At 35.3% G+C, this 72,089-nt stretch overlaps 2 protein-coding genes and 1 non-coding gene across 8 annotated transcripts; 1 reads left to right on the forward strand and 2 right to left on the reverse strand.

Moving 5' to 3' along the window:
* Nucleotides 1-20,627: 20,627 nt before the first annotated feature.
* LOC136218862 (protein SPA1-RELATED 3-like) lies at nucleotides 20,628-26,824 on the forward strand. Of its 4 annotated transcripts, none has more exons than XM_066006017.1 (8): nucleotides 20,628-20,721; nucleotides 21,968-22,948; nucleotides 23,117-23,274; nucleotides 23,812-24,766; nucleotides 24,975-25,142; nucleotides 25,254-25,553; nucleotides 26,094-26,153; nucleotides 26,348-26,824. In XM_066006017.1, the coding sequence occupies exons 2-8, from the start codon at nucleotides 22,085-22,087 to the stop codon at nucleotides 26,534-26,536; spliced, it is 2,694 nt and encodes an 897-aa protein (XP_065862089.1). In that variant the 5' UTR covers nucleotides 20,628-20,721; nucleotides 21,968-22,084; the 3' UTR covers nucleotides 26,537-26,824. The 4 variants fall into 4 exon arrangements, with proteins under 4 accessions (XP_065862089.1, XP_065862091.1, XP_065862088.1 ...); XM_066006016.1 differs by lacking the exon at nucleotides 20,628-20,721 and adding an exon at nucleotides 20,756-21,567; XM_066006018.1 differs by lacking the exon at nucleotides 20,628-20,721 and adding an exon at nucleotides 20,757-21,567 and having other exon boundaries at nucleotides 24,975-25,121.
* Nucleotides 26,825-37,685: 10,861 nt separating this feature from the next.
* LOC136218864 (beta-glucuronosyltransferase GlcAT14B-like) lies at nucleotides 37,686-40,740 on the reverse strand. 3 transcript variants are annotated; one of them, XM_066006022.1, is made up of 6 exons: nucleotides 40,549-40,740; nucleotides 40,309-40,343; nucleotides 39,270-39,954; nucleotides 39,114-39,189; nucleotides 38,910-39,025; nucleotides 37,686-38,474 (listed from the first exon to the last, which is right to left on the reverse strand). In XM_066006022.1, the coding sequence occupies exons 3-6, from the start codon at nucleotides 39,829-39,831 to the stop codon at nucleotides 37,975-37,977; spliced, it is 1,254 nt and encodes a 417-aa protein (XP_065862094.1). In that variant the 5' UTR covers nucleotides 39,832-39,954; nucleotides 40,309-40,343; nucleotides 40,549-40,740; the 3' UTR covers nucleotides 37,686-37,974. The 3 variants fall into 3 exon arrangements, with proteins under 3 accessions (XP_065862094.1, XP_065862095.1, XP_065862092.1); XM_066006023.1 differs by lacking the exon at nucleotides 40,309-40,343 and having other exon boundaries at nucleotides 39,270-39,937; XM_066006020.1 differs by lacking the exon at nucleotides 40,309-40,343.
* Nucleotides 40,741-71,601: 30,861 nt separating this feature from the next.
* Nucleotides 71,602-71,708, reverse strand: LOC136221077 (small nucleolar RNA R71). Its single transcript, XR_010684868.1, has one exon. It is a non-coding gene; the product is annotated as a small nucleolar RNA R71 (small nucleolar RNA).
* Nucleotides 71,709-72,089: the final 381 nt, after the last annotated feature.

Genomic DNA, 72,089 nt, shown 5'->3' on the forward strand with positions numbered 1-72,089 from the left:
TTTTTTTTGGTTTTGCCATACATCGCTCCTATTTTATTTACCGTTGTCTTCTGTTTTACATTTTTATCCTTTTCATTTTTCATTCAAAAAAGTGAAATTCTCTCAATTTTGAAAAACAAAACGCAGAAAAATCATGCCTCAAAAACAAGGAAAAATACTTCAACATCTAAGTTTCGTATTTACCAATAATCTGAAATTTAATGAATTTAACTTAAAACGAATTTTTTTTCCGTTGAATTTGCTCTAAACGGGTAGCCCATACGGTCCGATCCATGGACCGGTAGTATGAACTACCCGTTTTTCCTAGGTAAAAACGGGTAGCCTACCCGTTTTTCCTGTGTAGGGATCCTCTAGAGTTGAAAAGCCTCTAGAGTTGGTGGAGTTGTAATCTCAACCATTAATTACAATATTAATGGATGAGATTTAATTGATAAATTAAAATATTTAATTAATCATGTATTGATCAATCAAATCTCATCCATTCATTTTGTAATTAATGGTTGAGATGCATATAACTCCACAAACTCTAGAGGATTTCAACTCTAGAAGATCTCTAGCCGTTTTTCCTAGGTAAAAACGGGTAGGCTACCCGTTTTCCTCTAGGTAAAAACGGGTAGCCTACCCGTTTTGCTTTAGGGAAAACGTGTTTATTTTTTAATTTTTTTTAATTATAATAAATATTAAAAATTGATTGGACGCTTATTTACGTATAATTAAATTTACGTTCTAAAAGGTAAATAAATATAATTTACCAAATAAAAATTAATTGGACACTTCAATACGTATTTTTTATTTCCAATCAATAATTTATCTATACGTTTTTTCTATCCAATCAATACATAATTTATCTATAATTAATATTTATTATAATTAAAAAAAATAAATAAATAAACCCGTTTTCCCTAAAGGAAAACAGGTAGTTCATACTACCGGTCCATGGACCGGACCGTATAGGCTACCCGTTTAGAGCAAATTCAACGAAAAAAAAATCGTTTTAAGTTAAATTCGTTAAATTTCAGATTATTGGTAAATACGAAACTTAGATGTTCAAGTATTTTATCTTGTTTTGGAGGCATGATTTTTCTTCGTTTTGTTCTTCGGGGTTGAGAGAATTTCACTTTTTTGAATGAAAAATGAAAAGGGCAAAAATGTCAAACAGGAGGCGATGGTAAGTAAAATAGGAGCGACGTATAGCAATCCATTTTTTTTCTTGGTAGTTTCTAAATTTACTTAATAGATATATTATTCAAATTTAAAGTGAGGTTTTAGACTCCTAAACTCGCTTATAATAATTTATTATTTTATCAATATATTTAAAATGATATAAAATTTAATTTGTTTAACTTCTTTCTTGTTTTGTCATGTGAATTTAGAAGGTTAATCATGTTATTTTAAACAAGTAAGAAGTTAATCGATGAGAGAATCTTTTTGAGCCAACCAACACAAGAATGAAGGCGGGCTCACACATAGGGATCGTAATGGGTAGAGTACTCGCGGGTAGTGCCAATCCCAAACCCTTACCCGTTTATTTTTTAATTACCCGTACCCTTCCCATTATCCTAACGGGTATATGTTTTGCATCTCATATCCGTCCCATTTAATTCACGGGTACGGTACCTGCGGGTACCCTTACCCGTTAAGAATCAATAAATAAAACAAAAAATATTACAAATTTAATAAAGCATAAATTTAATAAATCATCTATCTAAAAATTGAACAAATTGAACCTTAATCAATAAAAATAAAGCAGCTTAGTGGTATCACTTAATGGTCGAAGAACAAAAGATTAGTGTTCAAATCTCACATCTAACAAACGCAATAATATTTTTTAATATATAACGAGTACCGGGCACCCTATGGGGTATTCTCATACCCGTCCCATACCCTTTTATCCAGGATACGGGTAGTCCCATTAGGGTCGGATAGTACCGGGTACCCGCGGGTAGAGTACCCATTGCCATCCCTAATCACACAACATGTCATCTTAGCCACACTTTGTGTGAACATATTCGAATAAGGAGGGAGCCACATGGGAGGAGCCACACAGTGTGTCAACCTATTACACGCCGTGTGGGAGGCTTGTAGATTCCCTAGAACTTTGAGGGTTAATTCACACAGCGTGTCCCCTACCTCACACACCGTGTGGGTTAAAACAATGACAACCCTTTGAAGAACTTCACACGATGAGTTAGGGCCAAGGCTTATGTGGAAAATGGTCCAAAACATGTCTCACACCGTGTCAGCTGCTTTAGCCACCAAAGTCTACAAATCCTTGCACACGTATGCCACAACTTAACTATTGTTTTGCCACCACAACTTTTGGATCTTTCCTCATCTATCTTAGAGAGGTATTTAAGCCACACTTTTTGTAAGGATGAACAACTTTTATGAATCAAATACAAATTTTCTCATTGGAAGCAAGGTTATTCAACCTTTGGGATTATTTCCTACTAGTTTAGCTAGTGAAGATATTGTTCTTTGTTGGTTTAAGATCAAAACCATCATTATCGTCACGAATTTGTATCAGTTAGTAGCGGAGCCGATTGTTTCCTAATCCGAGACTTCTTTTGTCAATGGTTCAACGAGGTTTCCAAAAGAGGCAATGGAAGTTGCAGATAAGAAGATGGAGGATTTCAAAATCGAGATGAGAGAGCTATTAAAGGAGCAAGTTCGGGTTCAAATCGAAGAACAGAGACAAACATAAGAGCAAATGAAGGAGTTGAGAGCGTCCATAAAGAGATTCCAACTAGAAGTGTGAAGCATGATCCCATAACCCGCTAGAGGTCATCAACGGAGGAATGAAGAGATTTCGATGCCCCAATCGCAAAACAACCCATGCCACCATGTTCACCTCCCACCAAGGATGAACACGACACCACTAATCCCCATCAAGAGGGCGCAAAGGCTCATGAGGTAAGGAGGCCAAACTTTGTTATTGTGTATAGTAAAAGATAATGATGGTGATGGGTACGTGATGCTCGAAATCTGTAACTAGCAACCTAAGGGCAAGTGCACCCCATCGTGATCAAGTAATAAAGAATAAGTAGAGTATCGTTCCCACGAGGATTGTGTTTATAGATATTGATTTTTGTGAATTTCTATTATCTAAGCAATTGAAAATTTGATTTGGTTTATTATTTAAACTAAGTAAAATAAAGTAGAAGAAATAAAAGGAATCAATTTACATTAGTTAACTTCTTATAAAAAAGACAATAGAGCTAGACTTCCCTTATCCTTATAAATAACTTTACTAATAATCCTATCCAAGTTCGTTAGATCTACGCTTATTTTTGGCTGAGAATGAGAAGAGATGTAACACATCTAGTGGAGCATTGTTTTATTTGTCAAACCACTAAGGGGCATGCTACTAATTCGGGATTACACATGCCTTTACTCATGCCGAACATCGATGGACTTCGTGTTAGGTTTGCTGAGGACACAAAGAGGTATGGACTCTATCTTCATTGTGGTTGACCGACTCTCTAAGATGGCACACTTTATACCGTGTCGAAAGACCAAAAATGCTTCAGCAATCCGTAACTCTTCTTTCGGAAGATAATGAGATTGCGCGAGGTTCCGAAAAGCATTGTATCAGATGGGATACTAAGTTTCTAAGTCATTTTTGGCAGACTTTGTAGGCTCTATTTGATACGGCTTTCAAATTTAGTACTACCGCTTATCCCCAAACTGATGGGCAAATTGAAGTGGTTAACCAGGCCTTGAGGAACCTTTTGAGGAGCAAGTGCAAGGATAAATAAAGAATGTGGGACTTGGTTTTGGCCCAAGATGAATTCACCTACAATTGGGCCGTCCACTCGAGAACGGGGGAAGTCACCCTTTGAAATTGTATATACAAAGACCTCTAACCACACTATTGACATAGTAGGCCTTCCAAAAGGGGATAAAGGGAACGTGACTACTCACAAGCTTGCCAATGAGTATCAACAAATGCACCAAGAGGTGAAGGAAACTCTTGAGGAGCGTAACAAAAAGCTAAAGGCAAAGGTCAATGTGCACCGAAAGGACCTTCAGTTTGAGGCCAGTGATGTAATGTTGGTGTATTTGATCAAGGAGCAACTCACAGGCGCCTAGGACCGGCCCTGGGCCTAGGCCCGGGGTGCACCGACTTAGGGCCCAGGGCTGGATGGGGGCCCAAAAAAAATTTAGAGTTGTAAATAAATATCTTATGTTTTAAATATGATAAATAAATTCAAAGTAGTAGAATGGTATTACCTTGTTCTCCATCTAAAGAGGGTAAGGATTTGATTCCTACCTCTGTAATATTTTTTAACATATTTTTAATATATAAATTATATATATATATATATATATATATTTAAAAAAAATTCATTTTATTACCTTAATTTGATTAAATTTGAAAATTAAAAATTAATTTATGTAATGACATGAATAAAAATCAATTTAAAATTTAATGATAAAAAGCAACAAAAACAATATCAATGATAACAATAAATCTAAAAAAATTAATAATACCGTTGTAAATAATTAGAGAAAAGGTTTTCTAAAATAAGGAGAAAAAATAAATATATAAAGCATATATATTATTATTATTATCATTTAACTCATACAAATAAATGCGTAGGAGAAACAATTATTTGTAGGTGAGTTATGTGATAGGGGTAAAAAACCCCTATATTTGGGTACGGTTTTAGTTTACTTTTTGCCAATAAGCGAGTAATTCTCGCATTTATATGCATTTGTGTGTATTAGTTAGAATTTGTATATGTTTTTTATTTACTTTTGTGGTTTAGACTCGTTTTCTGATCATTTTTTGGGCAAATATGGCCAAACTAGCATGTACATTAACTTTCAGTTATCTTTTATGGCTAATTGATCCGCTAAAAGTCGCACCAAACGGAATATTTACTCAAAACAAGCGATTGGTGGGTCAATTTAGCCTCAGAACTAATGTCGTTTGGAGTTTGCGTGCGTGTGCAGGTCAAAATAGGAACGAGTTCGGGTAAAAATCGCATCGCGGGAACACCCGACAGTCACGCAGGGCATCCGGGCATGTCGTTCGTCGAAAGCTGACCTGCCGGAATCAGTATTTTGATTGATTCCCGACCCCACGAAGCCACGATCGGTCCCACGTCTTCCCACCTACAAAAGGAAACAAATTAGGTCAGAATGAGGACCCGAACCGCAACTATAAATAGAACTTTTAGTTTGTAAATTAGGATATCTTTCATTCTTGTAAAAAACCCTAGCCTTCTCCCTTGAAGAATCCTCTCCACCTCCTCCATCTCCTTCAACCTCCATTGAAGAACCTTCGAAGCTCCGCTCACCGAGGATTGTTTAAGGTCCATCCTTAAGTTATAGGAAGACGCTTGCAGTGGTAGACAGGTTCCCTGAAAGGGATTTTCTCACCCTTTTAATAATTTGTTTAGCTCTTGATACAGTCTATGAATCCTAGGCTAATTGTATCTCCATGACATTATTTCTCCATCTTTAATGATATTATAGTTTTTTTTCTGTTCAATTCGTTTATTGCTTTAATCATTGTCTTACGCTTTATTCGATTAGTTTAACTCATTCATTAGTCCAAAAATTAAGTTGGCATATATTGCGAGCTGAATCTGACCTAGTCAGAGCCTAGGAGATTGACGATCTCTTAGTTGATGAAGCCCAAATTGCCGAGCCTTAGAGCTAGTTTCAGCCTTACAAGGGAATCACGAACTAGGGGCATCAGAAGGATAAGTAGGGTTAATCGCCTCGAATACAAGTGACTTAGATTAGGTTTTTAATCAATTGACTTAACAATCTATCTTCATTGTTATCGTATCATTCCATGTTCCTTCAAGTAATTTCATTAGTGAAAGATCACTTAGGAGTAGAATAACTTAACTAGGAGTAGAATAACTTAGTTAGGAGTAGAGTAACTTAACTAGGAGTAGGTTAACTTAGAACAAAACCAAATTCAAACCCCCCAAAGCCTAGATAACACCAGACACTGAGTAGCTCGATACTTGCAGGACTAAATCCTGTGGATTCGATACCTGAACTTGTCCAGATTATTACTTGATAACGACGGGGTACACTTATCCCTTAGTGAGCTTAGTGGTCCAACGCCGTTAGGCGCATCATTATGGAGGAAATCTTCCCTCCAAAAATCTCCTATAACATTTTACGTTATGTAGGAGATTCCTACAAAACATATTTGTAGGAAAAAGTGTAGTTGTTTCCTATATTTCCTACAAGGGCCCTAAATTGTAAATTTTATATTAAAGGGGCCGTTACTGCTTATTTTGCCTAGGGCCCCTATATTGTCAGGACCGGCCCTGCCCCAAGTAGCAAACTTCGGCTGAGGAAGTATGGTCCTTCCAAAGACACCAAGAGGATCAACGCCAATGCCTACCAAATTGCCCTTCCAAATTGGCTAGGTAAGATGCCCCCGTCTTTTAACATACATGATCTTAGCCCGTATAAGCCGGATGCACCCCTTGAGTTTACCAAAAATAGAATTGCGGTCCAACTCTTTTGAAGATGGGAATAATTTGAACCAACCAACCCAAGAGTGAAGACAGGCTCACACAATGTGTCCTTTTAGCCACACGTTGTGTGAGCAGGTCCGAATAAGGAGGAAGCCACAAGGGAAGAGCCACAGAACGGTTAACCCATCACACGTTGTGTGAGGCTTGTGGAGTCCCTGAAACTTTGGGGGTTAATTCACATGACGTGTCTCCTACCTCACACGTTGTGTGGGTTTGAACAATGGCAGTCCTTTGAAGAACTTCACACGGCGAGTTAGGGCCCCAGGCTTATGTGGGCAATGGTCCGAAACAGGCGACACGCCGTGTGGACTGCTTTAGCCACCAAGTTCTGTGAATCCCTATACATGTCTTTCACAACTTAATTACTGTTTTTCCATGAGTCTAGTTCCTCCCATTTTGCCCCTATTATATAGTTAAAACTTGTAACCCTAGTAAGGGCTTTTGAGTCTTTTCTCATCTAGTTTATGGAGGTATTCAAGCCACACTTTTTTTTGCAAGGATGAACAACTTTTATGAATCAAATACAAATTTCCTCTTTGGAAGCAAGGTTATTCAACCTTTGAGATTATTTCCTACTAGTTTAGTTAATGAAGAGATTGTTCTTTGTTGGTTTAAGATTAAAACTATCATTATCGCCACAAATCTGTATCATTAAAATGTCATCCCCTTCTTAAAAAATTCCGAATCTGTCATTGAAAATATCACATGCCAACATTAAAATATGGTGTCCATTTTACCCAATTTGCTAGGAGATTTTATTGTAAACTCCGAGAGTGCCATGCTAATTCATACTCTTTCCATTTAATAACTGACACATATTAATTACCATTACATTTTTAATTTATAAATAAAAACTTTAAAATCTTGGATAATTGAATGAAGGTGTAGTGACTGACATGACCAGGGCCGGCTCTAGGGGGAGGCTGCCTAGACGGTTGCCTAGGGCCTCCGACTTACGGGGGCCTCCGATCAGAATTTTTTTTAAATTTGATAATTATTAAAACAGTTATGGTTAAAAGGTATATAGATTTAAATATACAACAAAAGATATAGGTAGGCTGAATGGTAAAGACGTAGTGGAGATTTTTACAAGGATGAGGGTTCGATTCCCTGGAATAACATTTTTTTGTTCACATTTTCTCTTCCTTTCTTGGACAACACAAATGTATGAATTATTACTTTGTTATTGTAGTTATTATGAAATTTACTTATAAATTGTAATTTGGTGCAAAATGTTATTTAGACTCTGATTTATTTAAAATTTTAATATTTGGCCACTAATTTATTATTTGATCACATTTAGACCATAAACTATTTAAATTGATGAAATTTCACTCAATTTTGACAATTCCTTGGATCAATATTGGTTCATTTTTTCTCTTATTATTTTTATTTCCTTTGACAACACATGTACTGATTTTTTCTGAACTTTTTTTCATATTTGGAAACAATGTATAACATATTATTCTGTTATTGTAGTGATTTTTTAAATTTTAAATTTTTTTTAATTACAAGACGAAATGCACTTATAAATTACAATTTGTAATTTGGTATAAAATGTTATTTAGACTCTGATTTATTTAAAATTTTAATATTTGGTCACTAATTTATCATTTGGTCACCTTTGGACAATATACTATTCAAATTGATGAAATTCTACTTAATTTTGATGATGTCTTGATAAAATTGTTTCCTTATGATATGTGGTGATATTTTGACATATGAGCTTGACATGCTATACGTTTTAAAGTTGATTTACCCAAATAATTAATGAGATTAAAACAAGAAAACAAATCTCTAAACTTAAATTTATCAAGTCTAGTTATCAAAATATCATCATATGTCAATAATTCTATCAAGTTTCTATCCAAATTGGATTGAAATTTCACCAATTGGGATAGTTCAGTGGCCAAATGATAAAATTTTGGATAGATCAAGCACCAAATGACAAGATTCCTTGGATCAATCGATGTCCAAATAGTGATTTAAGCCTGTAATTCATAATAAATACGCAACTCAACCAATTTTTAATCTCAAAGATAAATTCTTCTCTTTCTTTCAATAGAATCTTGCGATTAGGTTCGAGTTCAGCCGTCCAAGATTAATTTCCAGAAATTAATACTTTGTCGTTTGTTTGCTTCTCACATGACTGGTGAGAAGAAACTTGATTTTAAATATATAAAAGAAAACTCGATTTTACATGTACAAAAGCAAGAAAAATAATAATTTCTTAGCTTTATGTTATTATTATATGACTTGAATTGTAGTTAATAATTTATTGATTTTACTATTTAATATTTATTATTTCTAAAATAGTATTAGATTTAAATATGAAAAAAATGCACAATACGCCTAGGGCCTCCAAAATGCTGGAGACGGACATGACACTCCATAAGTCTACAATAAAATCCCATTTATTATATGCGTATTTAGATACAACGAATGGAAGCTCGACATTTATGATGTAAATGAGTAAAAAAACTTAGGTGGCAAGTTGAGGGAAAAATGAGACAAAAGTGGGTGACTTGTTATTATAGATAATTTTCTTGCAAACATTAAGTGTTTGCATCACCCAGTTGGATTGCGCCGTGTGGTGACATATAAATTTTGTGTCAGATGACGCTATCTAAATAAAACAAAAGTTGTTGCAAATACCCGATAATTAAAGAAGTTTAATGTGGATCGAGAATAATATTAGCCCTCCATTTAAATTATGCCATATAAATAAGTAATTAGATTAATCTAAGGGTAAATTAAAAAAAAGCCCTCTGATTTCATGGATTTCAAGAAAAACCCCTATGATTTGTTTTTACAAAAAAAGGAGCGTGTTATACGTCGTTACCCGAAAAACGAAAAATGGCTTAACACCGTTAAAATGGATGACATGGCAAGGGGTAAAATTGGAAAAACGATTTTTTTTTATTTTCTCTCTTCTTTTTTTTCTTCTTCTTCTTCTTCTTCTTCTTTTTTTTTTTATTTTCTTGTTCTTCTTCTTCTTCCTCCTCTCTCTTTTCTCTTCTTCTTCCCCTCTCTCTTCTCTTCTTCTTCCTCCTCTATTCTCTTCTTTTTCTTTTTTTCTTCTATTTTTTTTCATTTTTGAAATTTTTTTATGTAAATGGCAAAATTGTCCAAATAGGACAGTGATAAGTAATTGGGGGCGATACATAGCAAAACCCTTAAGCTACGGTGATTTACATGGACGAAATAAGTACTAGTAATGCCCCATAGTAGAAATTTTCCAGTAATTGCAATAAAGTCTCTGTAGATGGTAAGTATATGAGGGTAAAAAAAAGTTAAAGTGAAAATTGAAATTAAAAAGGATAAAGTAATAGAGTTGATAATTACGTGTTAAAAAAGTGGGATAATTACTAATCTAACCCAATGAAGGACCCCACTTTACATATCTAACCCACCTTCCTTCCATTTTACCAAATTAGACAAATAAACCTATTTTGGACAAAACTACCCTTATTTTAATTTGAAGGTTCATCTCCTACCTCCCGCTGCTTCCACTTCGACTTCCTCACCTGACCTTTCCCATTCAACTTCATTGTGGTTCATCTTCTTCAGTTTCAGTTCGTTTGAACTGCATTTTACGTTTTGAACTCATCACTATATATAATCCGGGTTGTTCTTCTCTGCATTTTCATTTTTATTTTCATCTCCTACCTCGGCTCATTTCCCGTTTCCATCTACTGCGCGCGGAAGTTATGGCGAGAAAACGGAAGATGACGGCGGCGGCGGCAAGCGAAGAGGAAGGACGGACGAAGCATAAGGTAAGCATGCATCTTCTTCCCTGTTGTTACCGCCATTAATGAATATTAAATGCGCTCGAATGCGCTCGTATGTTAACTGTATGTAAATATGGTCGCATTTATTACCTAAATACGTTCAAATGCGACAAGGAATTAAACGTGAACCTAGTGTCGCATTTGTTACCTAAATGCGACAAATGCGACGAGCCATTTCATCAAACTGTCGAATTTGTTACCTAAATGCGTTCAAATGCGACAAGGAATTATACGTGAACCTAGTGTCGCATTTGTTACCTAAATGCGACAAATACGACGAGCCATTTCATTAAACTGTCGCATTTATTACCTAAATGCGGTCAAATGCGACAATCTACACCCTTAAACATTGTCGCATTTGAGCGCTTTCACAGACGAATGCGACATGATTGTAAGTGAGACTTATATATAGAATATGTCAGTTTTGTTAGTGAATTTAATGTGTGTATGTTTAAAATTGTTACAACATGATCCCAGTGAATCTAAAAAGAGCAGACATAGTTCCATTTTCAAATATCCCAAGGCGGTTAATTCGGATGCTCGAGTAACAGTGAGGTTTAATGTTGATTCTGGGGTCATGATAAAGAAGTATTTGAGTTAAAAGCAGTTAGAAATGTATAGGAAAACATGTTTTGGTCAATATTTGGATATGAAGGTTGCTGGTTTCTCTTCTAGAATAGTGCATCATGTCCTATCACGGGAGATTAAACATAAAGAAAGGAAACACAGGGAGATGTGGTTCAGGGTGAGGGGAGTTGATATGCGGTTTGGAGATTGGGAGTTTGGCTTGATAAGTGGTTTAAGGTTTGGGGTAAATATTGGGGAATTCATGGAAAGAATGTATGAATTAGAGATGCCGCATAGGTTGCGAAATAAGTACTTTAAGCAATACGAGACAATAACGACAATTAACTTCTTGGAAGTTTTGCAAAGTATACAATGGAAGAAGAAGGATGCGACTGACAGATTTAACCAAGATGCTGTGATGATTGCCATGTTGTACTTTGTGCATGGCAATGTATTGGACAATGCTAACGAGAGGCATGTAAAGGATTGGGTTTTGGATCTTGCAGATTATCCAAGACTGTTTAATGAGTTTCCATGGGGGACGTTGGCTTGGGAGGAGACATATAGGTTCTTGGACTGGGCCATTAGCAAAAGACTGAAGCAATTAGAGGCAAGTGCAGCGGGAAATAGGAATCGTGTTCCATATCAACTTATCGGATTTGCACACGTATTCTAGGTATGATTTGTGTATATATGTTTGGTGTATGAATGCGCCCGAATGCGATTACCAAATTTGCATCTGTGTCGCATTTAGTGTTGAATGCGCTCAAATGCGACAAGATTGGATTGCTAACCTTGTCGCATTGGAGCGCATTCAAATATAATGCGATAAGATTGGGTTGCTAACCTTGTCGCATTCGAGCGTATTCAAATGGAATGCGACAAGATTGGGTTGCTAACCTTGTCGCATTCGAGCGCATTCAAATGGAATGCGACAATGTTATAATTCTTATCAAGGGATACCTCTTATTTGCAGACTTGGATTCTTGAGTTGTGGAATGTGACTCATGCATATTACACAATGAGAAGTGGCAACCCACTTCCACGTTTGCTGAGATGGACCCAGAGAATAGTCCCCTCAAACAAAGCAGTCAGAGAAACGTTTTTTGTAAGTGGAATGAGATTTGTATGTTTCTCTTTATTTTGTATTTGTTTACTAATACATTGCTATTTTTTTTTGCAATGTAAGGTTGCTGATCCTCCAGACGCGCGTCTTGTGGTTGAGGATGAAGAGAAAGAGTTCGATTGGTACACGTATTTGGTGGACCATGTTGAAGGACGGGAAGCTGATATAAATGCAATATTTGCCCCAATAATGAAAGGTAAGGAGAAGGTTGAAGCTGAGGAAGAGGAAGGTGATGGGGAGGAGGAAGGTGATGAGGAGGAGGGGGATGATGAGGAGGGTGATGATGAAGAGGGAGGTGATGGAGGTGATGGAGGTGATGATGAAAAGGGTGGTGAGGAAGGGGATGATGAAGTTGATAGATATATCATTGCATCACGGTCACAAACGACCAAGATAAAACAACTTCAAAAAGTTCTAACAGATGTGCTTGATAGGCATCATAGGTGGTGCAAGGGACAATTTAGCAAGGTCGACAGTAGGTTGGGCAACCTTGATGAACGGGTATCATTGATTGAGGGGGATATAAAAGAATTAAAGGCGATGGGTCGACCCAATGCTAATGTGGAGAATGAGGAGGCTGAGACCAGTAAAGTTCGGGAGGATGTAGCCATGGTCCAAGAGGAGCCGATGAAAGGAACAAGAGGCAGCTATGGTTCAAGATGATTTGACCAAGGGCGATGAGGAGGTTGAGAATGTTATTGTCGTACTAGACGATTCTGTGCCTGAGGAAGTTGCGCAAGTAGATGAGGTTGCGACGGATGATCACTTGGAGTAGAGTTCCAGGGGTGCCACAACAAATGTCCGGCTCAAATGACTGTGGCGTTTGGACTTGCATAAACGCACAATTCTTAAGTGGATTACATGATCTCCCGCATGACGACTCTTATGTATATCCATACAATTCGACGGATGGCACTTTCTTTCGTTTACGACTTACGGTTGAGTTGTTTCATGGACGTTTGTTAGACTTTAAATGATATTGTAATCTGATTCATGATCTTGTTATATATGTAATATTTATGTAATATTTGTTGTAAACCTTTTCGCATTTGAATGGAATGCGCTCAAATGCGACAAGAAGTAATCAACAAGGAATTTGCTGAACCGCATTTGAGCGCATTCAACACTCAAATGCGACAAGGATTGTTGTAAACCTTGTCGCATTTGAATGGAATGCGCTCAAATGCGACAAGAAGTAATCAGCAAGGAATTTGCTGAACCGCATTTGAGCGCATTCAACACTCAAATGCGACAAGGATTGATGTAAACCTTGTCGCATTTGAATGGAATACGCTCAAATACGACAAGAAGTAATCAACAAGCACATGCTAAGGACAAATGATATTAATCAACTCGATCATAAATTTGTCTGTCCCCAATAGAATCATACAGTATTAAAACAAGCACATGCTAAGGACAAATGATATTAATCAACTCGATCATAAATGCTTCGAGGTAGTAGTGTTGGAACAACTTGCTGAACTTGAGATTACACTAGGAAGCCGAGTAGTTTTTGGAAGCATGGATGGACAATTCAAACGATTATGACTGATGCTTCCGCATCTGCTACACCTTGTGCGAATTACATCTTCACCCACGGATGGCCTTCTTTTTTGACCTTTTGGTCGACCAGCAGACCGCCCCTCCTTCTTAGGAGGAAGCACTTTCATAGGATTCTCGTTCACTTTCCATTCTGATTGATGACCAAGTGGATATATCGACTCACCCCATGCCAACGTAAGTGACTCGTTGGTGTAGTAGCGATGCACCCACCTATAGGCGTTATCCATCCTATGTTTGGAAGCAACTTTGCATACGTGTTTACATGGAAATTGGGCTAGTTGCCATTTCCTGCACGTACATGTTCCTGCATTTAAATCAACAAGTCCCCCCTTAACCCGATCACCGATTTGAAAGGTGTGATTATCCATAGGGAAATATGAACAACGTATCGCTGCCCCTACACGCTTTATCATCTTTTCTTCCGGCTTCCTTGCCAAATAGCCCACACGTTCTTCTGCAGAAACATATTAATCTCGTAAATAATTACGTATGTATAAATAAAATAAAATAAAATACACGTTTATAACCTGCTTCTGTACGTCTCTCATAAAACCATTTTTGTAGTGTCATGCGTATGAACTCAACCAACATTGTGATTGGTAGACGTCTAGCCTCCACCATTAACGCGTTGAATGAAGTGTTGCAAAGGATTCCTCAAAATCAGATACCCGATAGGATTTTGCACATTTCCAAAACGCCTCATCTATCTTACGAATTCCACGAAATTTGGCCTTAAACATTTTGTTGCAGATGACGAGCGCACGCCCCGTGAACAGCATTAGGAAAAACCAAACTAACTGCATGTATAATGCTTTGGTTCCGATCTGATATAATGGCTAGATCTTCAACATCATTCAGACACTCTTTAAATTTATTGAAAAACCAGAGCCATGATTCATTACTTTCTTTCGGTCCAACTCCAAATGCAACAGGAAAGATCATTTTGTTCGCATCAATACCAACTGCAATGTATAATATGCCGGGATATTTACCTTTTAGAAAAGTTCCATCAACGGCAATGACAGGTCGAATATGTAGTTTAAAACCTCTCAATGATGCACCCATAGCCATAAAGAAAAATCTAAATTGATCATCATCATCTGTCTCGATATGTGTCACGGTACCCGGATTTGTACTTTTCAACATCTCACAGTAGTTCGGCAACAACATGAACGATTCCTCCGGCGAACCACTTTGTGCTTCCAATGCCCAGTGTCTTGCTCTCCAAGCTTGCATATAAGAGAGATTAACGGAAAAATCTCGTTCGAAATCGAAAACAATATCCTTTGGTCGATGCACCCGATTTTCCAAATCAAACCTGCTTCGGAGTAGTATCCCTGCAACACGTCCGCTTGCCTATGGTGCAGACATATCTGATCTCTCCCACAAGCGTGCATGTCCATACCATCTATTCTTGAAAGCCTGAACAAATTGGAACCTGGAATGACGATCCCTCTAGCCCTCCATTTACATTTGCCCACATCCTTACATTTCACCTCAAACAAAGACTTGTTTGATTTGTAAACCTTCCATTCAAACGAATTTTCAATTGCATATTTTCCAAGTGAATCTTGCAATTCAACTTTGTTTGAAAATATATCATTGACCCTCAAAGTAGTACCTCCGTTTGATTGTTTAGGTGCAATCATATTCACGGGCGCATCGCATGGCTTTGGACACCATCGAAATGGATCAGTCATCCTTTTCATTCTATCTTCATCGCCATCCTCATATGGGATACGTTGGACGCATTCAGATTGCTTAACTGTTTCATGAACATTTTTAACAGGAATTTCATTCTGAGTGGTATCTTCATTCTCCACATTGTCACCATTATCGTAACAATAATCATTATCATAATGCTCATCATAATGATCATGATTATCATTATTCATATAATCATCGATACCATTTCCACAATCGTTGTCATCCTTACCATGTATAGGAGCATCCAGTTCGATGGTGGGATCATTACTTACTACTTCCGTTGGTTTGCTTTGACCAACATGTCCATCCTTGTTAACATGTCCAGCCTTGTTAGGTCGCAATGCTGAAGCTTCTATTGTTCATATGTTTAGAGTAACATACAATGGAATCAAATCAGTCGGATTCATTCGGCAATACTCTATGAATCCCATGACATCTTCATCGTCATCAATATCTGCTATCCCACCACGCAGTTTATTTGGACCATATGTCGCCTGCATGGACATTTGGAGATCATACGAGGTTGAGTCAACGCGAAGTGCACCATAAACTTTCTCTTTCAACTTTTGCAAGTCAATATCTGTTGGCAAAACCAACAACTTCGCTTTACCACCCACGTACGTCATCACAGTTCCCTCTGTGGCCCACAGTGCGTTCTAAGATAAAAAAACACGTACACCTCTCTTTGGTTGACATACTTCTACATTTAGTAAAATGGACACGTGATCAAAAACATAATAAAGCCAATTCATATGTAAATGCGACTCAAATGCGACATGCTACACCAAATGCGACATCAAATGCGACCGCAAATGCGACATGACTCTGAATGCGATAAGGTATATGCGAGTCCTTGTCGCATTTGATTCTCTATGTCGCATTTGAGCACCAGAATGCGACACATCGGGAGACAATGGCGGAATCGAAAAATGTCAATATTCAAGCAAATGTATTCGAATACCAACTGTGTATTTCTAGTAATGTGTATGAAAAATGAAGGAATGATACTTACATGAACTTGAATGGGGTATGGATGTCTTTAGATCTTGGGTTGAGTTAATGAATTTTGCTGTGAGAATGTGAAAGTAAATGAAAGGGAAAGAGGAGATGGTTGTTATATAAGAACAAGGGTAGTTTTGTCCAAAATGGATTTATTTGTCTAATTTGGTAAGTGAGTTACTAAACCCAGCCCTAACTTTACACTTCTAGCCCCGTGAATAGACCGAAATACCCTTTGCACTAAATTTCAAAAAACCCAAAACCTCTCAAGAAGCTGAAACGATTTTTGCTCAAATCCGGACAAATTAGTGAGCCGAATCATGGATGGTGATAGAAACCGTAAAGGAAAAGCTAAAATGGTACGATTTACCGCTTTATTTCGTTGATTTTTGCATCGAATTGAATTTGTTGTGGTTTTTAAAAATTTCGGTCGGAATCGCAGTCGGGCGTATGAACATCACGCCCGATCTGCGGTTCGGGCGTATGAGTATCACGCCCGACCAGTGGTTCGGGCGTGATAGCCACATGCCCGAACCAATGGTAGGGCGTGATGCTCATACGCCGTAACCACTGATAGGGCGTGATGTGCATACGCCCGACCAATGGTTCGGGCGTGATTCCCTTACGCCCCCGTTTTTTTTTAATAAAAATTAATATTTTTTAAAATTTTAGTAATTTAGTTTAATTTTAGTAAACATTTAGTATAAATTTTAGTATAAAAATTAATATTTTTTAAAATTTTAGTAATTTTAGTTTAATTTTAGTAAACATTTAGTATAAATTTTAGTATAAAAATTAATATTTTTTAAAATTTTAGTAATTTTAGTTTAATTTTAGTAAACATTTAGTATAAATTTTAGTATAAAAATTAATATTTTTTAAAATTTTAGTAATTTTAGTTTAATTTTAGTAAACATTTAGTATAAATTTTAGTATAAAAATTAATATTTTTTAAAATTTTATTAATTTAGTGTAATTTTAGTTTAATTATAGTAAACATTTTAGTAATTTAGTGTAATTTTAGTATAATTTAGTATAAATTGAGAATAACTATATTATAATTTTATTAGTTTAGTAGTATTTTAGCATAATTTTATAAATTTAGTATAATTTACATTATTTACAATTTTATTAATTTAGTGTAATTTTTTTTTATAGACGGAGCGGCCTACTAGGGGTGGGAAATCCATCCCGTCATCTGCTCGTCGTCTAGATATGGACGACGAGGATGATACACCACGGCATACGAGATTGCGTGGTATAGATATTTCTGGTCGTAGGCGGAGAGGGGCTGCGACGGAGCAGGTGAGGAGGGGGCCGATTGCGGATTAGGCCGATATTCATAGATCAGAGGGGGCGACTGATTTTGATGACAGAGAGCCCGATAGCGATTCTTTTCAGGACTACCTAGATGTGGCAGCCCGGTCAGTGCGACAGTCCGTTGTTGCACATGATCGCGAGATTGAGGAGAGCGATGAGCAGCCGACCCAGCGCGTAGGAGGTCGTTTTGCGAGTACAGGTATTTTAGTATTGATTAGTATTTTTTAATATTATTTAGTATAATTTTAGGATAATTTAGTATTTTTTAGTATAATTTTTTAATATTTTTGAGTATAATCTAGTATAATTTTAGTATAATCTAGTATAATTTTAGTATAATCTAGTATCTTTTAGTATAATTTTTTAATATTTTTGAGTATAATTTAGTATAATTTAGTATAATCTAGTATAATTTTAGTATAATCTAGTATAATTTTAGTATAATTTAGTATTTTTTTTGGTATAATTTTAGTATAATCTAGTATAATTTTAGTATAATCTAGTATAATTTTAGTATAATATAGTATTTTTTTTTGTATAATTTTAGTATAATCTAGTATAATTTTAGTATAATTTAGTATTTTTTTTTGTATAATTTTAGTATAATTTAGTATAATTTTTTAGTATTTTTTAGTATAAATTAGTATAATTTTATAATTTTCAGGGACAAGCAAACGTCCCAAAGCTAGTGAGGACGAGAGCTTGGTAGTTACTGCACCAGTTGATGGTGGTCCCGTTGATGGTTCCGTGATTCCTAGTTTTCTAGGACATGTTGCCTCACGGATGTTGGGAGGAGAGATTCGGTCGTTTCTGACATTCTACAACAGATCATCAGCATGCCGAGATTTGTGTCAGTGGTTTTCTGGTGCGTCACCCGAGGTAAGAATAATATAGTGTGTCAACATTTATTGTAATTTGTATTTTTAACTATAAACATACAAAACATTCAGTAATTGTATAAATTATATATGTGTCATTTTACAGCTGAGGGAGATGATCGAGAGGACTGGTTTGTCTCACCTTCCACATGCCATGTTTAAGAACCTCGACACTCCGCTATTGACTGCGTTCGTGGAGCGGTGGCAGCCCGATACGAACTCCTTCCACATGCCGTTCGGGGAGATGACTATCCAGCTGCATGATGTGTGGCAGATTCTTCGGATCCCGATCGACGGTCCGATGGTGTCCGAGTCTCCCCCTACTGACTCGCTTCATGCCATGTGCATGATGATGTTTGGGGTGAGTCAGGCTGAGCTTCTGTTGCCGACTAGTCATTTATGGGCAGATGGAGGTGTATTTATTGGGGTTGTACAGGGGCTACTCGCTGAGGGTAGGGATGACGCTACTCGGGCCACAGCGTGGATGTGGCTTATGCTTGGATCCACTCTGTTTGTTGACAAGAGTGGAGATATGATTAGGCCGACCCATCTTCATGAGGTTTACAGCGGTGTCAGCGGGGCAGCTGGACTATCATGGGGGTCTGCCACACTAGCCATGTTGTATCGGTAGTTGGGGATAGCGAGCAGAGGAGACTGCTCAGGTATATGCGGATGTTTGACCCTACTGCAGGCATGAATATATGAGTATTTTCGGTTTTCCGGCCGCATAGAGGAGCTCACTTGATCCCAGCTGACCATGCCCGTGCACTGAGATGGGAGGTCGGGGCACCAGGCAAGACGACCGCCCGACTAGATACCTTTCGGGGGCAGCTGGATCGTATGACGGCGACAGAGGTATTTTATAAAATTTTAGAATTTATTTAATTATTATTTATAGTATATTATTTTTTTTTATTGAGTATTACTTTTTTCCAGGTGACGTGGTTGCCTTATGGTCCTGTCGCCGATGATGATCGGCTTCGAGTGTCCTACGCCGGTTGGATACGGTGTAGAGACATCGTCGAGCCGTATATGCCCGACCGAGCGCTGCGACAGGTCGGATATACTCAGCCTATCCCAGCTGAGTGTATTAGACCTGATAAAGCAGTACGACCATGGAAGTCGTTATCGTACAGGCTCACGCATTCCTTAGTCACAGTTGAGGACACCTGGCGGAGATTTCCATCGGATCGGGGCATTGATCGGAGGAGATGCCGACCAGTTGGATACGATCCCACTGCTTGTGATCCTGCTTATATGGATTGGTATAGGCAATATTCGCATCCCCATCTCCTTCTTGCACCACAGGCTTGACCGGTACAGCATGCTCGCGCCAACAGCGAATTTGTAAGTTTATTATTATTTAATATTATTATTTAATATTAGTTTATATGTGTTTAATTTTTAATATTTATTTATTACTTTTTTTTTTGCAGTGGGTTAGCTGGTTGTGGCGTGTCACCCAACTATCGGCTACCCACCGATCTGACGAGGATGTTCCACGCATTAAGAGGGAGATGGATGAGTTTATGGATGCGTGGCGTCGGACTAGCTGATTTTTTGTTGTAGACATTCATACATTTAAACACTTTTTGTTGTAGATATTAAATTTACTCTATTACGTTTATAAATGTTTATTTTAATTTTTATGTTTTTAAATTTTTTTGTTAAGTATATTTATGTAGTTACGAGCTTAACGGACTATTTACGGGTTTAACGGTCTATTTACGGGATTCATAAGCTATTTTTTTTGCTCTCTCGATACACGGGCGTGTGAACATCACGCCTCCCCGTGTGGTCGGGCGTGATAGCCCTACGCCTCACCGTGTGGCGTGGGGCTATCACGCCCGACCACACGGGGAGGCGTGATTTTCACACGCCCCACCATGAGGTGAGGCGTGATGTCCATACGCCCGTGCATCGAGAGAGCAAAAAAAATAGGTTTTTCCACCCCAAAACCTATGAAAGGGTAATTTCGTCATTCCACGGGGCTGGGGGTGGGAAATTGGGGCTGGGTTTAACAACACCCTTTGATAAAATGGAAGGAATGTGGGTTAGATATGTAAAGTGAGGTCCTTCATTGGGTTAGATGAGTAATTATCCCTAAAAAAGTTTGAGTCTATCAAATTAAGGGACTTTTCAGTGTTTAATCATTTCCCCTCAGGCAGTCCTCCATCAAACCCACTGCGGCCACAAATTTCTCATCTTCCTTCTCTTTTCCCCTCAATTTCAAACACATTCATTCACACCATCTCTTTGTAAGATTCTCTTTTTTTTCTTTTTTTTTTGAATTTTTGTTTTGGTAAGCATTTGTTAGATTCTAACTACTATACACCAACCACTGGTTTTTTGTTTCTCCTTCTTCATTATTTTAATCATCTAGGTTAGTGCTTAATTTTATAATCAACAATTTGGATTCTTTTATTAATTTTTTAATATCAAAGCAAGTGTTTTTCAATCGTTCTTCGTGATGTGTTTGATTCATGACCTTGTAAATTTTGATTATTTTAATCCTTCTGTTAAACCCTACCTTGTTGTTTATGATAAATTAATCATGAATACTGCTGATTCAGCTCAAAGTTTTTCCCTTTAAGGAAATCCTAAACCAGTTGATATATTATATAACTCTTTAGGAATTTTTTTTTTTTTTGGATTTTGAAAGTGTATGTGTGGCCCACGAAACCTATAGATATACTTATTTTGCCTCTGGTTCGACAACAAGCTTGAGGCTATGGTGGTGCCACGTTATTCAAATGGAATAAAGCGGGAAGATAAGAAGAAATGATGCATACAGCGGACCTTATGCTTCACAAAAAAAACCAATTAAATTATTAGCAACACTGTAGAAAGAGAGAGAGAGAGAGAATCACACAAACTTTAGCCAAAGGAAAGGGCAAATTAAAAAGTAAATTGAAAAAAAGGAATTCTCTCTCTATTGTTTTTATTGAAAGAAGGGGTGATGTGGTGTGGATCTTTTGTGGAGCAGCTTTGTTTGTTTTAATTGAGTATAATCTTCTAAGTTTTAGTGTTGTGTGGTTCTCTTTGCAAGAGAAGAAGAAGAAGAAACATGAAACATCCTGACTTTTTTTCTGCTTCTGCTTCTGGTACTTGTCTTTCTCTCTCTACCATATCATATAGGTCTGTTTGGTGATTGTTTTGCTTTTGTGATGAAATATAGCATAAATCTTCCGGGATCCTGTATTTTTAAAAGGGTGTATTCAGTTCTCTCTATTTGTTCATATATCTATTGCAAATGTTCTTTTTTAAAATATGATCAGTTTTGTTGTTTCTAGTATAGAGTGCAATGTGAAAACACAATCATATGTAACCAATTATGATGGATGATCCTTATCAATGAAAATTGAAGTAAAAAAACATGGCCTTTTGTGTGTGCGTGTGTTTTTTTCTTTCCCAGGTTTAATAAAAAGAAAAAAGTTTCGATTGGTTTTGTATTCTTTTTGGTGGTAATAAGCTTATTTCTGATGGAAAAAGTTGTATGTACAGGGCCTTGAGTTGGATTGAAGTTCGGTTGTATTTGCAAATGAGATTCTGATCAAATAAGATTAGAGTAGAAATGAGAGAGTGTGGTAGAAGAAGCTGGAAAGTTGGTCCATTTCTTGGATGCCTTCATGCAGCGGTAGGGGGATAACTATGGAGAATTTATCTGAGTCTGCTTGGCAGAAGTCTGAGAATTCTAGGGAAGGAAACACATACAAAGTTTCGGGCTGGAATTCAAGGCTTGTATCTCGTGATTCTGGTTTCAGGAAGGTAACTGATAGGGCTGTGCTGGCGCGTCATAACCTAAAAAACCAGTTTGGTTTTTCTGGGAATTATAGGGATGAAGTGGCAGTTGACCCTTTTTCCCGCAGAGTAGAATGGGGTGATGTTAGCTTGAGGCAATGGTTGGACAAACCTGAAAGGTCCGTCGATGAATTTGAATGTTTACACGTTTTCAGTCAAATAGTTGAGATTGTAAATGTGGCACATTCCGAAGGAATTGTTGTTCATAATGTTCGGCCTTCTTGTTTTGTAATGACATCGTTAAATCATGTCTCCTTCATTGAGTCTGCTTCTTGTTCCGATTCTGGTTCGGATTCCTTAGAGGATATTGCATTGAATAACCAAAGTTTAGAGGTTAAAAGTTCATCTTCTACCTTGCCTGATGACATGTTCCAGCAAAGAATTATGCTAGGAACTGAAGATTTTAGACCTGCTTCCACTCCAACAAATGCCTTATCAGAAGCTAGTTGCATTCAGTCGAACTCGGTTAATGCAACACTTGTACCGGCTGGGGAGGAAACTGAAGATGATAAAATCAGTATGATGAATGTTGAACAAGAAGAGGAGGAAGAAAGGAGACAGCCTTTTCCTATGAAACAAATATTGCATATGGAGGCCAGTTGGTATGCTAGTCCTGAAGAGCTTGCTGGTTCGCCGAGTTCTTGTGCTTCAGACATCTATAGATTGGGAGTTCTTCTATTTGAGGTTCGTCAGTATTTCTTGCATTACAAACCCAAACATATCTTGAATTCGAGATACTTTTTTATAATGTTAATTTCACCCTACTTACAAATTATATGGCATGGATTGAAATTGTCAAACTCTGCTAGTTTTCTCTCTGCACTCATGTGATATAGTTCTATTTCTGAACAGTTGTTCTGCCCGTTCAGTTCAAGAGAAGATAAGAGCAGAACTATGTCTAGTCTGAGACATAGGGTTCTTCCTCCTCAGCTGCTGCTGAAGTGGCCTAAAGAAGCCTCATATTGCTTATGGTTGCTACACCCAGAGCCCAGTAGTCGCCCAAAGATGGGGTTAGTTTTCATTACCTAACTAATTTACACATCTTTCACTCCTATGTTTTAGCTGGTATGAAATTTAGTTGTGCATGTTGGGCATTTAGAGTCATATTTCTAGAATTTTGTTTGGATGGATTTACAAAATAGCAAATAGCAAGGGTTTACTCATAGAAGATTTGTATGGAACTGCTACAACTATTATTTGAAGATGGAAGTTGAATACGTAGACATCTTTTAGGACTTCAAATACATTTGACTTGTCCTTTTGCAACCATCGATGGAGTATGGATTTACTGCGAGTTCATGCTGGATGAAAGTGTACTGAATTTTACTCGTCCTCTGATGGAAAGTTTGGTTTTCCATATTGGCGAACAAGGCCATGTTGAATACCTTCTCAATTAAATGCAATAAGTTGTTTAGTGTCTTCTGTATTGCATAAACAAGACGATGTAATTAAGAAGTTTGCTTGTGATACAAGAAAGCATTTTATTAAGTTTATTTTACTTAATTAAATCAAGTTTAATAATCTAAAACCTTCTCTCTCTTTTACAGTGAATTGTTACAGAGTGACTTTCTTAATGAACCAAGAGAAAATCTAGATGAACGCGAAGCGCAAATACAGCTCCGAGAAAGGATAGATGATCAGGAGCTATTGCTTGAATTCCTTCTCCTGATACAGCAAAGAAAAGAGGAAGCTGCTGATAAGTTACAAGATACTGTTTCTCTTTTATGTTCTGATATTGAAGAAGTTGCGAGACATCGAACTCTCCTTAAGAAAAAAGGAGGTAAATATTCTGAAAGAGGGATAGATGATAATTTAGCATCAAACCTCCCTCCATTCAGTAACGTTGAGAATGAAGATTCTTCTAGCTTGAGTTCCAGAAAAAGAATTCGACCAGTCTTGCAGATGCCGAACTTTGAGGAATGTGTTGATAATATTGGTGATGGACAAAACTCGGATCAGCTCACAGAAACTCCAGAAAGCCTGCTTCTTAAAAGTTCTAGACTGATGAAGAACTTTAAGAAGCTAGAGGCTGCATATTTTTTGACTAGATCCAGGCTGATAAAGCCACCAGGGAGAACATTCATAAAAAATTCGCCAATTAGCAGTGATGTTACTGAAAGAAGCTCCATCAATAACTTGGCCCCAAAAGTGCAACACACTGAAAGTAGACAAAGTGGATGGATCGGTCCATTTCTTGAGGGATTGTGCAAGTATCTAACTTTCAGTAAGGTAAAAGTCAAGGCTGATTTGAAACAAGGGGATTTTCTTAACTCTTCGAACCTGGTGTGTTCTCTTAGCTTTGATCGCGATGGAGAATTTTTTGCCACAGCTGGTGTAAATAAAAAGATAAAAGTATTTGAATGTGATACACTAATAAAAGATAATCGTGATATCCACTATCCCGTTGTTGAAATGGCAAGTAGATCCAAACTAAGCAGTGTCTGCTGGAACAGTTATATCAAAAGCCAAATTGCTTCAAGTAATTTTGAAGGTGTGGTGCAGGTAACTCTCAATTCATATACCATTCTTCTTTGTGTCTTTTTTTTTTTGGCAAGTGGGTCCAATTAAATGGTTCGAGATTAACCAGACACCTTTTAGTGGCTCTATAGAGTAGAAAGTGAACTTGAGTCCGACTTAAGCGACTAGAAACCCTTTCATGTTTATAACTAATACGTTAATCCATATGTAATTGGTTGCTCAATTTATGCAGGTGTGGGATGTTACAAGAAGGCAAGTACTAGCAGAAATGAGGGAACATGAGAGGCGTGTATGGGCCATTGACTTCTCATCAGCAGATCCAACAATGTTGGCCAGCGGGAGTGATGACTGTTCTGTGAAGCTATGGAATATCAATCAGGCAATTCTACTTTTGCATTTGGTGGATATCAGCTTTGAAACTAAACGTACTAATGTCATCTAATTTCTTATTGTGTATATATAATCCCGGATGTATGATAAGTTGTTCCTCTTACGTTTGTTGCTACTGCAGGGAGTAAGTGTTGGTACAATCCGAACAAAGGCTAATGTCTGCTCTGTTCAGTTTCCCTCAGATTCTAGCCGCTATCTTGCATTTGGTTCAGCAGATCATAGAGTTTATTATTACGATCTTCGCAACTCAAAAGTTCCATTATGCACATTGGCTGGACACAGTAAAACTGTGAGTTATGTTAGGTTTCTAGATTCAACAAATCTAGTTTCTGCTTCCACGGACAACACAATAAAGCTTTGGGATTTGTCAGTGTGTGCATCTACTCCACTTCAATCATTCACTGGCCATACGAACATAAAGGTATAGATGTTCACTTCTCTTATTATCCCACCCAAGCATCAATAACTGTATGGTAGGACTTCTTCTGTGCATGTTATTTACTGATGTAGTGATAGTTTTGGCTTTTCTCTTACTGTACTGAGGATTCATTTAGAGTGAGTGCACTTTGAATTATGTGTTTAAAAACTAATATATTTTCTGAGTGCACTTTGAATTATGTATTTAAAAACTAATATATTTTCTCATTGCCGTGTTAATCCAACAAAATTAAATAAGTTGAGATGCTGAATTCTAATAATTGATTGAGATATATATACCTATATTATATCTTGAATTCTTTAGAATTTCATTTTGTTTTGTTATGTTCTTTGAGTGGAATGGAAGAGGGGCATCTGACTTTCTTTAAATTGAACCAAAAAGTTGTACAGTTGAAGATGTGGCTATTAGAATAATTTATTTTTCATGAACTTTGTAATGTGATGACTTGATGGTCATATTGGTCTCATCTTTCTGAAAATTCTTGCAGTATTTCATTGTCTATTTTTGGTGTAAATTTTACAGAATTTTGTGGGTTTGTCGGTAGCTGATGGTTACATTGCAACTGGCTCGGAAACAAATGAGGTACATTTCATGAATCTTCTTAGTTGGATTTTGTGATTGATCTTGTCCTATATGGTTATAGTCAAGTTTTAAGCTACCTTAGACTATTATATCCGTGTCCTTGCACCCATTTTCATACTGCTTTCTTAGACTAGTCATTTCATGTATGCTGCATTTTCTAATGTGAACACTGGTTTACTAAATTTGATATTCAGGTTTTCATATACCATAAAGCATTCCCCATGCCAGCATTGTCATTTAAGTTCAACAGCACAGATTCACTATCGGGTAATGAGCCGGATGATACTACACAGTTTATATCTTCAGTTTGCTGGCGCGGGCAGTCGTCTACGTTAGTTGCTGCAAATTCAACTGGGAATATCAAAATACTAGAGATGGTTTAGGAGAGTGAAAAATGTGGAGAATCACAGCTGATGAAATTGTGAAGGTTAAGAAGTAGCAGAGTTTAAGGACACCATATAGGAGGAAGGTGAGGGTTGCAGTTAGATTAAGAGGATTTTTTGTTTTTTTGGGGGAAAAGATGATAGAGATACTGGTACTCATCCACATTGTATTGTAGATAAAATCACGGGAAACAGAAACAACGTATAAATTGTTTTCACTATGTATATTTCACGAATGCATATACTTCAAACTTCAATTATATCCATATTTTTGTCCCTCTTATTCAACTCTGAATTCACTGATTTGGTTTTAGGCTAATTGATAAACATATTAATCCTTGTTTGGATGAAGTGTTCTCACAAAATCATCTTGTTTCTCTCATTTTAATTATTATTTTTTATTCGGATTGAGTTATTTGGGTCAAGTCTTAGGTTGCGGATAATTCATGGAGCATTTATTTATTTATTAGTAATATTTTTAATTTTATTAGTTTTCATGCTAGAAATCACACAAAAATAATGGTATCCTAGTAATAGTCCACCTCTTAAATCGAATCCACATCCGTAGTTGTAGTGAAGAAGTTACAGGGAAGTGGAGGAGTGGAGAAAACTATTGATTTAAGTGTTTAATTTTGAACTTAATTATCAAGTCTAAGTCCAGGTTCCCATTTGCCACTAGACTTTGTTTTTGAGCTGGTATTTCAAATGGTTATCGAAATATACGAGTTAGAATCGATTTTGGTTCGAGTTTTGCGCCTATAAAAACTTATAAAGTAGTATACTAGACATTAAAGAGAGAAATAACTGAATAATTACACAACTATGATGTGATGTAATCGAGATAAGAAACAGAAAAAACTATCCCCTAATTATTTATCGTCGTCTCTTTTTGAACATTTTTGCCTGTCATATTTTTAATCAAAAACTAAAATTCTCTCTGTAATTTCTTCTAAAATCACAAATCCGAACAACAATCATGGCTGGCGAACACGGTAAAGGAAAATGACTAATGATCTCTCCGGTAAGTTTTTTTTTTTTTTTTTTTTTGCTTAATTTGAATCAAAAATACGGATAATAACTCTCCACTCTGTCCATATCTCCGGAGAGAGATACTTCATCAGGGAATAGATATCCCACTTTAGACAAATACAACGGGTCCGATGGTCACACGATCCATGTCAAAATTTACTTAGAAACCACCAACGCTATAAATGCGTAGCATCATGCATTTGTGTGAGTATATAAATTAAAATAGGCTTAATATATCATTTGCCTCCTGAACTTGACCAAAAAGCTTGATTGGCTCCCTCAACTTTTAAAGTGTTCCGATAGCTTCATGAACTTACATTTTAGCCCCCTGAACTTGCGCAAAATGTAATCAATTGGTTAATCAGTTGCAAAAAAGTAAGTTAAATGCGGAAGATGTATTACACGCATCTTATAATGTCATTACATAATTCAAAAATAGATTAAAAAGGAAGTTATTACTTGCTTATAAAACTTGTATTCTCTAATATTAGATCTGCATAGTCCGATCTTGGTCGTTTTACCTTTTTTAAGACGTGTGTAATACATTTTCCGCATTTAACTTACGTTTTTACAACCAAGTGACCAATTCATTGTATTTTGCTCAAGTTCAGGAAGCTAACTGAATATTTTATGCAAGTTCAAGAGACTATGAGAAACTTTGAAAGTTTAGAGAGCCCATCAAACTTTTTGGACAAGTTTAGGGGACGAATGATGTATTAAACCTTTAAAGTATTAAGTTTTACTTCATATTTAATATTATCCAGAAAATTGGATTGATGATGCCATTGCTGTTTGGCATTAATGAATTTCGGTTGTGTGGTAGCATGTATGGTATGGAACATCATACCAACTTCCTATTCCAAGTACAAGTAAATATTTGAGAAACAATGGTGGTCGAGATCCTTAATTTAAAAAGCCAAACTTCTAAAGATGTTTAGTGATAATATAATTATTTTTAATGATAAAAAAAAAAAATAATGATACTTACAATAACATCAAGGATACAAGGAATTCTGACCCAATATACATAGACCAGGAAAATATTTGTATGCGTTCACATCTTAGTATTTTTATATTTTATTGTCTTGAAATTTATGCACATATATATGTAATTAAGAAAATAAAAAATTGAAGAGATCAACAGAATTACACTAATGTAATATGAAAGTTAGGATAAACATACAATCTGTTACGATACATGTTTAATTAAAAAGTTATATCTCTTCAACGAGTGTATAATACTAGATTTGATACATGTTATCTCTAACAAGTGTATAACACTAGTACTCTCGATTATATGCTTGTTTCATAAACTATTTGCAAGTATAAATTAGAATGAGACGAGATAAAAAAAATATGTTCAGTTATATGCGAGTGAGAAATGTAGAAATTATTTGATTTGAACCGATTAAATATCAAACCGTAACAAGAATGGACCGGATCCATATTTAGATGGGTGATTATGTTTGCCCTAATCACTAGCTATAAATACATAGCTAGTCTATCTTCTCTCCCTATTGCGCCTTCCCTCCTCCTCTTTCTCTCTCTCTCTCAATAGTATTCGTAATACAAGATTGTGGTTTTCATTCTTCTATTACAAACATTTTTCATATTATCTAGCCTTATAAAAAGTAACTCAGTAATCCGTATTTTATATTAGGTTATATCTTGATATGATTCTATTAAGAAAACATCATGCCCTCTGTTAAAAAGTAAGTCATTAAATTGTATTTTCAATTGAGTAAAAATATGTATGTTTCAAAATTGTTAGTTAGTGGTGCAATCTTGTAAAAAAATAAATTATACCAGATCTAATATAACAAAATTGAAGTAGATGGAACAAAATAATAAATTATGCAAAATAAATAGATACAATATATTAAAATTAGGTTTAAAGCACTTTTTGGATCCTGACCTATTCAAAATTTGTGCATTTGGCCCCTGACCTATTATTTGGTCATATTTGGCCCCTAACCTATCAAATTAGATAAAATTCAACCCATATTGAATGAAAAATTAACTGTGTTGGAAAATTAACGGCAGTAACCAGTACAAAAATGACACATGACACATAAATAAAATTAATTTTCACTCTATCGGAACACTAGAAAAGTTTTTAGGATTGTTTTTTACTGTGTAAAATAGTTACTATTGCCATCTCTAGTTGAAAATTAATTTTATTTATGTGTCATGTGTCGTTTTTGTATTGCTGACTGCTGTTAATTTTCTAACAAAGTTAATTTTCCATTCAATATGAATTGAATTTTATCTAATGTGATAGGTCAGGGGTCAAATGTGACCAAATAATAGATCAGAGGCTAAATATATAAATTTTGGATAGGTCAGGAGCCAAAAAGTGCTTTAATCCATAAAAATATAATAGCCAAATATTTAATTATATATTGCCTATTAAATACATAAAATGACAATTGATATCTCATGTGAATATTATGATTTAGTGACTATACTATTTTGTCCACTATTTCTCTGTCCAATCCCAAAAAAATCCTCATTCCAATTAAAAATGTTGAAAGTTAGGTCACATGTTTGTATATTTTTAACTAACATAAACAAACAAACTAAAATATCATAAAATAACAATTAACTAGCCATCACATGCACTATGAAACTTATATATAAAAGTTTATCTTTCTTTTCTTTTTTTGACAATTGGCAGGGTGGGTAATTAATGATTTATGCTCCATTAATTACCAAGACATTAGGCCAGTCCATTAAGAAGAAGAGTCTTTTCAGAAGATAGAAACGGAAAGAGAGCTTCAGACGTAATAAACACGTTCAACTCTGTTCATTGCGGAATTATAAACTAAAAAGTAAAAAGTTATTTATAGTATGGAAGTAATCATCATAGACACGTAACTTCATATACTGCATTCTTACTAAATTGCTTTCAAGTTAGTACCCCTTTACTGACTTAAGCATCAGAGACAATTCGTTGGACTCCGGCTCCTGTCTGACAGTATTCTTTATTTTCAGGTTACCTGAAACAAGTGAGCAAGACGTAATTGGACATTCCGATCTCAACTATATATATATAAAAGTTTATATTAAGACTAGATTGGTCACATTTTGTGTAAATTGAAGTGGACTGATATTTTAAGAGGGATGGAGTAGATACTAATTGGGTTATCAATAATTGGTATGGAATATTTAAAATATAATATATAAAAGATTTAGGGTTGCTTTTTCATTACTTCTCAAAACATGGCATGTCCTTAAATTCTAATCCATAACTCATTCAGCCCAAAACGGTGCAAGTCAAACATAATCATAAAATTAATGCATAAGAAATGGGAACAAAAGAAATGGCCAAATATAAGTACATTTTCAGAAAAGTTAATTTTTCTATGTATTTTGAAAATGTTTTATTTATCCTTTAAACTTGTTTGAAAAAATATAATTACCTCTAAAGTTTACTTAGCAAAGTAAGAGGAAATGACAACGAGTAGTGTTTAAACAAGTTCAAAGTGTCAACAGATTAATGTAAGCATATTTAAAGGATCAATATATTATTTTTAGAGAATCAATATATCACTCTAAGCAAGTTAGAAGATTTTTTTTTTAATAAGTAATGTCATACAATATGTGTAGTCTTTTAGAATTCCATTGAGTAACCTGAAACAAAAGTAACTAGTTAGAGAGGGGCCGACGTCTGACGAACCCTCTCTGATGCTTAATTTAGCAAAAATTGAAGAGATATTGAAGACAATAGGAATATTGGTGAACGTGATGTTTATCTACCTCTTGTTGATTGCTCATCTTGTATATATATATATATATATATATATATATATATATATATATATATATATATATATAGTAGTTGCCAGAGGTAACTGTCGTAATCCTAAGAATGTGCCCTAATGATTTACTGGAAACGTGTCGATCTTTGGTTGGCTCAACAACCTTTAGTTTGTAATGACGTTAGGTGGTGCACCCTACCATATAATAAGTGTGTTGTCAAGGGTCATCTTTCCATTGGGCTTAGGGCCTTTGGATCATTATGGCGTCAGGCGACGTATGACGTACCCATTGTCCTTTGCATAACTGTTTTCTATGATCTAAAACCTCTCATTCCTTCACCGTACGAATATTAGAACAGATGGTGGATATCAATCCACCTAACCGGAAGGTACCGTTCGCATCTTTAGGGAATATTCCTTAGTTCAGATCAGACGGTTCTTGTGAGTCTTCCTGATCCGAGGATGACATTGATCCATATGTAAGGGATGCTTTCATGGAATATTCCTTAGGATATCATATGTCTCCCCCTTTTTAGTCCATGTCCGACCTCTTTAGGGTTCATCGCTTGTTTAAAGAACAGATTTTAGCTAGCTAGCTTGATGGGCTCTTTAATAAACTTAAATGTTGTCGTTCATGCTTTTGGGGATTTGATGAGGTGCGTGAAACTACCTCTAGCCTTAGTATGAGGTAGTTAAGCACGTCAACTTGTGCCTTTTCCATCTGTACGTATAATGTCAGGTATCAATTAAACATTTCTCTCTCTTTTTAGGATTGGCCATGACTTTTCGGTTCTTGAACCTCGTCACTATCTGTATTAAATGCTAGTAACCGTAGCACGGTCGTCGTTTCGAGTGTCCGGGGATGCCTATAAATACCTGATGCTATTCATTTGCTTTCTTCTTACCTACATTTTCTCTTTCAAACCCCTGCTGTGATTTACTCCTGTCTTCTTCTTCTCCATCGATTTTATCATTTTTCTGGTCAAGTAAGTGCATCAATGCTTCTCCATTTTCATTTGCCTTCTTTTTTTATGGATCCCAAAAGAACCGACCCCTCTAACGAAACTAGTACCAATAAACCTAGGAAACCTCATGTTCAAAAAGTTAAGAATTCTAAGCAAGTTACCTTTATGGATGCCTTTTTCCTTGGCTAAACTCACCGCCAAATATCCAGAGTTTGGCCAGTGGTGGGTTCGTCGGAAGATGGTTTCATTTTAGGAGCCATATTAGAAGAAGATAAATAGAAAAAAAGGAGGTACTAATATACTTACTTGGACGGGAAAAGCAAGGTCGCCAGAGAAGAAGGAAACAATAAAATCCCAACCGAGGTTTGAGAGAGAAAGTGAAAGTAAAAGGAAAGTAAATGCCAAACCTTGGGTATTTATATACGTTTTCAAGCGCTCGAAACAACGATTGCTGTTCGACAATCTGCATTTAATGAAGGTAATAATGAAGAATATTAATTGAAGAGTCTTGTCCAATCATATGGAGAGAGAAAGGTTTGATTGACATTTGGCAAGACGTGCGCAGTTGAAAAGGTACAAGTTCCCAGACCAGCTACTTCACACTAGCGACAAAGCACGGTAGCACGCGCTTCATTAAAGTCTTAAAAAGAGGAAACATCAACGTTTAGAGTCCTTCACACAATTCACTAGATTAGCAAACCGACCATCGTTCCTCACGATATTCCAAACCCTAAAGAGCTCGGATATGGGTTGAAAGTGGGGGAGGGGGACATATGATACCCTAATGAATATTCTATAGAAACACCATTTTCATGTGGATCAATATCACCCTTTAAATCCAAAAGATTCACATGAACCATCTGATATGGAGAAAGGAATATTCACTAAAGATGCAAATGACATCGTTCATCCACGTGGAAGAATCCCCACCGTCCGGCCCAATAGTGGTATAGTTGAGAAGGAGCAACCATTTGATCAAGATAAACGATTGTGCAAACGACATGAGATACATGACAAAGTGCACCGCGTGACACTTCAGAGGCCCGAATGCCTCAAGCCCAATAAAACAATGACACATGGCAACACACTTGCTACATGGAAGGTTGCACCACTTGACCGCATCACAGTATGAGCTTGGTAGAGTCAATCGAAGGATGATACGTGTCTGATGACTCATTAGGACATATTCCTAAAATGACGGTGACTACCCTTAAGAGCCACTATAAATAGAAAATGTATATGATCCACATGAGGTAGGTAAACACAATAATTTATCAATACTCTCATTATCTTCAATATTTGCTAACTTAAACATCGGAGCGGATTCATTTGACACTGGTCTGTCTCTAACCAGTTGTTATTTTTATCTTAGGCCAAGGGAGTCAAAAGATCGTTCAAATCACACGACATCATTATGTACTTTTTCCATTTTTGTTATTATAAATTTGACATTAATTATGTGTAGTTTAATTGATAGATTATAAGTAAAGTTTTGAGGTACAAAATCAACTTTTTTAGATTCTACATCTTCAACTATAAGAAAAGGATTAAGTCCTTAATTTTCTTTAATACGAAGGCAAATACAATAAAAGAGATTCAAGTACCTATAAAGTAGAAATTAAGTTAGAGTTGCAGTTGATTCATTTAAACATAAAAGAAAAGGCACCAATTAGTTAAAGTGGGCAAGGAGATTGTAGTGCAAAAGCATTAAAGGGTGCATAGATTAACTCTTTTAAAACTTGCTCTCATCTCACTTCACATAAATAATGAATTTGTTTTAACAAAAACTGAGAATGAAGTCAACTATTTTATGAAACACCTTTTGGCCATTGTAATCAATTACTTCTACAAGAAAAGAAACTACTAAGAAAAAAGAAAAGGGGAATATAAAAAATGAGTTGAAAAGTAGGTTCCTGCATTTGAAATAGAATTTGAACACTTTATTATTAAGTCATCAAGTCAATGTCAACCATCATGTCTTTATGGATATCAATTAAACAATTACTTCCAAATTCTTTTGCTCCATTAAACTTGTTATTTTTTAACAATTTAATATAAAAAAAGAGAAAAAAAAGAAAATTATTTTAAAAAAACAAGTCCAACTTGAAGATTGAATTATCTTTTATTTAGTCAATTCCTACACATCATTCCAGATCCACTACTAATGTTTGTTTGTATAATTTTGGGATTAAATTCACAGTCAAAAAGTCTATTATATGTTAATTGCTTAAAAGAATGTAATATTAATTGGCCAAATGTATTATTAACATCGTTAACGGATTTTTTTTTATTTAACTAAATGGTTTCTAAGATTTTATATTTCATGATTTTTGGTTAACTTTTTATAATTGTTTCATTCATAGAAATAAATAAAAAAGTATTACTTTAGAAAAGTTAATAATAAAGAGTGGAGCTCCAAGTGATGACGAAGCACCGGGAACCAAATACTCAAAAGCAACTTGGTCAGAATGCCAGCAACCTCATTCCTCACGGGAATAAACGAATGGTAAAGAACCCATTGGACACTTGTTCACAAACAACGTGATAATCAAATTCAAGAAGCTTAGTTCAAGCATGAAACGTTGGATAACAATTAAATATATAACACCCAAATTGTCACACAAGAGTTGAACAAGTAAATCATAGTTCATGGAGTGAAAGAAACCATAGTAATTCAACTATGACACTGACTATTGCTTTATATTCATTTACAATGGAAGAGCGAGCAATAGTAATAGTGGATTGTTTATGTGTGTACCAAGAGACCAAGTTTTGTTCTAGTTGACCATCGATCATATGGAAAACCACCATAATCAATATTATAGTAGAAATGAACTACTATGATGGGCATAGAAGAGAAAACAATATCGAGGTCTTTAGTGTCATGAACATAGCGCAAGATCTGTTTGGCCCTTTTTCCAATTCTCATCTATAGGACAATGTAAGAATTGACATAGTTTGTTCATAGAAAATGCTATGTTTGGATGAGTAAAGATCAAATGCTGCGATATTCATTGCTAGAGGATAGACGAGTGTCATGTTCTCGTGAAAGATTGGGACTTATGGCCATTGGAGTGGAGCAGGGTTTACAGTCAGTCATTTTTGTAAAGGAAGCAATATCATGAGTGGGGAGAGGTTAGGTGTTGTTAAAACCATAAATGGGATTAAGTGGAGCAATGAGAGCAAGTTGATTAGGTAACAAAAAGGAAGTTGTCTTGGGATTGGTCAAAGGAGGATTACATGCATGCAACATGCGATTTGTAATATGAGTACTATTGTGGATAGAATAATGATAAGGAGAAGGATGCGAAAAATTACTCGGGTATGGACCAAGTAGAGATGGAAGATCCAACGAGGCACGCTTTGAAGAGGCAAGTTCCTTTGATGAAGTAGTAATCGTCTCATTGGTCAACTTGAATGGGAACAAATGTTCATGAAAATCGACATTTTTGGTAGTGTAAATACGATCGCACTTAATGTCAAGATAGACATGACCATTATGATTGGGAGAATCTTGAAGGTACACATAAAGTTTCAAACGAAACTCAAATTTGTGTGTCTTAAGGATGCCAAAATGGGAAAATACCATATCTAAATACACAAAGATTAGTGTAATCAGACTGTCTTTTAAAAGCTTCGACGAATGGGGATTTAGAGCCTAAAACTTTTGTAGGTAAAAGATTGATTAATCGTACATTGTGTACTACGACATAATTCCATAACTTATGAGGAATGGAAGCATGAGCCAGCAAAGTTAATTTTGTGTCAACAATGTATCTCATTTTGCATTCTGAAATCCCATTTTGTTCATGGGTATGAGTACAAGTTAGTTTATGTATGATGCCATGTTGGGTCAAGGAAGTATGTAAGTTTTTAAATTCACCATCAAAATAAGAAAGATATTATTTAACCTTGGAATCAAACTAGTGGACAATCATGACATAAAAATTTGAAAATACACAGTGCACTTTCACCTTTGTAATAAATCTAGTTAAGAATGAGTAAATTCATCCATAAACACAACAAAATAAAGATGTCTTAGGTTGGATAAAATGGGAGCATGGCCCCAAACATTGAATGAATTGTTTCAAAACATATAACTAACTCACTTGAAATTAAACTAGATAATTTTCCTATAGGGCAAGAAAAGCATGTCTAATTAGTTTTGGATGAAGGGAGATTGTGTTGCTAAACAACCTAACGAAAAGTTTGAGGATGACAGTGACCAAAGCGAGCATGTCATTGATCAAACGGAACCTACTCTCCGACCAAACCTTGTCTCAATACGGGCGGCATGACATAAAGCCTATCTTTACTCGGTCCTTGCAAAAGGATTTCCTTGCTGACCTGATCCTTAATTACAAAATAAGAAGGACAAACTTCAAAGTAACATGAGTTTGGTATATTTTTGAAAAAGTGACTTAGTAAGTTTAGGAACCAATAATATATCTTTAAGATGGAAATTATGCAAATTAGAATGACATGAATGAGTTATAGACAAATCTTAACCATTACCAAGATGAATATTCATATACCCTTGATATGACATCATATTTTGTAATTGACCATTGACAATGGGGTAGGTCATGTGATGAGTAGCCCATATGTCGGGATACCATGGTTGTGACGAGGCAACAAAGGTATTAAAAGACAGATGGCCCATTAATGAGTTGTTCGAAGAGAAGTTTGGTTGGGTTCAAGTTGAAAAACGACTAGATTATCATCCTCGTCCACCAACACGTGGCTTTTTAGTACATTTAATTCGCGCAATGGTTGGCATCTCCATCAAGGTAGCAAAAACCTCATTTGTTCGGATTTTTTTCCTTCCGTTTTAGTGTTGCCTGTGTCGGGTTTTGTGGCAACATTAGGCATAGGCATGACCTGAGATCTTTTGAGGAGAATTGTTGGTGAATTATTTGGTTATAAAGTTCATAATTGATGTAGAACACAAAGATTACAAATAGTATAAATAGGGGGCAAGTAGAATCCTAATAAAAGTGCACTAGGCTAAGGATAGGAATATGAGAGACAATTAGTATAAATAGGCTAAAGATAGGTATATCATATATGAGAATATCATCCCTAGAGAAGTTAATGATAGATATAAATAACAAACATAATTATCAATAAATGAGTATTATCAATAACAACAGCCCAATGAACATATGGAAATTTATTTGGCATATTATTAAATTTAAATTATCTACAAATATGTAGAGAACAATCTCAATTTAGCAAACGGTTGACTGGTTGGTGCGTTGAGTATTAGTGCGGTTCGATTACTAACAAAACTGGAGTCTCGGTCAACTTAGCTTTTAAGCAAACTAAACCAAATAAGTTTAACATTCGAATATAACCAAAATTTATCATCTAGTAAAATTCAAAAGATCAAAATTTACTGAATTACTGGAAACCAAGAAAAGGGTTTCTAATTATTCTCAAATGTAAAGAAATTCCTTATACAAATGTGACATACATATATAGTTAATTCAATAACTCTATAACAATGAAAAAGGTAATTGTGCTGTCTTCTGCTATGCTATGCTTGTGAACTCTGAAATAGGACACGATCAATTCTTAGTTACTGTAAATCTTCTAGTCTGGTGCTGTCCGCCCGACCATGAGACCGAAATTTATATCCTTTTTCCATATCCGAGCAACGAATATTCATAATCTGTGAATTCTATGTACACTGATTCTCTTTATTCTGTGACAACATAGTTACTCTATCTATCAGATGTTTTATTCTGTCGGCTCCTGGACCTGGTTTTATGTTATTCGGGTTCCCAACTGCACTGCATGTCGGACCATCTGCGCACCATCCGCCCGGAGTGAACCCATCTTTACTCCGCCCTAACAACTCCTTATCAATCCTCTCCAAGACAGGGTCGTTATGCTTGAATTTCCTAGCAAATACTGCACCACTGTCGATCATGTTCTGTGTGTCATTAATGGAAAGGGTGAGCGGATGCTGTCTCGGAGGATTGTCCCAAGCAATGTAGTGCAAATCGTGATTGATAGCTGTCTGAGAAAACTCCGGCACGTTGCAGATTACAGTGTGAAAATAGCCTTCGGGAGAGGAGACGAAGTTTGTGTAATACATGAGTAAGACTCTAGGTAGATTATCCCAGCCCCAAATTAAGTACTCTACAAATGAACGGGTAAGAACCATCCATGCCGAACCTGCAGAACAATACCTAGCTGTTACAATCCATGTCGAGTAATAGTGTTTAACTCGAGGAATGTAAGAACTCTGTAATACGAAAAAGCTAGCTGAAACTAGAGTAACAGTCTAACAAGAGCTAGATGTTACAGAACAAACATCATAAATAGACTAATAGAGAGCAAATTTCAGCTCCTGATGCAAGACTGTGAACTCCTAAAATGCCAATTGAAATCTCATCCTTAATTCTTTCAAATCACGGTAAAGATCAGTTAGCTGTGACATATACTTTCGCCTGCAAATTCCAAATTTGTAAATAAAAGCCGGAAAGAACCAAATTAAACCGTATCTGCCACTTGAAACTTGCAGAATGTGATTGCCTGCAGACTGAATGGAAATTTACTAAAATGACTCTAACATTCAATAAAAGAGACAGCAGATTTGAAGCTACTAACCAGTAAACAATTTGAATGCTGATGGCAATGCTCTGCGTGGCGTGGCCCAATAGATCTCGGTCTTTTTTGCTGAGTAAAGACCAGGGTCTATAATCAAAGGCATTGCCCGTTTATCCCTAAAAAACACAACCACAAAAGGTATAATTCATATTTCTCCATGTGTTTTTGCAAGTGAGAAAGAAACAGAGAAAAAAGAGGTCTTACTCCTTCCAACCAAGCTGACTTGAGTGCTCAATAAAGTTGAGGTTTCGGTTCAGTGTTGAAAACGTATAAATGATATCTGCACATCCCAAATCAATGAATGAATACATAGAGTGAGTAACATGTAAAAGCATAGAAATAGAATTGAGATGGACTAACCATCTTGAGTTGCAAGAGGATAATCAGAAGCACTTAGATTAATAAACCAATCCCACTCTTTACTCTTCTTGAGAAGAATAGCACAAGCATGAAGTGTATTAGCAACCATAGTAGGTCCTCTATAGGTAACCATATTAGCTTTAACAATCATGTAAACATTGCCAATGGAAGAGAAAAGGGGATGCTTTTCGAGACGGGAAGCAAGCTCCATTCTTTCCTCTGCAGGAGACTCGAGGTCTAAATGAACAACATAATGATTGGATGGATGGTAAAGAGCATGAAGAGTTCTCCAAAGCTTGTCCAAATCACCTTTAGACCCGGAAATCAAGTATGCAAAACGAGGAATTGCAGGAGTCGGAGGAAGAGTAGATTGTGAAACCTTCATTTCTGCATAACCTTCCATTGACTGGTTTCGATAGGGGAAAATGTTGAAGATTTGATTGATAGTATGCAATGAAGAAATTAGACCCATGTTGAATGAAGTTGCTAAAAGGAATACACATACTAAAGAGCTTATAACTAAAGGGAAAACCCATTTCTTCTCCATGTTTAAGGATCCCATTGCTACACCTTATCATGGATTCCAATTCACAATCCTAATTCACCATTCCCAATCTCCAGATTGAATATCAAACCAATATTCACTCTCAGCAATCAAATTGCAGAATCTGAATTGAAATTAGAGCTGTTGAATCAACAACCAACAAAGAAATAATAATAATAGTTAATCAGAATCTGATAATAACAAGGAAAGAAATCAAAGATTGCGTGAACATCTAAATGACTTGTTGATATAGGAATACAAACAAAAAGAAAGAAGATTAAAATATTAACAAAACAACATAGAAAAATGGGGGTGAGGAGAGAGAGAGAGAGAAAGAGTATGTTTTTATTTAAAAAAATAGTAGCATAAGACACAGAATATGCATCAAGAAAATCGACCCATGACCAATAAATCAATTAGTTAAATCTTCATTATCAAAGAGCTAAATACTTGTCCAATTTCCCAAGGAAACCATTGACAAGGACCACAATTTACCTTTCTCTTTAATGGCAGAAAATAATTCCCTTCACCTTCATTAAAGATCCCAAAATACAAATGTAAATAAATAATCACAGAAACACAGATGAGATCAACAAAAAAACAAAACCCAGATCAAAAGATTGAAAATTGAAGGCATTGAATCAATGGAAGTAACCAAAATCCAATCTTGAGAGAACCCAAGAAAGAGGAAATAAAATTTATAAAGGAAAGAAATAGAGAAAGAAGAAAGCCCACCTGTAAAAAAACTTGAGCAGCTAAACGCATGCACACATCTGAAAATCAAGAAACAAGAAGGGAGAAGCAGAGGCTTTGTAATGGTAAGTTATAGTATTATTAATTGAAATGGAAAAAGAAAAAGGGAAATCAGAGATAGGAGAGAGAAAGAAAAAAAGGAAAGTGAAGTGTGTTTCGGGGACGTGTATGAAAGGATTTTGGTTCAGTTATTTATATAGACCAAGGGATTTTGACCAAATACATACACTTTCTTTCAGTTTCTTTTCTATTATTATTACACCACCTGTTTCTTTTTCTTCTAAATGCTTCAAATTCAAGACATAACCTTGCAATTTTTATTAAAATACTTTCGAAATTTATCCGGTTTGAATTTGAATTAATCTTAATTAGAAAAAAACATTCGAAATTGTTTCTATCTCTGTGTTAAAAATAGTAATGTAAATAATGATATACGAAGTTCCTTCCTATGTATATTGTGTATTTTTAGAAGTTGCCAATTTGGTGATCCAGAGGTTTAGGGATTAGTTGTTTTTGTATGTTAATACACTCACTGAGATTCCAACAAGTTGGGATTCTTGTTATATTTCCTTTTCAAAAACTTCTCTTCTTCTTCTTTTTCAACTCTAAGTATTGAATTAATTAGTTAATACTATAAATTAACTACTATGTTTATTGTCAATGTTTTCTTTTTTAAAGAAAAATATTTTCAACATGCCTTTCAAAAAATTTTATTATCAATGTTTATTGACTGGTACAAATAATTTGTTGAATGAGCCTTTTTTATATCACTTTGTTATATTTTTAAAAACTTATCTCGTTCTTGTTCTTCAACTCCAAATATTGAATATATCCGTTAATAACTATAAAGTAACTACTATGCTTACATTTCAAAATTTATTGTCAATGTTTATTCATTGGTTTTCTATTTTTATAGAATATTGTTAATGTGTTACCTTGTGTTATATTTGATTATATAAATAATATATTTATCGAGCATTTTTCATATGATAAATACCATGTTATATTTTGAAAATTTTCTTTTGTTCTTGTTCTTCAACTCCAAATGTTGAATAAATCGGTTAATAACTATAAAGTCATTACTATTCTTACATTTCAAATTTTACGGTCAATGTTTATTCATTAGGATATTGTTAATGTGTTACCTTGTGTTATATCTGATTATACAAATAATATGATAAATTCAAAGTAGTTGTATTTCAAATGCATCCCGATAATTAGCAGTTCTTAATCGTCTAAATTTAGGTCTTTTCCCAAAAAAAAATTGGGATTTTACTGGTTGGGACATTTTTAGTACTTGTAATTAGTGATTATCCAGAAATGAGTTTCCGGCCAACTTGAATGATAATATTATTGTCTTTATTCCTAAAACTAAAAGTCTGGGTCACATGAAAGATCTTCAACCTATATCCTTGTGTCATAGCTTACATAAGATAGTTGTTAAGGTCTTGGCTATTAGACTGGTAATGTTTTACTTGTTAAATTTGATAGTAAGCTTTTGTTCCGACTCGATTTATAATGAACAATATTCAAGTAGCTTTTGAGTACATCATTATATGAAAAAAAAAGTAAAAAATCATTATGATAAAACTACTTTAAAGATTGACATTAATGAGTCTTATGACAAAGTTAACTGGAATTTTCTAATGATTGTGGTTAGGCGTATGAGGTTTCATGACCGTTGGATTAGGTAGATGATGCTTTTTGTTACCACCGTGTCCTATTCGATTGTTGTAAATCGGAAGTTGGTTAGTCATATTAACCCATATTATGGTCTATGTGATCCTCTTTCACTGTATTTTTTTATTCTTATGTTGAGGTGTTGACTAAGTTCAATGCTTTTACAGAGGCTAATAAAGAGATTCATGGGTATCAAATTTTCAAACAAGCTCTTAGTGTCACTCATTTACTCTTTGATGATGATAGTTTATTTAAGCTACCATTGATGAGAATAGTGTTATTCTATATATACTTGCTAAGTGTGAAGTTATTTCTTGCCAAGCTATTAATATACAAAAGTCTAATATATATCTTCCCGTCCAATGTTACTAATGATGCTCGATTGACGATAAGTGAATTATTGCTAGTTATTTTTCCTCTGAATAATGGTCACTATTTATGCCTGTCTTTCTAATAGGTACGTTTAAGAGAACTATTTTTTATTGGAAATTTTCACGCAAAACATACATAAAACGCTGCGGAAGTAAACCCGAAATTCCTAAGATATGATTCATATTCAGCAAAAAAAAATGGACGGTTAGAATCACTAACCTTTTTTTTTGGGAAGATTGGAGGCCAAGCAACATGGTGCCTAAGAATACCAACTAGGTTGGCACCCAACCTAGCATGTTCAAAATATTATTATATAATAGAAAAAAGCACGTGGAAAATAATGAAATAAAAAACTAGCAGATCCTATACTGAGATAAATCGACAAGGTCATCAGAAATAAAACAAGAACAAAAAGAAAGATAATAGTCCCTGAAGGCGTGAGTCCGCCATGATTTTCTAAAGCATCAATAACTTTGTTGCCCTTGCGATAAATATGAGACACAACCAACCACATCTAAAAAATGAGGGAGAAACGGTGCATCCAATCTTATCGAATGTGTCAGGGAACTAGGGGTGCAAACGAGCCTTGGTAGTTTGCAAGCTATTCGAGCTCGGCTCGGTGAAAGCTCGATCAAAGCTCGACTCGATAGGGCTCGACTCGAGTTCTGGATCGGCTCGAGCACTAACAAGTTGAGTCCGAGCTTCCTCAGGTCTGGTTCAAAAGCTCGCAAGCAAGCTCAATTATTTTTAATTACTATATATATTTCATCATATATATATTTAATATATATTTCATTGGTTATTATTAGTTTTCATCATAATTCACAACTCACATAAGATTTAACCCATACAAAAAAATGACACAAAAAAAACGTTTAGACATTTGAGTCTTTAGTGAGACAATTAGGTTTTGATAAAGAATAAAATATATTACAAAGTTTAATATATATGTCATTGTTTGAAATTTTTCTCCGAGCTTGTGTTTTCTGATCACAAGTACCATATATTTTTCTGGAATCTCGACAATAACATGATTGTTTTTCTTTATAAATATTTTAAACTCATATGGATTTTTTATGCTACTTATTCTATGCATGTATGATGAATTTGGTTAAAGCTCGTTAGAAGCTTGATAAAAGGCTCGACTCGGTCAAAACTCGGCCAGATTCGGTCAAAGTTCGGCTCGGTCAAAGCTCGTCAAAGCTCAATTCGAGAGGGCTCGGTTCGAGATATTAACGAGCCAATACCGAACCTACCTAGGGTTCGGCTCGGTTCGGCTCGGTTGCACCCCTACAGGGAACCTTAGTCCATTTATGAGAGATAAGATAGGCTACATAAGTGGAATCTAGTTCTAACCAACGGTGATGCCATCCTTTAGACCAAGCCAAACGAATGGAAAAGATAACGCCTTGTAGTTCGACCTTAAAGGGAAAACAGAAAGGGAGTGGAATATTAAAAGCGCCATGTGGGAAATCTCACAGTTCTTAAAGATCCTTCCCGCACCCGCTGCTCGAAACAGATCCGTACGTGTTGCACTTGAGCCAAACCAGAAAAAGGGGACGCGTATTAATTTCCATAATTGGGGGAGTTGGAGGTAATAGCCTAGGAATCAAAAATTGCTTGAGGACATGAGTATCAATGATGGAATCACGTGCATGACCTTTACTGTCAAATTGGACCTCATGGATGGAGCTCCATAAATCCCACAAGATGAGATGAAAGTTTGGGGAGATCGACTCAAGGAACACTTTGCTTTGAGTTCTCCAAATCAACCAAATATCGTTAACAGACGTTGAAACCCAAATATCGGTAAGTTTATGGATTGGAGTTCTGATTTTAAAAAAAAAATAGCCATCAGATTTTCTAATGTGTCTACACTGTCAAGTCGTAAACTAAACATCAAGAGAATGTTCATCCATACACCATGTGAAAACAGCAACAAACCAGCATATGATCTCTCAATTCCACCTGCTGTAAATAAAGAATACATTAGGAATTATTATTAATTTCTGAGAACATAGTTCATGCGTTGGAAGCCTATTCATGTGTGGAGGACATTTATAGATTGGAAAAAAAGTGAAGGAAAGAGCTAGAAATAACTGAATTAATCAGGGCGACCCGACCAACATAGAAAAAGAATTTCCTTTCCACTTACTAAACTTCAAAAACAATCTTGTTAGCTAAAGGCTTAAGATACGAGTTTTGGGGGCTCCCAAAAAAAAAAGAGAACCCCTAAAATAATTGAAGGGGAGACTACTAGTTTTTATGCCAATCCTTGAGGCTAAAAAATAAGACTCATATATATACAAGACCAAATCCCCAATATAAGCTTCTGATTTGGTCCAATTGACAATCTGCCCTAATAAGTCTCTGCAAATCTTAAACAACTTAGCAATCATATTGACATTCTGGATCGAAGCTTTACAAAATCGAAGAATATCATCAGCATAAAGGAGATGGGAAGGGAAGGCCGAATGTTTAGCATATGACATCGGAAACAAACCATCCCCCAAACCCCTTAAAATGTAATGACCGGGAAAATCTTCGCCAAGGCAAAAAAGAATAAGGGAAAGCAAGTCCCATTATTCGACACCCCTTGAACAACTGAAATAACCCCGTGAAGCCCAATTTAAAATAATCGAAGTTCTAGCTGAATTGAAGATGTTGAGAATCATTTCCTGAAAATGAATAGAGAAACCAAAACCATCCAATATGTCAAGAATGAAGTTGTAATCCATAGTATCAAATACTTTCCGGATGTCGATTTTGACGGCCATATTCCTCGCCAAAACAACATTTATTCATGACATTGATCCTTTCAGAAGTGGATGTAATACAGTGATAAATATTGTGCCCCAAAAGAAACACTAACTGATTATCTAACGTAATTATAGCAAGACGGTCAGTAAGAAACTTATTAATTGTGGTAGTGCCCTCTTTTTAGGACAAAATTTCCTAAAACTATAAGACAAAACTTATTAATTGTGGTAATGCCCTCTTCTTTAGGAATGAGAACCATAAGGTTTGATTTAAGACCATGAACCATGTGACCCATCCAGAAAAAAAAAACTTTGAACTACAACACATACATCACAATGTCCCAAAAAGCCTTAAAGAATATTCCACCAAAACCATTTGAGACTAAGACGCTTAGATGATCCATAGAGAAGACATCAGGACATATTTCATTCGGAGGAGTACAAGCAATGAGAGAAAGATTCTTATCTTGTGAGACCAAGTAAGGGACGGTGTCCTTAATGGTGGAATCATTAGAAGCCACTAAACCCACGGATCGAAAAAGCTCAGAATAAAAGTCAAACACATATCGCTCATATCCTTCACAGAGGTAGTAAGAACCCCATTCTATAGACGTAGTTGTGAGCGACCGCGAAACCCGAATTACCCTTTACTCCCGCGAGGGAGGAGAATGGATTTTCAGTAAATTGGGTTCCGTTTTTACATAACACCGTCGCTTACCATTTTTAAGGACGACGTTTAGCATGTCCCTTCCGGTGTATGCATTCTTTATGTTTTATACCTTAACCTCTTATCATGTTTTAGACTAAGGTATTTATTTCAGAGTCGCCACCTGAATTTGATGCTCGGGAGCATATTATAATTAGATAGCACACAGGCTCACAACATGCTATCTCTTCAGAGTTGGGTTCGAGACTTCAACTGTTATAAGAGTCTGATTAATAAACGCGTATACTTGTCTTTTATTAAGATATCATATATTTCTATTCCAGTTTCGATTTAAATATCGTGTAATCGTTCGAAAGCGATAAATAAATACTGAAATGTAAATTATTACATCAATTCACAAATGGCACCTTCTGCCCTATACATCAAATCTAGCCATAGGAATTAAATCTATTAAACCTGCAATACAATAAACGTTAGCTGTGGGTGCTTTGAAACCCGCCTTTCGGATTTAAACTATGACACCGGAGTCGATCAAATAGGACTCATTTATTCCAAGATCTAACACGTAGCATGCATTTATTCTGAAGCCTGGTTTGGATGTCTAAACAAATTTTAACAGAAACCTAAAATACCCTATCACGGGATTGATTTTATCTTCATTTGGAGATTTGGCTGAAAATGTATTCAATTTACCGAATAACAGAATACCTAGTCTACCCGGATAAGAAAATATGGTTCTTCCCGAAAGGTTCTCTGTCACCGATCTAGGGAGATCCCCGATCGACGACAGGGATCCTCGATCGAGGAAGACCTTTCAGGCAGACCCTCTGTTTTGGTGTCAGAATCAGCAAACAAGGGGAGAAGTGTAAAATAAAAATAAACAACATGCAAACGGTAGGGAACGGGCTTTTAAAACCCTTCAGATGTTACCTCTGAGACGCTTTTCCAGTTTATTTGGTGTTGAGTAGGCCGATGAACACGCGGTTGAGACTTGGAGCAGCAACTCGGACCCGTGCAGTAAATGATAGCAACGATCAAAATGTGGTATCCCATGTACTTAGACCGAAATGACCTCCAATTAGGAATAGATTTGACCTAAAAGGTCAATTCTGGAAGTGTGATAACTCAGAATTGACATTTTTAGTGAAGAACAGTTGTGCTAAACGTGCTTCTTCAAACTATTTTGGGTGTTTTAAACTCTCAAATAGGTTGTATTTTGGTAGAAATAGTGTTGAAAAACCTTCATTTTCACTCACTTTCACTTACTTTCAAGTGTTTTTCACTAAGTTTCAAGTTTTCACTCTTTTTTTTCTCAATTTCACTAAAAACTTTTTCTTTCTTGCCAAAAATGTCTCTCCTCCCGAATAGGCAGTTGCCTCTCGTTTTAGTAGTGGAGAAGGGACAAAAACTGCTTTGAAAACTAACTAAAAACTGACCGAAACCGTCAAGGATCCTCAGTCGAAGACCCTCATCCTCGATCGAGGAACTGGTCTTCGATCGAAGGTCCTTACGGACTTCGAGTATTTTTTAATTCAGAAATGTTTAGATCAAAATAGGTTTGATAGAAATAAAGTATAACGAACTAAAACTGACTCAGAAAATAGGGTCTGGGTCCTTAGCTCGTATCTCACACAGCGCGTCGTGTAAAGCCCGCCTACACCAACTGTTAGCTAGAGTGTAACGTAAACTCATCACTAGGGCCGGAAAAAGTCTGTGCTCACAGTAGTGTGAATACCATTATGAGGTTCCCTAACAGCAACAAACCGATGAAAAAAGGTAGAATTTCTATTCGCGGCATTTAACCATCTCACCCTACTTTTTTCACACATAAAGATCTATCTTTGAAGAAGGCGAGTATCGAGATTCTCCCTAGCAAGCAGCTCTTACTGAAATAAATCATTATAGAACCCATTGATGTCTATCTTATTCCAAATACTCAGTACCTGATTTTCAGAATTAATAAGATTGGAGTCAAGGTTGATAAAATATTTCTCTTCAATTGATGAAGAATGCCTCAAAGACCTTTTATCTTAGCATAGATAAGTTGCATCAGAGGGATGCGCTCATTGAAATTATCTTCGAAATCCTTAATCACATCATAGAGGGCTGGGTGCATAAGCCACAACCTTTATAATTATCCGATTAAAGACAATGTTTGATTGTGTCAAAGTATAGTACTCCTATGGTGACCTTAGGTCTAAAGATTTTATGACACAACTTTTATAGAGATCACTTATGACACTAACTCATGCAGTGATCTCATAGTAGGTCAATCCACTTCTATGTTCTCCAACATATACCCATGAGTTTGATTTGTATCTCCATACACATGGTCATCTCTTTATCATCAATCAACGCTCATACTAGTCCTACTTTTTATCATTCCCACAATAATAAGCACATAGGGACATTTGAAATAACCAATTATCATTCATGGATATCATTATAAAGCAAACATGAAAACATTTATAATAATGTCTAATCTTATTAAAATTACAATATCCATAATTGGCCTAGGGCATAATTTCTAACACTTTTTTCCTTAAAGACATGCTCGGTAAGCGGTTTAGTAGTTGGAGATATTAGCTTTATTTTATGGCTGAGAATGAGGTGTTACTTAAGTTCTAAGCACTTCCTACTTTCTATATAAGTACCTTTCTTTCTCCAAAATTTATTTGCGATGAGCCCTAGAAGATGATGAATTTGTTTTGGTGGGGGGTACAAAAGGTGAAGGGCGACGAAGTATCCATTACTTTTCTTGGGCTCTTTTGTGTCGGAGTAAGGGGAAATGAGGGCAGGGTTTCATGACTTACATGATTTTAATTTAGGCCTTCTTGGAAAATAAGGATGAAAGTTTATTACTAAACCACACATTTTAGTTAGTAAGATTGATAAAGCTAAATATTTTCCTAGAGATATTTCTTATCTTTCAACTAGGCACTAATCCTAGTTATGTTTGTAGGTGTGTGTGGTATTCTAAACTTTCCCTACTAACGGGTTGAGATGGCATATAGAGGATGGTAAGCAGATAAAAATGTAGAAGGATACTCGGATAATTCAGGATTCGGGTTTACTATCAATTCATCGTGTGTGCATGGTTGTGAAGATTATAGGGTGGATAATTTGTTCATCAGTGGTACACGAATTTGGGATATGGATAAGATAAGTTCTTTATTGCATCCTAACGAGGCTAGAGTTGTTTGTAATATGGTGGTGTCATATTTTTGAAGATAAGATGCCATAATTGACATTTTTCACATGATGGACTGTACACCTTGAAATCTTGCTATAAAGTGCTTGCTTATCTTCAGCCGAGTATTGATTGAGGATGGATGGAAGATCTTATGAAATCTCTGCATCCTTCCTAAGGTGGAGGTGTCCTTATGGAAGTTAGGTTCTAAGTGTCTCTCGACTCGCATACCTCTTCTCTCTAAGCATGTTAACATCCTTAATCTTTGTGCCATGTGTAAGAATTATGTTGAGCATGTTTGTCATCTATTTTTGGATTGTGCTAGTATCGCTATTCCTGAAGGTGATTTTGACGAGTTCTCGGATTGTTTGGAATTAACGAAATAATCTAATTTGGAATAATCTTTGCTAACATGCTGATGTTGCTTTTTTTGGCACTCCAAAATTCTTTGCATAATCGAAGGAGGTTCATGTGGACCGCCTGTTAGTCATGCCGGTTCTCCTATTCCGTGAGTTTGTAATTGGGAGAGGCCAAATGAGGGGTTTGTGAAGTGGAATGTTGTTGCCTCTTTGTTTCCAACAAAAAATAGAAATGGAGCAGGAGTTTGCTATTCGTCTAACTGATGGGAGCTTCTTTACTTACCGTAGTTCGTTTGAGGATAGTTTATTTGATGTGAATATTGCAGAAGCTATTAACTTTTCATTCCATATTATTTGAGATGCAAAATGTTATTTTCAAGGTGTATATTAAAATTGTGGTTGATAACTTCAAATCATGAAAGAATGATGTACCAGATATTTAAGGTATTATTAGAGATTGTAAAGAGTTACTTAGACATTAAAGTGTTTTTTATTTGAAGGTTAATGAATGGGTTACACATATTGTAATTTTTTCATTTCTTTTGGTCAGAGGATGTAATTTGTAATGATTTTTTTTTTTAAGTAATTGATTCATTTTTTTTTAAGTTACCACAGAAGCTATCCGATAAATAATTAGAAAATAAAACTTTTATTTCTTCAAAAAAAAAATAAAAATAAAACTTTTATAGAGCTTAAGTTCGATTTTAACTAAGTGGCAATAAAATGAAATAAATAAATAAATAAAGATTTGTGGTTATGAAGTTTTAAAATAATGAGAATCTTCTTTAAAAAAATAAAATAAAATAAGTCAGCTGCTAAATACCACAACCAAATTCTTTATCACCGCATTTTTTGGACTTTTTTGCCCTTCTCATAATTTTAATCAAAAATTGAAAATTCTTTCTCCAAAATCATAAACCCGAACAACAATAATTGAAATTATAAAAATAATTGATGTGTGACAATCCGAACCCCGAAAATGGATGATTACGAGTCGGAAACATTAAGATTTACATCTTTTTATCAAAGAACTCATGAAAATAATACATATTTTTCATGACGATTTTATATTTTCCGTCACAAAAAATAGGAGAATTTTTCATTTTTTGTCATAAAAATTGAATGATTTAGTATTTTTCGTCACTAAAAATTTTACGATTTTGCATATTTCAAAATTTGGCCTAAACGGATGCGGCATACCGTTCAACCCATGGCGGGAACGGATGCGGCGTACCGTTCGACCCATGGCGGGAACGGATGCGGCGTACCGTTCGACCCATGGTGGGAACGGATGCGGCATACCGTTCGACCATGGGTCGAACGGTATGCCGCATCCGTTTAGGCTAAATTTTGAATTTTCTCTCAAAAAAAATTTCCCCAATGATCAATCTCATCCGTGTTGGATATTTAATTCATTTATGTGTTTGTTATTTTTCCATTTATAGATACTGTTATGACACTTTTCTTATATTGCAGCTGCACCTTTGCTTGTACTAATTGCATCTAATTATCATCCTACCAAAAAAGATAAAGAAAAATAAAGTAGCTGCATCTCAAGCATTTTTAACCCTCCTTTTTTTGTCAGATCATTAAAAAAAATGGTATGTAAATCTCATTACACTTTTTAATAATTTTTTGAATGGTCTCACAATATAATTAACTTTATCTAAATAGCATTAATTATTTTTCAAAAGGTTAATTTAAAGTAAAAATATTTTTAAATGTGTTTCTTAAATGTTTTAATACTATTTTAATTTTGATTTTTTTTTTTTGAATGATAATTTTGATTTCTTAGAATATAAACTACTGATGATTAATACAACTTTTTTTTTATTTTTTTTAATATTTTAAAACTCTATTAAATTAATACAAAAAAATTAAGTGCTAAATAAAAAATATTACATGCTTAATAAAATAAAATTATATCAATTATTGGTTAAGTGGTTAAGAGTGTTTTTTTTTTTTTTTTTTTTTGAAGAAAGTGGTTAAGAGTGTTAAGTTATTTAGATTAAAAATCTCAAATTCAAGATCTAATTATTGTGACAAAATTCACTTAAAGAATGTCATGAAATTGATGAGGTAATGATTGGAATCTATATTGAGTGGAATGGAAATTCTCATTAACTGTTAAAGAAAGATTACAATCATTTATAGCACTACAATCTTTGAGAATTGTTTGGAGGAAAAGAAAAGAAATAAGCTGTGCCTAAAGAAAAAAAAAAAAAAAAAAAACTGAATGGTACCACAAAGGTACAATTTGTTACAATGGTTAATGAGCTATTGATATCTGAGTTGTTGATGAAAAGAACGGTGGTGATGAAGGCGAGAGGAAATCTAGTGAGGTTGAGAGCAAGATAAGACAGTCAATTTCCTAATGTTACCGTTGGAATTTGAAAGAAGGATAAATGAGGAATTAGGACTGCCACTAAAATCTAATTACTAATCTTGCAATTTTAACATAATGTTTAATGCGTCTCAAATGAAATAATAAGATTAATCGTGAAGTTTGGTTATTATAACATGTGTATTAAATTTTAGCATAAAATAATAGTTATTAAAGTTTTAATAAAAAAGTATAGTAATTGTTTTGATGTACATGTGGCATAAAGATGATGACATGGACAACGGGTGATGACATGGACAACATGTAAAGGAGCCTAATACCAAATATGTGCCACGTAGGATGATTTTTGGTAGGTGGCAACAAATTAAAATTAAAACAAAATGTAACCAAGGTTATAACAAATAAGCCTGGTTACATGTCTAGGCATTTCAGTCTTTTTTTTTTTTTTTTTTTCCTCTATCTATCCCTTTCTCCCCTTTTCGAAATTTAGTCACTGACTTCATGTATTTATATTTTACAATACAATTGAAACTTTGGATTAAGTACCAAATACCAAATGGTACTACCAAATCCCATTTTTTTTTAATGCTAAATGGTACTATCAAATCCCCAATTTTTATCTCTTGTATTTTTCCATGTGATTTCAATGCTCACTCATTAATTTTGTAGATCAACTTGTGGTTTCTAACATTTTCATGTTTAATGGTTAGGACAAGGAAAATGGGAAAGATCAATAGGAATAAATAATTCGTTCACATTATAATTAAGATACGTAAGCGACATTAGATGTGTCAAAAAAAATTGACACCATTTTATACATTTCACTTTTATGTTAATAAAAGGATTTGATGCGACTAAACTAAAGATTTAATGTGTTAAAATAAAAGGTTAAAAGCTTAATATATCAAAATTAGAATTTTTTTTTTTAATTTTAACCTCTGCAACACATGTTTATTATGCGGTAAAATCATTTTACATGACATATATCTGTTATTAGACACCTTTGATCGACGTCCATGTTATCATTCTAGCGAGACCGATTAATAAAACAATAATTCATCATTTTATTATTATCGGAATAATTTTTTATTGATTTTATTGTTCTATTTTAAAATTTAATGATTGATCAAACTTCAAGAGTCATGAATGTTTTTTCCCAAATTTTTAAGTCATTTTGATAATTTTTATAGTGATTCTTCAAAAAAAAAAAAGAATAGTTATTCTTCACTTGGATGATAATAATAATAATAATAATCTTTTTTTAAGAAATATAATAATAAACTTTAAAAAAAGAAAAATAGTCCAATTAACATAAAAAGAAAAATAGATTCAATTTCATCATAACATATCCAATTCATATAATTCAACACATTCAAATCATTTTAAAATTTTAATTTAACCCATTATAATCATCTAACTTATTCAACCCATTAAATTTACATGGGTTAAGTTACAACCGTGTTAAAATTCATTCAACCCATTTTCATCATTTTTAATTTCTATTCTTCTTTTTAAAGGAGAAAACTTATATTAAAAAGAAGGACTACAATCCTTACATAGAACTGTCCAATCAAGAAGAAATATATATATATATATATATATATATATATATATATATATATATATATATATATATAAAAGACTAACATTGGAACATGGTTGTGTCACTAAATGATAAGCATCCTCATTCACTAATTTATGACAAAACGTCACCTCAAATTCAGGATGGTGTTTAAACATCTCCTTACATTACGCAATAAAAACACCAAACTAAGAAATATATGGTTCATTACAACGAAATCTATCAACGACAAGCTTGACATCCATCTCAAAGGAAGATTCAGGCCATCAACCTATGGCCAATTTATCCATACCTAAAACACTGAATACCTCCATCAGTTGTGTTTCTGTTTTTCCATGGAGCAGAATTAATTTTCCATGGTGCAGGATCGAAATTTCTATTTTTGTTCCCTCTACTACTTTAGCCAATAGGTACAGAAGTTTAGAAGGTCGATCCTATGCGACGCGAAAGTTGTTTCTCCACCTGAAATTTTTATTGTATAAAAGAAATTAACCGTCTCATGAATCTATATCCACAAATCTCTGATATCCTGCAACCATTTGATCTTCCATTTCATGAATTCTGTTCCCTCTACTACTTTCGCCAATAGGTCCAGAAATTTCGAAGGTCGATCCTATGCGACGCGAAAGTTGTTTCTCCACTTGAAATTGTCATTCGATAAAAGAAATTAACCGTCTCCTAAATCTGTATCCAAAAATCTCTGATATCATGCAACCATTTGATCTTCTGAAATGAATTTCATTACGAGCTATCAACTGGTAAAACTCAATAGTATAATCACCAACTATTTTGGACCCCTACCTCAATTCTGCAAACATCAGTACATAATTCGTTGAAAATTATAGGGGAGAAATTCAGCTCGCATATATTTCTTCATCTTCTCCCAAGTCACAATCATCGGTTTGCCAAGCCTTTCTTGACAACTTGAGTTCCTGCTGCCACGTTGCGGCTTGATTGTGAAAGCGAGTATAAAATAAGGGCACACACTTGTCTATCGAAACCCATTTAAATTTCAAAACTTCTTCAATAGTGGCCAGCCAATCCAAAAACTCCTCGGGTTGTAGGCTTCCCAGAAATCCTAGTATTTTAGTCTGTTACCATCTCCCAATGGTTATTTTCAACCGGCTCCCGTCTCTATCATTGTGGATTATCTTCCACAGTTACATCTTCCTTAGCATCAGAATAGATGAATTGGTGGTTCCATCTTTTATTTCAATTTGGCTGATTTTGTTTGGTAAACAATTATGTGATTTGCTGAGTCATTTATCCAAGCAAATTTTTGCACTACTGATCCATCTTTTGTTCAAGACGTTGTTCCAATCGCTCCATATCATCGTATAGGTTTACGTTGTTCACGTTTCTCCTCCTAGGTGGCATAGTTGGAAGAAAGGTTTGTTTCTGATACCAATTGACGTTGCATAAATAACAAGAACACATTATAAATAGTTAATTCATGCATAAATACCTATTGATAACCCTCAAAATTCAATTGCACTTTGAAAATATATAATTTGTTTATTCAATATTAAAAGCTAACTATTACAGTCGAAATTTTTCCTAAAATAGCATAAGGAAAACATTAAAACTTAACCCTAAATAGAATAGGAAAAGATTAAAAAAGAAAAATTACACAAATGCCTCACAAACAGTAGTTTGCAATTTTGAAGGCTCAAACAGTAGGTTTACGTTGTTCACGAATAGCCAAAATGTTGGGCAAATCGAGTCACAAAGTGACCGAATCCCAGATTGGATCGTTGTTTAGCCACCACCTCATTCATGGTGGAAAAAACGACCCTAGGCATGTTTACATAAATCCTTTCCCGTAAGCAATAAAGGAGTAACAGCTCGATATTTGCTATTTTATCACTATCATCTTTGCCAGTAATAGAATAGCAAATGAATTTGTGCATCAGACGGAGGACATGGTCTTTGATGAATCTATTTTTATAACTTTTGGACCCTACCTCAACGCTACTGGACATCTCAAACCAGAAGGACTTTTCAGACACATTTTTCAACCAATCACTAATTCCCTCTCCGTAAAGTCCGAACAATCGATAAAAGAAATCTTCCGTGACAGTGTGTGTATTGTCAAACAAACGGAATTTAATGGAACTGACTCCCTCATCAACAATGTAAGTGAAAGAAGTAAAGAATTCTAGGACTAGAGATGGGTATGTGTCTAGTTCTAAATTCAGCAAATCGAACCACTCAACAGTTTCAGCAATTTGTTGAATACTATCATAGAAGTCTAACTTCTCCAACAAATAAAATTCAAAGTATCGGGTTTGAGATACAGTCTTACCCGATAGTAATTCGAACCGCTTACCTTCTGTCTCGGATTCCAGGAGGAATGGGCAGTGATACCTAACTGACAGAGCGCACGGATGTGTCGTGAGGAATACGGGTGGAGCTACCCGTTGTGCGTGCCTTATGGGATTCACGGCCGGGGCACGCTTCCTCCTTCCTCCTCTTCCCGCTAGCTGTTCATAATCATCTCCCTTAGACATGGTGATTTAGGTTTTCCTAAGTTAGGGGATTTGGGGATTTTTGAAATTTGGGGAAAGCCTAACCCTAGATTTCGAATTGATGTTGGAATGGAGTAGTGGGGATGAATCTAAGGGTATTTGTAAGGGAAGGGACGATTTTTGAGTGGAATTTGAAGGGGAAGGGTTTTTGGGAGGTTTAGGAGTTAAAGGGTTCAACGATTTATCTGCTGGAATTCTAAAAATTGCTTTTTAACTGCTAGTGCTCGACGAGCAGAACAAGGGGAGCTCGCCGAGCAAACCGTTAAATTGCGAGTATTCGCTCTTTTAACAGGCAGTGCTCGGCGAGCAGAAATTGGGTTGCTCGCTGAGCAACTATGTGATTTCGGTTGGGGAGGTTTCTACGTTGTCGTTTCACTTGGAGGTTAAAAACTGGATGACCTGCTCGGCGAGCAGGGGGAATTGTGCTCGGCGAGCAGGTGTATTTTCGCACTTTATGACCCTTGATGCGTCGGGAACCTTTATATCCTGAAATACGACGGGAGTAGCAACAGAATCAGTTTATTGAAATACGAAAAATAAAAAGAAACGAAAAAAAATGTAGACAAATCTAAATAATTATTTCAACCTATTCAATTTACATAGATTATAATCGAAATAGTCCCCGGCAACGGCGCCAAAAACTTGATGCTCGTAAAGTATATAGCATTTAATAGGACACGTGTATCCTATCGCAACAAGTAATATTGTGCTAAGCACGAGATCGAACCACAAAGACTATTTGTTATAATTAGTAAATCTACCTAGGTTGGTCTAACTATTTAGAGGGTTGAATAATGATTTGGGTTTTTGGGTAATTAACTAGACGAATTGAAAGCAATAATTTAATAAAATAAAGCGAACAATTAACATGGAGAAGGTGAGTTAACGGATGGCACAATCTAGGTCGAGGAATTCTTTGATTAAATCCTATGTATGGGTTCAGGGAATTCAGATTTATGTACTACCAGTGATTTGACGGTAATTGCTCTAATGAGAAAGATAAATTTGTACGGGATTTGCCTAACCTATTCACATGCATTCGGGTGACGGCTTGATTAGGCATATACCCTAGGTCATGCAAAGCATTAGGTTCTTTGGAAACTAAGGCTAAAGCTGTAGCCCAGCCACAAAGCCGCACTCCTAGTGGTCTCTAGCAAGGTCAGATTTACACAGGTTCAGCATAGAGAATTCCGTGGTCAGGTTCTCGTCTATCTATAATCCTATTTAACGTCAGGGTCACAGGCATTAAGCAAATTATATATATAAACAGGCTAGTTGATCATTATCAATGTTCATTCTAGCATAAATCCTGTTCCTAACATCATCTAGGCATTAAGCATGCATAATCTGTTCAATCAAAGACCCTAGTTCCCTAATCATACATATTCATACAATCAATTTCATCCACATCCCGAATTGGATGGGGACCGGTTCATAGACAAACCAATCCAAGCAATAGGCATGTGAGATTAATGGAAGACATCTACGATAATTTATAAAAGCAAAAGATAAATAGGCGAAGAGATAGAAATCCAAAACCCATTCTGCCGATTCCGATTATAAATTAGAAGATGAAGATCTTCTCCCATCAATTGCAATAAACGTAATTACATAATGAAACCTAATCTAAGAAGATGGAAAAACAATACTAAACCTAATCTAAAGCTGAGCTACTCAATCGACTACATCCTGAATAATGAATAATCCCCCAACATAGTTTTTTCGCCTCCATTTATAGTGCTTAAGGTCGCCTCCTGGTCTGTTTAGGTATTCTGGTCGAATTGGAGTGTTACGAGTTGATTCGGGTCGGGATTCCGGCCCACGAATTCTGATCCATTAGCATCTCTAGCCGTTGCTCGTCGAGCAGGAATACCCTTGCTCGTCGAGCAGGAGTGCCTGTCGAGGTGATATTGCGGCTGCCCATGGTGCTCGCCGAGCAGGTGGTGGAATATCCAGATTGTCTCTGTTTTGCTCCGTTTCTCATGCATTTACCCCTGAAACAACTCAAAACACTTGTTAGGCGACAAATAGATGAAACGTACCAAAACGTACCATAAACTAAGCAATAGAGGCTAAACACGCATATAAAATGGGGTTAAACTACGTTGAAAACACTATATATTTAGGACGTATCACTCGTTAACCCGTTTCCATCCAAAATAGGATTTGAAAATGTGAAAAAAAAACTGAAATTCCAAAATTTGGTAGAAATTACAAAATTAACTACCACTGCATTAAAATTTATCAAATTGTTCCATGAACTTGCAAATCAATTCTTCAACCGTCAATAATATAAAGATGTACATACATATTTTTTATAATATAAATCAAATATTAAAATATTGGGTAAATTACACCCATGGCCACTAAACTTTACTCATTTTCACATTATGGCCATTGAACTTCATTTCTTCCCAGTATGGCCACTGAACTTTACACTTTTTAACACCGGTGGCCACTTAACGCCTCAAAACGACCATTGACGACTAAAAATAAAAAATCCAAAGCGTTAATGATATTCTAAGGAACTTTAATTCTTGAAAATTTTTGTTTTGAGGTCATTTAGGTGTTGTTTGGTTAGAAGAGAGAAAGTGAATTTTTAGAGAGATAAAGCTTCAAAAAATGTGATTTTCGAAAATAAAAAAGGTTGTTTCATGGTAAATGTCGCTCTGAACAACTTTAATTCTCGAATGTTTTCATTTTGAAGTCGTTAACGGTCATTTTGAGAAGTTGGTTAAAATTGAGTGGCCACCGATGTTAAAAAGTGTAAAGTTGAGTGGCCATACCGGGAAGAAATGAAGTTGAGTGGCCATAATGTGAAAATGGGTAAAGTTCAGTGGCTATGGGTGTAATTTACCTTTAAAATATTATTTAATATTAAATTTTTATTTTCTATTTCAATTAAATATTATAAAAAATCCTTATTTTATTTTTTCAATATTAATAGATTATAATTAATATTTAAATTTTAAATACACATAATTTTTTTGTAATGAATTGTATAATTTAAGTAGAATTATAAAATATATGTCTTATTATTTTATTATATAGTAATAATAACTATAACTATTTAGTTAAAAGAAAGTATAAATTGGATATATTCTTTAATTTATATTTAGTATATTATATTTTTAATTTAATATATTGAATTTAGTAATTTGATATATTAAAATATCATATACTATCAACAAAAATTTATTAACATTTAGGTTAAATGAAAATAATAATTTTCATAAAAAATTTAAAACCTCGATTATATTATAATTAAATTTCAGTTGAACTTCTAAATTTTAAGGGAAAATTGCATGGAAATTCATCTTTTAACAGCTATTTAAAACTATATTAAATTATAATAATTTTAGATTATGTCAAACTAATAAAATCAGTATTTTTAATATACTTTAAGGATTAAAATTTATAAATTAGAAATCTAGAATATTTTTTTAGGGTTATGATTTATGAATTGAGTCTAGAATTTTTAAACATAATATATAGAAAATAATAACATATTAAGAATTAAATTTGGTGATATGACTTAGTTATAATTTTTTACTTAATTAATTATGATAATTATGATATTCATTAACCTGTTATATTTCTCTGGGTTTTTTTTTTATCAATTCGATTTTAACAACCACGCCATGATGTAATAACTTTTCTTTGTTAAATTGGTAAATGAGCTATGAGTTTTGTTACGTCAAGATAAATAGAAATAATTTAACAGAACACTTTAATATTTTTTACTAGGAGGAAGACAATGGAATTGCCACAATGGGCTGGAGCAAGTTACATGTTGGTATGGGCCCAAATTGTATTTGGATTTCGTTTCCAACTCCAATTATTGTCACATCAACCTAATTTTAATCTCATTTTTTAATGTATTTAATTTTATTGTTTTATAGTTAATATCATTTCAATTTATAAATTAAATTAATATTTTAATATTCTTACCAAAAAAAAAAAATATATTTATTTTAATATAAAATATCTTTTTTTAAACAAAATATCTATTATTTATATTCTTAAATTTAATTTATTATTCTGAAAAAATATTCTTCAATAATCTCTTTTTTTTTTTAATTTCTTCAATAATCTCTTTGTTCTTCAAACTAAACAATTTGTATTTACAATTGTAAATAAGATGGATTGACACATAAATATTTCTCTTTCCATATTCGGTGTATTAATTTTATTGCTTTTTCTAATTTTATTAATAAATAATAAAATATGTTAGAAATATATTACGTTGAAGGGTTCATCGGTTAACGATATAAGGAGTAATTTTAATTACCATCTAAGATATTAAGAAATTAACCTAGTTAGATTCTCTAGTTCTCTCCTTAGATGAAGTATTTGAGTCTTTTCGACGTGTAATATCTTTAACTATATGTTCAATTGATAATTTTTCTTAGTTTTTGCTTAGGTCTCCATCTATCGTGTTCGTCTCTAAAGCTGATATATCCACGGTTGAATATTCTCAGCTCCACGTTCACCACACCAATCGATATATTATGAAATTTTCAGATTGGAATAGCCCCAAACCTTCTCTCTCAAGCCCAATTGAATCAGCAAAACAAGAGAGTTGTCAGTTTACCGACGTAAGCATTTTGACGCTCAAGTTAGTACTAAACTCAGATCTGAATGAGTAAAGTAAGAAAAGTGGTTATGGTTTTTAGCATACCTTGTGATTCTCATAAACCTTGTATTTATAGATCGTGAGGCATGTTAACATCTTTTTATCTGTCAAACTTCTATTGGAACTTTGATCTTTCAATAGGAAGTAGCAGTGACGGATCTAAGATTCATTGATAGATGGTTTTTGTGGTGGTCTTTCGTGATTTATTAATACTGAATTGAATTTTTTTTAGTGTTTTTACTTAAAAATGTAAAATTTTGTACGAATTTTTATCATTTTTAAGCGAAACTCCCCCAACCCCTCCTCTAGATCCGCCTCTATGGAGTAGTTACGTGCAAAGGGTTTCTACTACATTTAGAGGCTGATGTCATTATTACTGCCTCTGTGGAGTAGTTTAAATGGACTTCTGTTCTTTAAGATAATATTTGACGGATTTTAATCATCTTCAAAGGATTAAGCCTAATCCAAAACTAACCATATTTTTAGTCAGTTATTATCACCTACTATTGTGTATTTACACCACAAAACAATACATAAATCAATTAGAAAATTTTATACTGTAAACCGAAATTAACAATGATCTTTTCACTCAAATAATATCACATTATTCCAACCGTTGATTTGAACATCTAAATGTAATGACCACTATTCATCCCGGTTCACGCTCTACTTAAAAAGAAAGGGGGATGTGGAAAAGGAGACGTCGAAAAACACAGATATGGTAGAAGGGTAATTAAGTACATTCAGCCTTGTGAACATCCAAAACACCGAACTCAACTGTGCTCTCGTAAACATCGAACGAAACGTGGCCTAAAGGATTCACACAACGCCACGTGTTCATTTATAATTTATTTATTTTAATCCAGGCCAAGGTTGTGATGACGTAGTGACAAAAATGTCCTTGTCCGTGCTTTACTTGTTTATCTGGTGTTTTGGAGTTTCCTTTTTCCTAATGTGCCCATTTGCTCATCCAAAAATGATATTTTTTTTTAAAAGCAAAAATGATTATTATTATTATTATCATATCTTTAGGTCATTTTCTTTTTTTTTTTATTGTGCAATTTTTTCATTCAATTTTAGTCTGATAATCCAACTTTAATTTATATAGTAAAACAATTTTCTCTTACTTAATTTTTAGGCAAAGTAGGAAAAAAAGCTCGTGGTTTCACTGTTGGTAAACAGAAATCTATGTGGTATATTTTCTATAAAATAAAGTATTTCAAATTACATTGTTTAGTTTTGATGCAATAAAAAATATTTTTATTTTAGAAAAAAGTATAAAAATAATGTTTGTGGTTTGCTCAGTTTGCAAACACGGGTTTGTAGTTTAAAAATTTACAGATAGAGGTCTATGGTATGGTTTAATTTACAAAATAAAGTATTTCAAACTACACTGTTAAGTTCTTATTACAATTAATGACATTTTTGTCTTAAGAAAATATTCTTACATATCGATAAAATACAGTCCCTCTCTCAAAATGCAGCTTCCTAAATTGAAACCATAAATCATATGGTGGAAATTTTACGTTTCTTACTAATTTCACAGTTTATAAAGTAAATTGATATTTAAATTTATTTTACACCGCTGTAGTTTAATTTTGATATGTGTTTTATCAATATATAAAAATGTAACTTAAAAAGTAAAATAAAAATATTTTTAATTGCATCAAAACTTAACAATGTAATTTGAAATACTTTATTTTGTAAAAAAAATATATCACATACCTTTATTTGCAAACTTTTAAACCATAGACTTTTGTTTGCAAAGAGGGCAAATCACAAGCATTTTTTTCTACTTTGCCCTTTATTTTATTTTTTAAATTACATTTATATATTGACAAAACTCATATCCAAAATTAAACTGCAGTGGTGTAAAATGAACTTAAATATCAATTTACTTTAAAAACTGTGAAATTAGTAAGAAACGTAAATTTTTCACCATATGATTTATGGTTTTAATTTAGGAAGCTGCATTTTGAGAGATGGACAATATTTTGTCGATATGTAACAATAATTTTTTTAAGACAAAAATATCATTAATTGTAATAAGAAATTAACAATGTAATTTGAAATACGTTATTTTGTAAATTAAACCATACCACATACTTCTATTTACAAACTTTTAAACCACATATCTCTATTGGTAAATTTTTAAACCACAGGCCCAATTTACAAACAACAAACCACAATCATTATTTTCATACTTTTCCTTCATTTTAACCTTATAATACATTTTCTTCAACTTTAATTTTCTCTATCGCAATTCTTTTTTATTCCACTCCATATTCAAGTTACAAAAATGAAAAATAACAATATTCTTTTACTAATCAAAATTTAAGTGAAAAACTTAAACTTCACTACTGTAGTATGTTGGTCCCGTGTAATTAGTTCCAAGGGGGGGTTAGGAACTAATATAACTTTTTGTTTTAATTATGCTGAATTAATATAATTCTTTGAGTTTCACAACTCAGTTTTGGTCAGCACGGCCGAGTGAGGCGTAAGACGGCTTTAGTCAGATACTGACTAGAACTGTTTTACTTGCAAGTTGGAAAATGACACTTTTGTGGTCAGCTTCCAACTCAGCACTTTGATTTACTTAGTGACAGCTTAAACAATTTATATACTGAGTAAATATAGCAAGCAACACATACAGATATATATTGAGAGAGAGTTAGAAATTACTCAGCACGACTTATCCTGGTTCGGCCTCTCCGCCTACGTCCAGTCCCCAGAATCCCTTCGGGCTTTTTCAATCCAATACTGAGCTCTTTAAAGGTAGAGCACAAACCGTTTACAAGGCAGTTGAATATGCAAGAGTACCATCCTCTATTCGTCTACTCAACTCCTACTAAGTCTATAACCGAACACCTAGATTTCTCTACCGCTGAGTACTTAAAACCGAGTACTCAGCACAACTCTCTCAATTTTACAATTGATACAAACTTGTTCTTTTTCAGACAAAGAACACTTTAGATGATTACAAAATCAATCTAGCTTTTACACAAAGATAGAAATTTGGTGTAAGATCTTTTTCTTATTTTGATGTGCTTTGTATGTATGCTCTTTTTCTCTTGTATTGTTTCGGCAAAATCGGCAAAGGATCCAAGAATGAACTTGTCCTTTTATAGTTGAAATCTGAAAACTAAATCATTTGAATCTGGATCTATCCGTTAGATTCAAATGGCTCTTCATGCGACATTGTTCTGGTCAGCTTCAGATTTGCAGGCCAATCCTGTCGTCTGAATTTGTCAGGCGTCAGGCTTGTCTTCTTCTCGCAGGTCCGTCTTCTAGCGCCAGTTTCGTCTTTTAGCTAGAGGACGGTTGACCCATGTGTCTCGAAACTATATCCTTGCATGATTCCAAAGCTTCTGAATTGGCGCAGATCACTGTCGGATCTTGTCTTTTAGCAAACGGATCATTGGTGCTGTCCTGAAGAGTACCCAACTTTACTTTGATAGCCGTTGTCTTTGATCGTTGCTATTTACGATACTGAGTTGCTTTTTACTCAGCTTCTATGTTCAGCTTCGTTGTGCAAGATATTGTTCCAAAGAAGACTTTTCTGAGTTAAGTTCTCCTCAGCTTCTGTGGTCAGCTTTATCTGCAAGTTTCAGTTCTGAAGAAGAAGACTTTCCTTCTTTCATACTGAGCTTTACTTTACTCAGCTCGTGCTATGTTATCATGCTGACTACGTTCTATCTTACTTTGATTCCTGTTCTTATATATATATATATATATATATATATATATATATATATATATATATATATATATATATATATATTCTCAATATTAAACAAATGCATTAGTACAATTAAATCAAAGCACATAAATTTAATTGTCTTAATCATGGATTAACTTAAATAATTTTATCAAATCAAAATCATGTGGAAAGGTGTTTCAACAAACTCCCCCATTTTGATGTTGGCAAAATATTTAATTATGGAACTCAGTTTTGAAATTCCCATGATTGAATTATTTTTCATTCTTCTGAAGTTACTCCCCCGTAAGGGTTGCATCTATTGACTTAACTTAACTATAAACCTTCTAAGATTTAATAGAGTAAAATTAAGACATGCCTATACTGACTTAGTTCAATTCTAGACCTTCCAAGATCTAATTCATATGAGCCTAGGCCAGTTTTCAGAAGGGTTCAAAATTTGGAACATATTTTTACTCAGTTTGATACACGGTCAGTCTAGGTATCAGAGTTATGAAAGATTATATCAGAGCTTATTTAATCATGTATCAGAGCAAATGAAAGGATGTATCAAAGCTACTGTGTACTGAGTATATTTTACTTGTATGTCCCTTATTAGTTTTGTTTTTTTGTTCATTTAAGACAGGTCAGCATGTAGCACAACAAGTAAGCATCGCATATGGATAAGTCAGTTTAAATGAAAAGATGCTTAAAATAGATAGATTTTCAACATACAAAATATGAGAGAACATGCCAAATAAACTACAAGTCAAGTACTAAAACTAGATAGTCTTATTTCTTCCTGTTGACTTGAGCTTGGTGAGCAGGATTAACTTTCCCTTTTCCTTTGGCAGTTCTTTGTTTCTGACTGCCGGATGCTTCCCCTATTTGCTGAGTTCCATCAGCTTTATCTTTCTCCCCCGTTTTGCCAGCATCAGATGAAGGGGGAATAAAGGTCTCACGAAGAGCAGCACGAGTGAGTTTTGCGGAGTATGCTCGGAGTTAGCTCGTACTCTCCCGAAGACCGTCGAAGACAGCCATGCCATCATCCAGCGTGGCAGCAGGGATCCTATGTTAGCACTTAGCATGCTCAAGAGATACTCCTGTGATTTCCCAATCCAAGTGATGGACTCTGTCAGTTTGGCATATGATTGATGATACATTTTGAGCAGAGCCGAATCATAAAACTGACATTGGGCATTTTTATAGCGGACATGGTTCAATGTAGCTTGGGAGTACTGCAGAATCTCATTTGTCTTGACTTGGTCAGTATCCATTTCTTCTTTACTCAAGTTAAGTAGGCGAACAGCTTCGCTAATTTGCTCAATGGAACACTGGGAGGAGGAGGAGACTAATTCACGAGTCCCGGTTAGCTCAGAACTTAGCTGGGTAAATAGTTGATGAACCTCAGCAGAGGTTGCATAGAGTGAGTTCGCAGCTAATAAAGTGTTGAGTTGGCCCTAGAGGGAGTTCATATGATTGACCATTGTCAGCTGGAGTTCAGCCAGTTTTACGATTGATTCTTGCTTGGGTTATTGAGATTGAAAATATGTCATGACACTTAGTAAGTCCTTGAGACCCTTGATTTCAGACAGAAGCTGAGTGACAGAAGATATGTGTTGAGGCTCAACATGGACAGACCCAGCAGCATCGGCATGAGATTGGTTAATGTCCTGAAGTAGTGATTGAGCTGAGTCAATGATTTTTCGTTCTGACTGGTTTTCAGATTACCAGCAGTTACTGACTGGTTTTCATTATGTGTCAAAGGATTTGGAAGAGGTGGATCGGCAGAGATATTGACCTGTTCAGAGTCAGCTTGAAGTTGAGTTGAAGGTGAAGGTGGAGGAATGTCAAAACTGACTTGACCAGGATTTTCTTGTGCTAACTCAATTGTTTGATCAGCAGGAACCTCGAGCACTTGCTCGGTAGAAAGTGGACCTTGAGGACCTTTGGAGTTGGCTTGTTCCTCAGCTTGAGAAACATAGGCTTGCTTTTCCTTGCTTTGGTCCAACGTTGGTTCAACGGTGGTGTTGAAGAACTGGAACTGAAGTGTGGTAAGGGTAGAGATTGGTTCCCTTAGCGGAGAATCATCCAGAAGATCAATAACTGGAGATTTTTGAGCCTTTCGTTTGAGGCGTTTACCTGTGCTGACTTTTGGAGGAGAAGGATCAGCAGGAATGGAGTCAAGGGACTCTAAAGATGAGTTCAACCCAAGGTCAGCATTGAGATCTTCCACAGCTCTTTCTTTCTCTGTGGACTTAGCATCAACTGTCTTACTCGGCACAGTTGGATTCTCAACCTGCTCACCTTCAACTTCTTTACATAGCTCAACATCATCTGTCCTTTCATCATTAAATTGACCTCCAAGATCACCCAATTCTTCTTCTTGGTCAGTATGAGTTTTCTCAAGATCTATATCTTGACTTCTCACAAAGTGTGAGTCTTCAGAGACTACACAGTCAAGAGGTAGTGCATTGATTGGGGTAAGTCCAGAGGATTTGTTCTTCTTCTTTCTCAGAAGCTGCTTAGGAGTATCTTCACTCTCTTCCTCAGGCTCAACTTGCCTTTTCCATTTCTCTGCTGACTTAGGTTCCTCCTGACCTTGCTCAGCATCAGCCTTTCTTGCACTGGATACTATTCTTAACTTTTTCGGAGCTGTGTTCACATCCTTTACTGACTAGTCAACTTTCCTCTTTTTTTCTTGCTTAGCGCGGCCAGTGCGAGCTTGACTTATTTTCTTTCCTTTTCTAGTCAGCATGCCCTTTGTCCCTTCAACCACATTATCTCATTCCTCTGTTACAGCCCCCTTTCCTTTCTTGGGTTTAATGGGTTGGTCATAGGCCAAACCAAACAATACGGCCGCAGTAATTTCTGTACCCCAAACATTTATTTCCTCAACTAAGTTCGCCCTGTAGTCTTTGAGTATCTTGGTGATTAGTGAGCCTAACCTGAGTGTGCCAGTACTTCGTTGGAAGGCACCGATGAGGAAAACAGACATATTGAGTGGCTGGAAGGTCAGCATGTGCCAGATGAAGCACTGCTCAAAATTAGACGTTGAGGATGTGGAATTGACCTTGGGAAATATGAAGTTTGTCAGAATGTAATGGGCCATCTTCTGATTTTGACCCATAGAGGTGCTAGCGATTTCTCCTACGTGACCAGCGGGTTTACAAAACTCCAAAGGGTAGTCAATTTTGGTGTGGTCATTCGTGGTTCGGAGTTTAGCTCCTTCATTTTTTAGTTTGAGCAAAGTGGCAAGATAGGGGGGATTGACGAAGATTTCTTTGCCCCTGACCTTTGTGACCATGTAGTCAGTGTCGTCATCAGCAGCTCGTAAGTTGGTGTAGAATTCCCTTACCAATTCAGGATAAATGGCTTCACGGAGGGAAAATAGCCCGGTCCAGCCATTCTTAGAGATCCATTCGCAAAAGGGTTTTTCAGCTTCTACAAAACCCTTAGAGAACCAGCGGGAATGGTTGATCTTGTATCCTCTCACACTGCTGTAGACCGGAGAGTAGTTTCTTTCCTGTGGTATCTTGCCCTTCTCATTTTTCTGTTTCTTAGATGGTGTTGCTTGGTCAGCTTGGGGTTTCTTACTCGGAGTAATGACCTTAGGTTGGTCATGCTGACCATGTTCTTGAAACTCAGATGAAGTCTCCTCACGTTCCTGCTAAGTGTGCGACAAGGGATTTTCATCGAAGCGGTTGTCGTCGTATCCGGCACCGGAGATGTTCTGAGAGTCCGATATGATTTTCTCAGGGATTTTCGAGAGGTTTTGAGATTTAGAGAGAGAGATGGAAATCAATTTGCCAAAGATTTTGAATGTAAAAAGCAGTTAGTGGGAAATCATCCACTATTTATAGAAATGCCGAGTTGATCTGATACGTTGGAGTAGCCGTTTTACCTCGAGATGATCAATCGACAATAATTCTAGCATTTATGACACAATCGGCGCACGTGTTTTCTCATTATTACGCCTACGTCATCCTAGGTGGCTATTTAATACGCATGCTAGCATTAATTGTGCAACGGATTTACTCAGTATCTAGAATTCTAAACGTTTGATATACTGAGTAGTCAGTTTTACGTAGAAGTATTTCGTCATGCTTAGTAACTCAGCTTATGTTAATCACTCAGTATGTATGTCTACTCAACATGGAGTGATATACTTCATATTTAGCTCAGCATGCAATAGTTACTATTTTAGCATGGTAATCACTCAACATTCATTTTAAATATATAATTTCAATGAAGAGGATTAGACATACCGATAGCTTCCCTTAGTATGTTAAATTGCTCACGAACCAGAGGCTTTGTGAAGATATCTGCAAGCTGTTCATCTGAAGGGACATAGGTCAGCTTGATCTCACCCTTGAGTACATGATCTCTAATGAAGTGATGCCTTATGCTGACATGCTTCATTCTGCTGTGTTGGATTGGATTTTTAGATAGGTCAATGGCACTCTTGTTGTCGCATTTGACCTCTATTGTTTCCGTTTTTATGCCATAATCCTCAAGCTATTGCTTTATCCATAGAACTTGAGCCACACAGCTTCCAGCAGCAATGTACTCAGCTTCAGTTGTTGAAAGGGCCACTGATGATTGCTTCTTACTGAACCAAGATACTAGACAGCTTCCAAGGAAGTGACACCCTCCTGAAGTACTCTTACGCTCTAGCTTATCTCGTCCATAGTCAGCATCAGTGTATCTAATGAGTGTGAAGTCATTTGAATTTGGATACCATAAACCTGCATTAACTGAGCTCTGCAAATATCTAAAAATTCTTTTCACAACTATAAGATGAGATTCTCTGGGTTCAGCTTGATATCTTGCGCAATAACATACTGAGTACTGAATATCAGGTCTACTAGCAGTAAGATAGAGTAGAGATCCAATCATACCTCGATATAATTTACTATCTACTGACTTACCTTTCTCGTCAGCACAAAGGACAGTGTCAGTACCTGTTAAGCCCAAAATATACCTAAAATATCATCAATAATTACATCAATATTGCTACGAATTTATGCTATTTATACCTATTTAGAATGCTTTTACTCTCGAATATGTTTCTTTCATGCAAGGTACATAAATATTTGGTAAAATCCAAATAGGAGTAAATAGAGCTCAAAAATAGAAGAAAAGCCCTACAAAAGGAGTCGAAGACGACGAAAATTAATAACGCCAAGTCGAGGACATGAACGAGAGCTGAAAAACAAAAAAAGCTCCGTGCCGCGACCGCGGCTTCCCCTTTTCACGGTCGCGACACGCGTCGCCAGTCACTTTTCCCCTTCGACCGAAGTACAATTGATGCTCCCCCATTCTCGGTAGTGAATTTGATAAATCTCGGTACGAGCAGGAGATTTAGAAGCCTAGTTATACACTTTCGTTTTCAACGGAACGCGATCGTTCGGGTGGATAAGAACGTCCCTTCACAAGGTATACGTCCCTTCACAAGGTATACGTCCCTTCACAAGGTATACGACTCTCCACAACGGATACGTCTTTTCGCAACGGACACGACACTTCGATCAAGACTCTTCAACATCTATAAATAAAGAGTTGATGGAGAGTTGATGAGAGAATAATGACATATAATGATATATGTGTAGAAGAAAGAGATTAGTGTAGAATTTATGCAGAAATTCCGAATCAAGTGATTCAAAAGTTAGATTTAGATTCTGTAAAAAGTAATATGATGTACACACATTGTTTACAAATTAATAACAAATTCAGTAGCGTTTAGACATTGTTCTAGTTTAGTTTTCATTTTGGTAGTAGACCGACCCAGTCTCTATTACGAAGATTCAACGAGAAGATTGAGTAGAGGATTCGCCCCTGAGCCTGACAAACTCGAACGAAACCCAAGGAAAGGATTGACAACCCGTTCACTTGCACGTCGTCGAAGAATTCAATGCTCCATGTTCTCTGTAAACTTGTATCAATTTATATTTCATCTAATAAAGTCCGTTCTATTCGATAGATTTTTATGCAGCACTTTGGTAAATGAGCCGAAGTGGATTGATGCTGGTGTTTTCATTAAAACGTATTTAATTCAAATCTTTACAAGGAAACTTTGTTGAACACTTAGGCAAATTATCATCTTGAAAGAGTTTTAATTTGATTAAGGGCAACTATCCCGAAAGGGTTTTGTCGCGTTCAAAGCCAATTAATTAGAGGTTCCGTCATTTATTTCATCTTTATAATTCATACAAAGTTTAAAGTTGTTTCTTTGCTTAATGCAAACAAATATACATGTTTACTTTTCTAAAGTACTAAAACGTTCCAGTTTTGCAAATTCAATCTTAAATCAGATATTTTCTAACATCTTCATATTCTAATCTAATTCTCATTCTAGCAATTTCAAAACCAAAACCGATTAAACGATTTTTCCATATCATAAACCTAAAAGTAAATTTAACCGATTATAAATAAGTTTTGTTTAAAAAAGCGTTCCCTGTGGGATCGATATCTTTTATTACTACAAGCGTATACCGTGCACTTGCGGAAATCGCTCAATAAGTTTTTGGCGCCGTTGCCGGGGAAACGCCAAAATTTTTGACAAATTTTTAAATTTTTCGTGTTTTATTACGAATCTAGGTTTATTCATACTTATTCAAACTTTTATATTTTTAATTATTTTCAATTATTAACTTATTTATTTTTCAAGTTCTGTTTTGTAGGTAGTTTCGGTTCGTGCGAAATTTCAAGTTCATGCGCAGTTCTCGAAGTTCGGGCACGTCACCAGATCCTATTGACCCGGAAATTGAAAGAACTCTTAAAAAGAACAAGAGAGAAAAGAAAAAGAAAAACCAAACCCCAATAAAAACTAAAATTACCGAGCCAGAAGTAATGGCCACACTTATGGATTACGCTAGGCCAGGAGTGGCCGGTGTAACAAACAGTATAGTTAGACCCCAAATCAATGCAAATCAATTTGAAATTAAGCTTGCGTTGCTTAACATGTTGCAAAATAATGTAACGTTTTACGGGTTACCTAACGAAAATCCTAATACCCATTTGACAAATTTCTTAGAAATTTGTGACACTTTTAAAATTACTGATGTAACCGCAGAAGCAATCAAACTTCGCCTTTTTCCTTTTACTTTGAAGGATCGAGCCAAAGAATGGTTAACTTCTATGCCACCCGCATCAATTGAGACTTGGGAGCAATTAGCCCAAGCATTTTTATCAAAAAATTTCCCTTTAGCAAAAACCGCAAGAGTCATTAAAGAGTTAACATCTTTTTCTCAAAATGATAATGAAACTCTTTATGAGGCTTGGGAACGTTTTAAAGAACTTCAACGTTTATGCCCACACCACCAATTGCCCGCTGAACTTTTAATGCAAACATTTTACAATGGACTAAATCCTACAACTAGAGGTTCATTGGACGCTGTGTCTGGAGGGTTATTCATGAAGAAAACATTTGCCCAAGCAAGAGAACTTTTGGAGGAAATGGCAATCAACAGCAGTATGTGGCCCGCGGAACGTGGACACCTACCATCAGCGAAACCATCATCCTCAACAACATCATCAATTAAAGGTATAGTGAATCTTGATCCAGTAGCGATGTTGCAAGCCCAATTTTCTGCCTTGTCGCACAAAATTGATAGGTTTATGGCACCGTGTGATCCTAATGGTCAACCAATCCGAACGGATGTGGATTACGAAGGTATGAGTGAAATTGAACAGGTAAATTTTGTCCA

The sequence above is a fragment of the Euphorbia lathyris genome, chromosome 2 (genome assembly GCF_963576675.1).
Source record: "Euphorbia lathyris chromosome 2, ddEupLath1.1, whole genome shotgun sequence".
In the NCBI taxonomy this organism is placed as follows: Eukaryota; Viridiplantae; Streptophyta; class Magnoliopsida; order Malpighiales; family Euphorbiaceae; genus Euphorbia; species Euphorbia lathyris.

Excerpts from the sequence above, each read along its gene's own strand:
- LOC136218862 (XM_066006017.1), top strand. The coding sequence starts at position 22,085 with ATGCCTTCATGCAGCGGTAGGGGGATAACTATGGAGAATTTATCTGAG. Across the intron at positions 22,949-23,116 it reads TGGGAGTTCTTCTATTTGAG|TTGTTCTGCCCGTTCAGTTC; the intron begins GTTCGTCAGTAT and ends ATTTCTGAACAG. Across the intron at positions 25,554-26,093 it reads CTGGCCATACGAACATAAAG|AATTTTGTGGGTTTGTCGGT; the intron begins GTATAGATGTTC and ends TAAATTTTACAG.
- LOC136218864 (XM_066006023.1), bottom strand. The coding sequence starts at position 39,831 with ATGGGATCCTTAAACATGGAGAAGAAATGGGTTTTCCCTTTAGTTATA. Across the intron at positions 39,190-39,269 it reads TCCTCTTGCAACTCAAGATG|ATATCATTTATACGTTTTCA; the intron begins GTTAGTCCATCT and ends TGGGATGTGCAG. Across the intron at positions 38,475-38,909 it reads AGCATTCAAATTGTTTACTG|GTTCGGCATGGATGGTTCTT; the intron begins GTTAGTAGCTTC and ends ATTGTTCTGCAG.